The sequence below is a fragment of the Strigops habroptila genome, chromosome 11, assembly GCF_004027225.2.
Source record: "Strigops habroptila isolate Jane chromosome 11, bStrHab1.2.pri, whole genome shotgun sequence".
Taxonomy (NCBI): Eukaryota; Metazoa; Chordata; class Aves; order Psittaciformes; family Psittacidae; genus Strigops; species Strigops habroptila.
The window spans coordinates 30,191,579-30,262,850 of NC_046360.1; the positions used below are offsets into that span (position 1 = coordinate 30,191,579).

The 71,272-nt window shown below is 44.6% G+C and overlaps 1 protein-coding gene across 1 annotated transcript; it reads left to right on the plus strand.

Moving 5' to 3' along the window:
* The first annotated feature begins 8,855 nt into the window (after positions 1–8,855).
* On the plus strand, positions 8,856–54,547 carry RYBP (RING1 and YY1 binding protein). Its single transcript, XM_030501217.1, has 5 exons — positions 8,856–9,091; positions 10,020–10,145; positions 46,001–46,177; positions 46,284–46,382; positions 50,518–54,547. The coding sequence occupies exons 1-5, from the start codon at positions 9,060–9,062 to the stop codon at positions 50,768–50,770; spliced, it is 687 nt and encodes a 228-aa protein (XP_030357077.1). The 5' UTR covers positions 8,856–9,059; the 3' UTR covers positions 50,771–54,547.
* Positions 54,548–71,272: the final 16,725 nt, after the last annotated feature.

A 71,272-nucleotide genomic window follows, 5' to 3' on the forward strand; every position in this document is an offset into this window, starting at 1 on the left:
AAATCGGCGCTGTGTGTCACAGAGTCCATGGGAACCCTGGCTGGAGTCTGGACAAGGTAAAATGGCCAAGTAGGTTCTGCAAGAGCATTTCTGTGGCACACCACTTCTCTCTCCTGGAAATGCTTCCTTCCCATAGCGCTCCCAGGTTAATCTGCTGCAGTAGCATCCTGACCTGCGATCTGGCTCTGGGGAGAGGGTCCTGTTCCTGCTTACACACTCCTGCACAACTGGGAATGATGGGCAACAGATGAATATGTGGCTTTTCATTTTGCTTTCTCTGTTTTGGTTCGGTTTTATATATATATGTATATATAACTGTAGCACCATAAAATGACTCCTTGGGGTAGTTTGATTTTTCTTTATAAAAAAACCCCAAACCAAAATAAGCTGTATATTATATATATATTTTTGAACTGCTTGGAGCAAAGTTGTCTCAGCATTCTCATTTTGAAACCCCCATATTGAGGTGTTTATTACAGCATCATGAAAATTCACATTTAGTTGAAACTTGGCAAATGCTTTTTGGCTTGAAGCAAGTTTTCTTTCGAAGGAGTTTACTATTAAGTGTTTAAGGATTTTTTTTCCTTTCTATTTTTCTTTTCAAAAAGCAACACCTTTCAGAACTGGGTTGAGAAGTAGTAGGCCAGCTCGGCAGCAAGTGTGAAAGCTGCGAGTCAAGCACAGAGCTGCAGCCATTCATGCTTTTTTCTGACATCTGTTAAGGGAATGGGAGGAAGGGAATTCAGCTGTACTCTAGGAGAAAAGAGGCTTTTTTGCTGTTGTTTTGGTGAGTCCTGAATAGCTGCACTCCCACCAGATGCTGGTGATCCTAATGCCAGCTGCACAGAGCACAGCATCTCTGATTGCCTGGAGCTGGTCCCCTCACATGCCCCAGAGCAAGCCAGATTTGCTGTACCTGTAAGCAAATCGAGTCTGTGGCAGGCTTGTTGCTGTTCTATGACATAGATGTGCATTGAACAATGACATTCCTGGCAGGGGCTGGGATCACGTTGTTACAGTTCCACTGGAATAAATGCAGTTACTGCCAATCTGGTTTGTGCTGTGGCCTCTACACTGGTGACACAGTCTATACGTGGCTTTATACTGACATGCTTTTCTTCCTTTTCAGGTGTGCAGACCCATCTTTTTCAATGTGAGGACATGTGGGTAGATAACTAGGTTTATATAACCTGTGTCAGCAAGCTGCACATCCCACAAAGCCAGGAGCAGGAGTCACCTGCGTGGTCCTCCCTTAGGCAGCAAGCCTTGCTTCATCCCTGCCCTGCATGGAGGATTTGCTACAAGGCAGCAGGAGTGTGTGCACAGAGCTCTTGCTGTGATGCTCTTCCACATCCCGTGTTTCTGTGTACCAGGGTGGGTGTGCAAGGAGCAGCCCTGGAACTGGTGCCTGGCACCAGTGGGAAATGGCTGTTGATGACCAGGGGAGCCCAGCAGCACTGCCAACCTCCTCTGCCCCTTTTCAGCCTGTGAGCTGTGAGATGGATGAGGATGGACAGAGCAGACAGCCAGATCTCAGGCAGCACATCATCGGTAGGGGCAGCCTTAATGGCTTCCTGCCACATGAAACTGTTCCTAACCCTGAACTCAAATGAGATGACTTCTGAGATTCTGAAATACTATAGAGAGGATTGTTTGGTACCTTTTTTTTGGTTGGTTGTGGGTTTTTTCTGCCTCCAGTTTCTAGCAGCAGCCAGAAGTGGAAGTACCAAAGTCCCAAGAGTGAGCCTGCTCCCTCTGGCTCTATCTTGCAAACTTGGGAAGTTTGAAGAGGTCTAATAATCATCCTTGCTTATTTATCGGCTTAGGCTCCACCCGAGGGTGTTCACAGTGCCCTACCTGAGACGGCTTTGCTCACTTGACCTGGCTGGCTGCCACAGCAGCGCTCAGTAGAATGGGAAAAAATAGCATTAGTACTTTCGGTCCAGGCCTTCTGGAGCTTTTTCTATTTTTGCTCTCCCATTGAAGTTGCCACAACAGAACCGTGCTCATGCTGTGAAGATACCAACTTATTACCACCATTTTGTATCACAGATATAACAATTTCACTGCAGTGTTTAAGACACCTTGCTGGAATACCTGCAGTTGGACAAGTGTGAATTTGACTTTATCTGTACTGAGGCTTTTCAGCCCCTTCCACAACGCATAATTTACTTAGGTGGTTGAATTGCAGTGTTGACTTCCACTTCTCCCCCCTCATGTTATCCTAATTTTGTTTTATTTTATTAGATGTTATTTTTTAACACTGTGCTCCCATGTATCATTGCTATGCAGATGTTACACAGATCTATTTACCATTTTCCACATGCTGTGTTTCATTACTCTATTCAGCAACTTTGTGTCTTTCCTTGTTGCTCCAATGTTCTACAATCTGCGTGGAGCTGGAAGACCAAGATCATGTTTTTTCTTGGTTGCCAGCATCTAGCACAAAGGGGGAGGCAGATTTGGAGACGTTGCTTGTTTCTATGGATAATAATCAATAAGACCCATTAGGGAGACAACTACATACATCACTAAACTTTGACCTCTGCTCTCCAGAGCAGTCCCAAGATGCCTATTCATACACTGGTGACATCCAGATTGCGCTATTGCAAAAGCCTCTTTACTTGGGAAGGAATTACAGATTTAAATTGCACAGCCTTTGCTATCTGTAGAATACAGTGTGCAGGATGCTTAGCTAGAGCCTCTAGTTTTTGTTGGCTTTCTTTTCTTCTCAGCTGAGTTTTATATTTAAGGCTGTTGCACGCAGAGGTTTTTATGCCTCTCTACCTTTTCAGGCTGTTTTCTATCCCTCTCTGTCTGGTATTTTAAGGGTTTGCAGACCCTGGAGATTCTTGGCACTGGCTGTTGCTTGCATATTGCTCCTCATCTTTCAGATCCTTTTCCTATTACGTTGTTTTTCAGCAGGCTGTTCCTGATAGAAAGTTTTTGGCTTGCTGTTTGAAGTTCCTGATAGTCAGTATTTGATCACTTGTTAATTCGGTTCTAAAACTATTTTCCAAAGAACCCATGAAAGACTATCTATAATAGATTATATAAATAGATTATATTAAAAAAAAATAAAGAAAACTTTAAAAATACCCTTTTTTTTGCTGAACAGAGGAAATTTTAAGTTTTCTGGGAGGAAAAAACCATATACCAAACTTAGAAGCAAATAGGAAATCCCTGGGTGTTTGAGCAGCCCATTTCTAGGCACAAACCCTGGAAACAAGTCAGATGAGATTATTTGGTGTGGGTAAGGAGGGAGAGCCAGGACTCTGGTGACAGCAATGGGGTCTGCTCTCAGCGGGATCACAGGGCTGGGAGGGACCGTGTGAGCTGCTCTGCTGTGCGATTCCCTCTGTAAGCAATCAAGGTCTGTCTTTACATTGAGTGCCTTTGCTCCTCCCATTGCAAAGCTGTTTCTGTTCCTTGCTCCTGTGAAGGTTAGAAACAGATGTCTAGTTTCCAGCCTACATGTCCAGCACAGATCAGTTGCGCTCTTCATTCTTGTCTACTAGCTCTTTTATTGCTGTAGTGTGCTGCCTCTTTCCCCAGTGTATTTTAAAGAGTGGTCACATCTCCTCTCAGCCTTTGTTTCCCTATGCTGAGCAAGTTGAGTTTGTAGAGACTTCTCTCATAAAATAGGCTTTCCATTCCCCTGACCATCCTAGAAACTCTTCTCCATGCTTCTCCCAGCTTGAATGCGTTTTTTTTCTTCAACTGGAGAATGGTAGTTCCAACAAGATCTTGCCTGTGCACTGTTCAGTGCCATTATATGCTTCCCTGTCTCTATTTGTTGATACTTTTTCCAATACCCTCTGCTTAACATTGACCTTTTCAGGAGCAAAGTCACACCAGCGGCACGCAAATACCTGAGACAGGTCTTCTCCCTCCCGTGTGCCATACCAATGAGCTTCTGCTCTGAGCCAGAAAGTTTTATTACAAGCACCCAGCTGCCTAAATTGTATTTCATCCTATTTCCATTTTGCTCTTTTTCAAAGTTATTATCTTCTTCCAATGTGACATTCTGCTTCTCATCTTCAGGTTATGAGAACAATCCCTTCTTTTCCTAATGTGGTCACTAAGGAAAATACCAAGCAATGTTCATCCCAAGGCTATTTTTTGAGAAGCTCTACCAGTGATCTTCCAGCTCCATGGCTCTCCTTGCTTCGCCCCTTGCCAACTTTGCCATGCCTGTGCTCCCAGCACAGCTAAAAATATCACACATCTGAGTCTTTATTGATGTCTGGAAAATGGAACACTGTGTGGTAACTCTTCCTTGTCTTTCTTTCCCATGATTATCAGTAAAGTCTCTCAGTGCCCCTGTATTAATCTGAGACGCTTGTTAATTCAGTACATTCTGCTGAAGCATGCATAAATCTCTGTGGTGCACCAGGGCCATCCATCAGCCAGTTCTGTGTTTACACAATCCCTAGCACAATGCTTTCCCCCAAAAGCTTACGAACAAAGCCAGGGCTGTGTTCTCAAAGATGCTATCAAGTGCTAAGTGAGACTTCCAAGAGTAGTTTCTGCCTGACTTCTCGCTGGCATCAGCACCTGAAGCCGATTGCAGTTAATGCTGTCCTTTGAGAGCAAGAGAGGATGCAGTTGGCCACCAGTGTCTCTGGCCAATGCATGTTTTCTGGTTTGGTGTTTTGTGGCGAAGACTTCCAGGTTTCTGAGCATAGGCTCCTGCTTCCCCTGCCAAGGATGCTCTTATGGTGTGGTAAATGTTACGTGACTTTGTATGAAGTCCGCTGGCTTTCACACAACCTCTTTTTCTTCCCCTCCCTGGTATTTCTTGTCCTCCTGGAAACCTGGTGAGGCCAAACACATTTAATCCCCTTCAGCAGGACATAGTGAAATGAATGCTGGCTCTTAGGTGCTCTAGTGTAGCTGGTTCACCATTTCTACCCTCAATTGCTAATTTCCCTTGCCACCCACTTCTACTAAAAGGTGCTAATTGTGTGGTGATACGCAACTTCCCTGCCCCAGAGAGCAGCAGCATCACTTCTGATCCGTTTAGCTCTGGCTAAACTAATAGAGAGACCTGTGTCCTGAGCCCGATTCCAACTCCTATGTAACAAACTCCTTATTAAATCCACAGAAAAGTCATTTACTGGTGGTTACACTCTGGACTGTTCATGGCAGCAGTCACTTCTGAGAAGTTATGCACATCTGATGCAGAATTACAAAAATGCATATTTACCACAGTGACCAAAGGGGCTGAGGAACTCAAGTTAATATTTATATTTGGCATTGAACCTTAAGCACAAATACTGACTTTGGCTGTGTGTGTGGAGTCCCAGTTTATTTTTCAATTCATTTATGCTGATGATCTGGGCACAGGGAATTATCCCTGTGCTCTTGGCACGCCAGGTTTCAGAGGTCTCACCATGCTGAAAAGGCGACTAACAAGGTGCTTATAGCTTGGAGTGTGCCTTTGAGCACCTCTGGGCAGCAGCTCTGTGGAGGGTATGGACTGTAAGTTTGGACTTTGCCTGTTTTCAGGGATGAAGCAAGGAAGCAGGAGCAGCTATGATGCTGTTGGGGCAAGGGATGGTTTGGGAAAGGGATGGTTTGGGCAAGGGAGATGGGGATGCTGAGATAGCGCAGAGGGGTAATGGTGCTCCATCTGTCTCATCCCAGCTTCTCCATGCTTGACATGAAGGATGTACTCATGCACAGCCAAAGCTTTGCTGAGCAAAGCCGTTTGCGCATGGGCTCCCAGCATAGGCTGTGGCAGCCAGGTTGGCCTGAGAGGTTTCTGCCCTGCTCTCCCAGCCACTGTGAGCATGCCTGCTGCAGTGCCATGCCTCTTGTCACACTCTGGAAGCATCTGCGAACAGTATCTCTTTATAAGGCTTTTGTCATTTAAAATACACATGGTGGGGGGAGAGGTAGAGAGAAGTGTGTTAACTGCAAGAATCCTCTTGCAGTTGAGTGTGCTCTCAAACAAGGAGTTGCACGCAGTTGGCACTGATGAGAAAGCAGCATCTTCTGGAGGCAAGGGTGAGAATTTCTTCAGGGGGATTTGCCACCAGCTGAACAGCATTGTGGAATCCGAAACATTTAGCTGGAATGAGTTTGATTTGAAAACTTGTGCCATAGGTTTAGGTGTGAGCCTAGAAATTTGCTCCTTTCACTTTTCAAATCCAGACGTCTGGAATTAATGAGGCTTGCCCAAGGCTACCTTGTGAGCATGAGAGAGCCCAAACTCCATTAAAAATCCCTAAATCCTCAGTGGAGTACACTTCCCTACGCCACCTTGGTGAATTTTGAGGCCAGCTGAACAGCCCACTGTGCTAACTCCACAGTGTAAAAGAAATACCCCACCAAGACATTTGTCATTCAGTTTGACTGTATTTTCAGCGCTGATTTCTGCCCATGGTTCCTGTCTTGGTGACTCGGTGTCTGGAGGGCTCAGCAGGGAAGTGCTGCATGCAGGACATAGCATCCCAAAAGCTCCAGCTGGATCAATGTGTGAGCCCACCAACAACCCTTGCACTCCTCCAGGAGCCATCCATGAAGGCAGAGACACCCAGCTGCAGTTTGAAGCATGTTTAACAAACTGGGAATGATCACCTTCTGTTGCATGTACATGATTGAATGAAGTCCCACCATACTTGGATTGCCAAGTGACTTTGAAGGTGTTATTTTCTGAGGAAGGAAGGTTTCCAGGGGAATTGATAATAAAGGATGTTGTAAGTTTTGGAAAGAAAACAGATTTTGTTATGAAAAGAAAACAGTAACTCTGCAACTTCTTAAAGGGGAGAAATTGTTTTCTAAAACCAGGTTGTAGCTCCCTAATATTTCCACAATAACTTACTCCGTGCCTGTGGTGGCTGTTGCTTTGCTGAATGCACAATGGGGAGCTGAGAGAAGCAGCTGTCGCAGAAAATGGGAGTCAGACTGTGCCTGGATCTCCCCCCAGGCCAAAATTTCAGCAATTTCTGCCTTTCTGGGCTTCTTCTCAGTTTCTCCACTGACCTTGTTCCCAAAAACAGGGTTCTTGTTGTCCCCATAAGCATCATTACCATGAAGTTCTGGTAGCGATTGCACAACAGGACTCTGTGCTTACCAGACCCCATGAGCACTGCTGAGCTACTGTTCCCACACAGATTCCTGAAGCAAACGTTACTGCTGTAATCTAAAAGAGCAAAAATGTTTGGAAAACAGCAGATGCAATGGGAAAATGACACTTCCTACATGTGATAATTGCGCAACCTTAACTCTGCCCTCAGAGTATGCCTGTTTCTTGCTGTATTGTTCAGGAACTTGCGTGGCGTAGCAAAAAGTCATTGGAAGTCTTCATCTGTGCAAGTCGTGGTTAAAGTTGTTGGCGGAGGTGCTAGCAAGGGTTAAATTACCTGTGTGGGGATGAGGGGGCTGGGTAGGGTGAGTGGATTACATGCAGCTATTAAGTACTGGGAGGTGACCCTGTCAGCATGATTTTACTGTTAAAATGGGCATTGGCAGAGGGGAAAAAACGTCTGTGGCTTGTGAGTGAGTCCAGATCACTAAAGATTTAAAGCGCAGGACGTGGTTATGCTTGCCTCCTGCCATGGTAGGAGTGTATCCTGCCTTAAGCCATTTAGATAGGTTTGCTTTTTAGGTAACAATTTTTGCCTTGTATTCAGCCATTGGTTAACTTTGTGCAGGCTGTCTTCACCCTCTCTCCGCAGCCTGGCTCGCCACACTCTCAGGCACAGCCCCGTGCAGCCCACAGACATCTCTCCTGCCTGTGCTGTTTCTTGCCTGGTGTTGAAGTTTGCTCTTCACTGGTGGGAGCTGTTAGCTTGGCTTAGTTGCCAGTGAGAAATTGGGAAAGCATGGTGCAAAAATGTCTGCCCTGCAAGGCTTGTGCTCGTGCAGCTAGGAGTGGTGGAACCAACTTTTGTCTTTACCCATCACTCACTACCCGTCCTTCCTCAGCTGTTTATTGCTCCCATCTCCTCCTGCAGCTCCTGCTCAGGCACTGGCCCTACATGGAAAGAGGTTCAGCAAAGACATCAAGGGCTTGTCCTTGGCACATTGACATCCAGCCCACCGTGCCAGCGTTTCCACAGGCCTAAAGGGCCAAAGGGGAAACTTGGGGCAGGACTGGCGCTTTGTGGGAAATGCCACTTTATCCCACCTCGGGAGTTTTGCAGAACCACAGCTTGTGCTTTAGGTGGAATTGATAGATCATGGAGGGATTGACCTGGAAGACCTCGGCGGCGCTATCTAAACGCCTTCGGCTCTGCTCGGGTTGGTGACCTGACCCAGAGCGTTAAGGAAATTTACAAAGGTGGCAGCCGAGGTTTCCGCGGCGGCACAGCGGGCCCCTGCCCGCGGAAAGGGCCCGGAGCAGTGGCTCGCTCCCGCCCGCCCAGCCCCGCCGGGTGACTGCGACCGCAGCGGGGGCGAGGCAGGGGTTTGGCCGCCCTGCCCCGCACGGAGCGGCCCCGCGCGTCCCCCGCCGGTACCTGCCGCCCCTCCCGCAGGCAGGACGGGGCCGCGCTCCCCCTGACGGGCTCCCGCCCGCAGCAGGCCCCGGAGGCACCGCCGGCCTCAGCCCCGCTGCCCCGGGGACGGGCAGGCGACGAGCCCTCCGAGGGGGAAGGGACGGGAAAGGAAGGGGCCACCCGCCACCGCCGGCTGAGAGGAGCCAGCCCTCCCGCTGCGGCGGGGTCCCGCTGCAGGGAGCAGCGCCCGCGGCGTGGAGGAGAAGCAGGGCGGGAGGCGGCCCGAAGGGGCTCCCGGCCGGGGGCGGCACGGCGCGGGGGGCGCTCCCCACTCTCCTCCCCGCCGGGGCTGGCGGCGGGGCCGCCCCCATTGGCCGCGGCGCGGCGGTGAGCTCCGCCCGCCGGAGCGGCGCGGGGAGGGAGAGGAGGGAGGAGGAGGAGGGAGGGCGCCGGGCTGCGCTGCGCTGCTAGTCTGGAGCGGAGCCTGGCAGCGGCAGGAGCGGCGGCGCGGGGGTGAGGAGCAGCCGGAGCCCGCTGGACGGAGGCAGCCCCGTCCCCCTCCCCTCCCCCTCGCCTCTTTCTTTGTGCGCAGGGCAGGGGCGGCCCCGATCCATGGTCATGGGCGACAAGAAGAGCCCGACCAGGTGAGCGGGGGCGCAGGGGGCGCGGGGAGAGGCACCTAAGATGGAGGGAGCGCGGCGGGGGCTGCCCCTGCCCGCCTCGCACCCTGCCCCAGCGGCGGCGGCCGCGGGCCCGGCTCGGCGCTGGCGCGGCGGGAGGGGATGGCGGTGGGTAGGCCCCTGGCTGGCAGTTGCGTGCGTGTGCTCCGCCGCGGGAGGGGGGGGGCGGCGGCGAGGGGCTCCTAAGATGGAGGGAGCGCGGGGAGGGGGGCGGCGAGCCCGCGCCAGCCCGGCAGGTACGCGGGGGGCCGGGGGGGGGGGGGGGGGGGCTGCGGGCGGGGAGGGAGCGAGGGAGGCTCCTAAGATGGAGGGAGCGTGGAAGGGCAGCGGGAGGAAGAGTGCCGGTGTCTCCCTGCCTGCCTGCCGCCAGTGCCAGGGCTGGTGTGGTGCGAGAGCAGCCATGGCGGCTCCGCTCGCTCGCACTCCCGCTCCGCGCACTCGCTGCTCCCAGACAAAGGGAGGTTTAACAAGGTGGAGGAGGGAACGCGCCTCCCAGCCTTCAAACTCTCCCACCCTCTTTCTGAGGGAGGGGGGCGGCCCCCGCCGCGGTGCGGGGGGCGCCGGGGGACGCGCCCGGCCCGGCCCGGCTGGGTTCGGCCCGGCCCGGCTGGGCCCTCCCGCGGCGCGGGGCCGGGGGCGGAGCGCGGGGCCGCACCGCACCTCTCCGGGCGCCGGCCCCGGTAGGTGTTTGTCGGCTGTTCCCGGGCGCGGGGCGGGGGGGGGGGCGGCGGTGAGGGCAGGCGCTGGGTTTCGGGGCTCTGTAACATGGTTTCTCATGTGTGTGTTTTCTTTCTCTCCTCCTCCTCCTCTCCCTCCTCCCCTCGCCGCCTCTCTCCTCCTCCCCAAACACACACGTACACACACGCTTCCCCTCTCCCTCCCCCTCCTCAAGGCCGAAAAGGCAAGCCAAACCTGCAGCCGACGAAGGCTTTTGGGATTGTAGCGTGTGCACCTTCAGGAACAGCGCCGAAGCCTTCAAGTGCAGCATCTGCGATGTCAGGAAAGGCACCTCCACAAGGTACGTCCGCACCTTCCGACGCGGCTTTTGCTCCGCGCTGGGCTGCGCCGACTTGTTGATTTTTTTTCTCCCTGTTCCCTGGATATCGGCTGGTTGCATCCCCCCTTCCCCCGGTACGGCTCCTTCTGCCCCCGTTCAAAAGCTTGTGGATTTTAAAAATTCCCTTTCAAGCATTTAATCGGAGCTGGAAGACATGTTCTGTGGATGTGTCGGCGACCTGAATCTTTTTGTTGTTCTGTGCTTTTTTTGTTGCTGATGTACCGAGGACCTTTTGGAGATCCACAGGCAGCCAGAAACATTCTGACTGTGGTTTGGGGTGCATGGTCTTCTGTGGTCTTGCGTGGAGATTTACCTGTGTTTTCTACAGGAGTAGAAATGACTGAGGATTAGGGGCTGAGAAAGAAAACGGCTGATACCATGAGAACAACATCTCCCTTCCCGAGATGTTGATCTCTCAGTGTCTGTTGTCATCTGAAAGGAATCGGCTTTGTGCTCGGTGTGGGAATGGTGCGGATTTCTGAAAGCTTTAGCTGTCAGGTCTCTCTGATTGCCTTGCACTGAGTAACTGTGAAAGTCTTTGTGAGATGGTGAAGCTGATGTACAGTAATTTAATTAATTTAATCTAAATACCCCCCCCAACTTGCACTCTCCCAGTTACTGGGTTCAGAAAGTTTGCCCTGGAAATATCAGTTGGTGCTAAAACAGGCATGTGGTGCTCTGCTCATTCTTTCTTTTTCTGTTTTGTTCTATCATGTTGGCTTCTGATTTTGTTCATGTCGTTCCTACCTTCCAAATTTGAATTCCGTTGCTCTGTTCTGCCAAGGAAGTAGTCCTTTCCACTGTGAAAGGCATAATTTCCCTCCTTTGAGTGCAGTGGTGTATTGAGATGCTCTCATCAGCAGGCTGTTTGCATGACTTAGCTGTCTTGATGTGACTGACAAAGGAGGTGAAAGCGTGTTTGGTTGGTTATTGTTCGCAGTGTGCTTTAGACAATGTGAAGTGCCTACATTGTTAATGGGGAGCATGCTTTTGGGCCACTGAAACGCGGAGTTACAACAACAGAGCACTGCAGTGCTTCCCTCTGTGTTTTAGGATGCGTGTTGGTTACAAGTATCTCTGCTTTTTACAAAATATACATTTTAAATAGCATAGTTGTAGCATGGAATAAGATCGAGCTTTTGGGACAGTAGTGTTCTGTATGCACCTAGGGCTGATTCTTCACTTGTTTTGTTCAGTCTTGTTATGTCATGCAACTAAACCTTCACAGCACGCTTGATTTCTGTGGGTTTCTGTTTCCTTGGCTTCCCTGTGTGCTCAGGTGAAACACATTGATCCTGCAGTTGCCTGGTCTTTAACTGTGTGTGCTACTACAGTGCGTAGCCTTGCAGTCACGGCAAGCTCTCGCAGCGTGGCGTCAAACATGTGCATGGGTGTTTGTAGGAGGAGAGCCTTAATGAGATGTAGGAGCCCATATGGGTTGTATCTTGTAGCAGATTCAATCATTTTCATTTGGCCACCATGCTGATGTTCATTTTGAGAGCATTTTGAGCAGCTTTCTCTTCTGTGCCTTTACTTTTTTTCGATGATAATTTTCAAACTGTTTGTTGAGGTAGTAGGATGTTTTGTCTTTTAAAGGGCCATTAAGAGGGACAGCAGTTGATTTCAGGTTAAGAGCCTTACTTGCAGATGGGATCCTCGGGTCTAGAACATTGTACTTCTGTTTAGCTTTTAAAATGGATCCTTATGAATAGCTTCTAATTTTAATTCGTTTAATTCATCAGCTTTCTATTCATTTTTGCTGCTTTTTAAATTGCCTTTGTTTGTGGAATTTGAGAAAGTATTTAAAATATTCAATGGACCATCATGTTGTCTTGCGTATTTATATAATTTATGAATAAATACAGCTGAAAGCAGGAGTGATTGAGCGTTGTGAGGGAGTGTCGTGTGTTGAGAAGACCTGGGAGGTCAGAGTTCTTTGTGGTATTCGTTGCTCTGAGTGTTACAGTATGTGACGTACGAGTCGGTGCCGGGGAAATTCGTCAGAGTTTTTTAACTAAATGACTGATGTAAAGATACTTAACGAGTTACGATTGATAATTTATTACTTGAAATATAAGGTGTCTGATGAGCTTGACTTTTAAGTTGCAATTTGACAAGTTGGTGACACTTCTCCACATTTAAAAGCCATGCTTCATTAAGGCTTCCTTCAGTAACACTTATCGGAAATCTATCAAACTCCCTCTTTAAAAAACTCAACAAAGTAGTGAAAGACAGACATCATAGACATGGTGAGGCAACTGGTTTTCATCAAATTACTGTGTGCAATTACAGTATGCTCAGTTTTTTATTAAGATCTGGTATGACCTACTCCCCCCCACCCCTCCACTGCGAAGCCATTTATTTGCTGTAGAATTTACTTTGGCTGATAAATATTCTGTGATTTGAGAACTAGTTAGGACACTGGCTAATTCACACTGTGTGTATATTTTTTCAGACTCGATATAATCCGTTGGTGTGTAGGAGGGGTGGCTGGCAGCAGTTAGAAGTTTTACTTTGTCAGATCCAACTGTCCTCTTTCCCTAGGATCTCATAAAAGGAGCTTCAAACACAGTGAGTTTTAGAGTTGACCTGCCAAGTCAAAATCACTATAGATGTTAAACAGTTAAATTGCACCTGAATACTTTTTCAAAGGGCTGTTTATAAATATTTCGGTTGTGCTTTTAAATAAAAATTAGGTCAAATCTATCCCAAGAGAATTGGGAGTTGTCGTGCAGAGATTACGTTAAACCTGTAGTACTTATGGAATACTGGGTTTGTTACAATATGTCACTTAACTCCCTTTCCTCAACTTTATTCTTGCTTTTTATGGTTAAACTTTATTGTGCTCTATTTAGGCAAGTGTGTTGAGCTTTTCTATGGTTTTCCTTTTGTGAGGATGATGGCAAAGATATAAGCTGTACTCAGCACGATGTTCAGTTGGGCGAGACAGTGATGTAACTGGCTAGCTTGGGAGTGAGCAATGGTAATGTGCTTGCTAGGGTGTACCATACTCTTACTCTTTCCCAGAGGTTTTTGTATTGGTGTAACGGTGCAGGGAACTGGTGCTGGCCACCACTTCCACTTGTGTCCTGCAGCTCTTCTAATGGTTTGCTCTGGGTGTAGCCCCACCAGCTCCTGCACACAAGAGGAGGCTTGAATTAAAACTTCTGCCAGGAAGTTTGCTTCACGGACGCGTGTTCCCTTCCAATATCTATTACTTCTTCAAGCGCGGAAGGAAAGTTTACTTTGGATTTCCTAGGAATGTGAGGGCAGAATTTGGCCTTGTATTTCCCGTTACCGGGAGCTGTGTGTTCCTATCTGAGGGCAGGAGATGGCTCCCTGTTTTCATTTGTTGTTTTTTTAAATGATGTTCTTGCTCCTTTTCCCCTTCAGTTCTCCAGTGGTTTACATATGTTGTGTTCCTGTACACCTTGTAGCTTCCTCTCTCCTCCCAGGCATGGCCATACGGAGTGTTTCTGCATGGGATTGCTTTCAGACATCATTGTAAAGGAGGGTATTTCCCCCTCCCTCTTGATTTCACACAGGTGGTTACTATTAATTATGCGAAGCTTTCCTTCTGGATAGATGGGCAAGCAGTGCGATGTGGTGGAGCTTCTGTGATGTTAATTTTTCTTTAACTTTAGGCTAAGTGCTTTGCTTGTCTGAACTTCACATCCTCTATCATGAATGTGCCTTGATTACAGAGAAATGCACTAAAAAAAGTCAGTGGAAGATGTGAGAACAACAACTGGATGTCTGACATGCAAATTAACAAAACAGTGTGACACTTCAGCACAAAATTAACAAGGTGTAGCATGTATGTCCTCTGCAAGGCATACATTTAATAAGCATTTCTGTTGTATTTGTTGCTGATACCTGTATGCCTAAAGTGCGTGGTTTGGAGTTTGGATCAAGTGATTTGAACATATGTTTCTTTGTGGAGTGCTAAGGGAGTGTGTGTCAGTAGTGCTTCATTCTTTTGCTACCCTTATTTTTGAGGATAAACAGAGCTGAAACTATTCATCGTAATTGAAAAATGTATTTTGTCTTGTGTGGAATAGGTGTCTGAGATACTGGCCTTTGTTCTTCTTCAGTTCTCCAGATAATTCCTTTGCATGTTTGCAGGATCTACACTAGCACCTTGAAGGATGTAAACTACTGTTCATGTCATCATTGAAAAGTATCCTGTTGTTCTGCGTCCAGTCTGGGCTGACTAGAATAGACACCAGATAGTACTGCTATTCCTGGAATGGCAAATCAGGCTCCTGATCTCTGTGCAACTAATATATACCCTGCTTATTTGCCATGTATTTGCAGGACTGTTCTTCTAAAAATGTGTAACTGTGGTGTAGGTTGAAAGCAAAGTGGTTTCATTCAGTTCTTTCAAGTTGGATAGCTTTCACCCGCATTAAGCGGAGGGGGATTGTTATTTAGCATCATAGCTGGCCTTTAAGTGGGTTATTTCTATAAAAACGGAGTATGTGACTCATCTGGAGAAAGCTGTTGTGGAAGGGACATTGGTGCCTTTACTCTGGGATATTTGTTTTACTAATTGGCTATTCAGATCTGTGGTTGAATCATCCGTATTTTTCCTGTTGATCGCTGAAGTTAAATGGCTATTGGATCAGGGGGAGCAAAACGTGGTCTGTCCCAGCCTGGAGCTGTGCCAGTGCTCCACGGAGCCATCCACATCCTGAGGAGGTGTTCCCTTGGGTAATGGATGGGAACAGCGTATTTCTGCCTAGATAGTTCTGAGTGCTGGAATACGTGATACCTATATGCAAAATGTTTGCCTACATACAAGGAGTTCTTGAGATCTCTGTTGTCTCATACCAGCACTCCCTAAAAGTAAATTACCTGTTACAGTCTGAATCTGTAGATGAGGAGTACTTTTGCTAGGCAAACCTGCCAGGGCAAGAGGAGCCTTTTGCAAACCTAACATTTTACAAGCAGACAAGGCTGATGGTTCACAGCAAGCCCTGAATTCTGGGACTGTGGTTTGACAATATACTAAGCTTGACTTTTAATGACTTGTGTTGTTGGACCCCGGGTGTCTTGGCCATGTGGCTTAGGGTATTGATCCATTGACTGGATCAATATAAACTGACTACTGGTACTTGCTTTTTAACTGGCATAGTCTATGAGACTCCATCTGAGGAGATGAAGCTCTTCAGCTACAGATCAGCTATTATCTGTCATCCTGATGCAAGCATTAGCCTGGCATAGGATCTGTGTCCTGTACTTTGTTTGAAAGAGTTGTGTCCTGATTTGCTCTTTGCTGGTGTTTGGCTCTGGTATTAATGATCTCATTACCATCACCCCAGGATTTCTCTTGAGTCTCAGCACCTCTGGGAAACCATTCTCAGCAGCGAGGATCCTCAGCATTAACATGCAGCACCAAGGCAATACTGCTTTGCTATGGTTGTGAAATTTGGGTACTTGAAATGCTGTAGGTAACAAACACAGTAGGTAGTGTGGTGGGTGCTGTCACTCACTTTGCTTCTATCATGTTGTGTTCCTGGAGGTCCTATTAAGGAATAATACCCCTACCTGTTACGGTGCTTTTTTGTTAGGTAAAAAAGATCCTGGCGTAATGGTTTGACTTGATGATCTTAAAGGTCTTCTTCAACCTAGTTGATTCAATGCTTCTATGATTTTTTTGTTAAAATAAATAGTAAAATCTTTAGCGTGGGTAAGGTGTGTTGTTATTTTTATGTAGATTACCCATTTGGGTTAAGTAATTGTGGGTGGTAGGGTTTAATATTAATCTTTGCTTTCTCTTGGAGGCTGTATAAAAATCTAACAGATAAGCTGCGACACTGAGCATGTTTATCACTGGTAATATGCAGCGTGGATATTATTCATATTTCTCTTCCTCCGTAGACTGCTTTTTTGGGAGATGGGAATCTAAACCAAAGTATGTATGTGCATGTAGGAGGAGAGGGCATGCAGCTTTCTATTATTGCTGCGAACAGACATGGTGTCCACTGGGATACTGACCCCTTGCTCTCGGCAGGTCCTTGTGGGGAACTGGTAGGCAGAGGAATGTGGAGTGACTTTTCTCTGCGTGCCTTTCTTAATTGCCCCGATTGTTTCATGTTCCCATCAGCTGGCTGCAGAGGGGCTGCTGCATTTGCACCCTGATGTGGCTTTGCCTAGTAAGCGGAACCTTGCATGAAATGGAAATAAGAAAGTGTGTGGTGTTGGCTGGAGTAGTAGTTGAGAGGAGGGAAGTGGTGAGTGCAAAGCCTAGTTCTCTGCGGCCACCCTTGGCTCCTGCCAAAATGCATGGGACCAAAGACCCATGAGGGGTGAGGAGTCAAGAAATGTGCTGTGGGCTAGATGGATTGTTTTTGCCTGGCTACATCCAGCTCTTGTGCTGCAACCTGGCCACCCCTGCCATAACTCCAGGCTGGTTCACTGCTGATCATGAATCAGGTGTCACTTGTACTCTGCCTGCTGTGAGACCTGTTTTGTGTTGGCAATGTGAACGAAATGGCTTTGTTGTTGGTAGGCTCACTGTTCCTTGCTGTGGTGCTGCTCCTTTTCTTCCTGCTTCATCGTGCTTGAACACATCCTTTTGTGAGCAGACATGTTCTTCCAGGGTCCCTCGGTGAGAAACACAGGAGTTCATGCCACTTCTGGGGAGTCCTGAGTGCAGGAATATGGCAGCAGGGCGAGAGATACAGCTTGCAGAGTGCTTGCTCCTATGTTAGGTGAAGGATGCGCTCTGCTTGCCCTTTGTTGTGCGCATCTCTTCTTGTCTGTGTCATTCTTAAAAGGAAACCCACTGACCTATTTTGTGGGATTTTGGGTGGTTCTGTAGGTTAGTGGGTTCCAGTCCCGCAATGTAGGTCACTCGCGAGGTATGCTGGAGTTTCGTAATGCACAGTTCTGACCTGAAATATGATTCACACAAACTCTCTGTGGCTGTGTCTGGCAGCTGTACTTGGTATCTCCCTTTGCACTGGCCTCCTTCACAAGGTAAAAGGAGAAGTCTGGGCATTTACAGAGGGAAGGAGTCTTACAGGAGGGTTTGTATTTATTTAAAGTGCACGTGTTTCGGACAGGTAAGGGCAAATTATCATTATTGCCACTTCTGCTTATTAAGGACATGGCAAAAAAAAGCAGACCACAAATACTGAGTAACCTGTACATGTTACCCTAAGCAGATGTCCAGCGTTACACAATACTGTAGAAATAGTGTGGAAATACCTCCATTACATTTATGAAGTTCCTTTTACAGCTGACACGTGCTAAATACGTAGCTCTTTGTGCAGACAGATTTTCTTTCCATCAGCCAGCACTCCTTTCACTTTTTTGGTACATCTGGAGGTCCAGCCGAATCTTTAACACTGCTCTTCCTGTAAACCAGCTATTAATTAGGAGTATGTTCTTTGTAGCAGATGCTAATTGGTACATCAACAAATTCACTGCCTGTTAAACATAGGAAAGATTGTAATACTGACTGGCTCAAATATAAGTGAGAAGGAAAAGCATCACTTGTTTTTGCTGGCCTGGTGGGGCTTTGTTTGAATGTTCAGGAACTGCATCTTCAGTCAGATGAATCTCTACTCATTTCTAAAATGAAAAACGCTGACAAAATAATAACAAACCTAAACCAAACTGGCTAAAACTGGGCGTTGTTTTGATAGTATTTTATTATTGAAATGCTGCCTCTGTTTCTGACAGTTGAAAGTACACCCACAGCCAATATTCTGTTAAATAGCACTGGAAATAAATGAGAAGAGGGGGTTGCAGGGATCTAAAGTATGGATTGTGAAACCAGGATAAAGTATGGATTCTGAAACCAGGAGACTTGATTTTGAACCATATGTGGTCTTGTTTGAGATGCTAGTCTCCTGTAGTAACCCCCTATGCTACAAGGATCAAAGTACTAAAAATTTGTAATTATATTCTTTACTGCAGAAGCAACAGTCAAATTGATTTTTAACTTTCTGACTGATAAACATTTTGAAACATACATTTTAGGGCAATTTGCTGAAAGCTGAAATGTTCCATAGTTGAGTAAGCATAGTATGTGCTTTACATCAGTTACTATATGGAGGTGCAAGCTTCCAGAAACTATATTTACAGTTTAGATAGGAATATGGACGTGGCAACATGGATAGCGGTTTTGAGTGTACCCTCAGCAAGTTCGTTGAGGCACCAAGCTGTGTGGTGTCATTGACATGCTGGAGGGAAGGGATGGGATCCAGAGAGACCTTGACAGGCTGGAGAGGTGGGCCAGTGCAAACCTTGGTCAGCAAGGCCAAGTGCAAGGTGTCCTGCATATGGGTCAGGGCAATCTGAAGCACAAATACAGGCTGGGCAGAGAATGGATTGAGAGCAGCCCTGAAGAAGGCGGCCTTGGTTGATGAGAAGCTCAACATGATGCAGCAGTGTGTGTTTCCAGCCCAGAAACCACCTGTGTCCTGGGCTGCATCAAAAGGAGTGTGATCAGCAGATCAAGGGAGGGGATTCTCCCCCTCTGCTCCACTCTCGTGAGACCCCACCTGCAGTCCTGCATCCAGCTCTGGGGCCCCCAACATAAGAACAATATGGAGCTGTTAGAATGAGTCCAGAGAAGGCCACGAAAGTGATCAGAGGAGCACCTCTCTTTTGGAGATAGACTGAGAGTGCTGGGGTTGTTCAGCCTGGAGAAGAGGAGGCTTCAGGGAGACCTTGGAGCAGCCATAAGGTACCTAAAGGGGCCTTCAGGAAATCTGGAGAGGGACTTTTTGCAAAGGTCTGTAGTGACAGGACAAGAGGGAATGGCTTTAAACTGGAAGAGGATTGATTTAGATCAGGTACTGGGAAGAAATTCCTTACTGTTTGGGTGGTGAGTCACTGGCACAGGGTGCCCAGAGAAGCTGTGGCTGCCCCATCCCTGGCAGTGTTCAAGGCCAGGTTGGACACAGGGGCTTGGAGCAACCTCCTCTAGTGGAAGGTGCCCCTGTCCGTGGCAGGGGGTTGGAACTGGATGAGCTTTAAGGTCCCTTCCAACCCAAACCAGTCTGGGATTCTATATTCAGGAGTTCTAGAAACTTTAGTATGAGGATCTTACCAGATTGGTTGTCTCTAAGTAAAATGGAACCAAGACATATCAGTTTTCGATTCTGTTTAGGGCTAAACAAGGAATAAATGTTTAGACGTGTTTTCTGAACCAGATTGTTCTTCAGGATTTCAAAGTTATGATAGATTTCTTGCAACATGCAGAGGTGCTAAGTGAGACAAAATATCTTGCCAGAGATAAAGCTGCCTTCTTCAGATTTATATTGTTGAGTAGACGTGAGGCTGATCATAATCTGAAGTATTTTTCCTGAACTAAATGATTTTTATGCACATGGAACTATGTCCAGCTAATTCATGTGCAACTTAACATGGTCGAATTGGGGAGGTGGTCAGAGGATTTAGAAGTACAAGGATTTGGTAGCTTCAGTGATGGTGTAAAGTTGATCAGAACCTGATGAGCATTGAGTGTGAGTTACCCCCTGCACCCTGGTCCCAAATGTGCAGCATTTTTTAAGTTATAAGGGGTACTTCTTTATTGAATAGGATTACTCCCTTTTTAATCTATGTACTAAGTAAACACATGTAGGATTTATATTTTCTTCTATTTGCGGGTGTTAGTGGGGATAGTGTGATGTTAGTGTGATTTGAGCCTGTGTAAAAGAGGCTGGAACTCATCCTTTAGTAAATCAGCTACTAAATATCCTCGAGTTTACTTTTTTTTTTTTTTAATCTCTATGATTGTATTCACTGTCTATGTTTTAATTTGATAAAGAAACCTATGTGTATGGTAGGTGTTTAATTCCCTTGTTCAATTAAAAAAAAAAAAAATAATCATCTAGATTAGCAGAAGGACATAGGTCTTACTTGTCCTCGTTGCACAAGGCATGTGTGTATGTTCAGGTTGTTGGAAATGTGTGCTTCTGCTGAAACATTTGGCTCCAATTATGTATGTTGGAGCTCTTATTCTGAAAGTGCTTTCACTGTTTTTTCGGAAGTGGTGCTGAGCAGCTTTCTCTTCCCGAGATGAGATTTCAATAAGAGAGGCAATACATTGATGGATGATGGCCCTGTGATGGAGTCAATCAGCCAGTGCAGTCATTTGTCTCCTGGGGATACAGGGTAGAGCACATCATTAGCAGCAGAAGGGGAGGCTTTGCTCTGTAACGCTAATAGGGCGAGGGAGCTCTGGTTGGTGCCTGTTTGCTGCTCTTGCTCAGTTATTACAGGTGCCTTATGGAGAAACAGACCCATTTTCATTTGTTGTCTGTAACAGTTGTGGGTGTGGATCAATGTAACAAAAATAGTTAATGAGCTCTAGGAAATGCTTCCGATGCAGCACAGTACACCAGTTTGTAAACCTGTATCACATAGAACTGCTCATAAAAATGGTGAATTATTTTGGGGGAATTGTGTATGTTATTGTTTTTACACACAAGTAGCTTGCCTTGTGTCGGAAAGACTGGCAGCTGCCCATTGCCAGTGTGGGATTCGAAGGATGGTGTATCTTAATCAGAGGAGAAGTATGGAAAGTGAAGCCAGTGGGTTGCAGAAGTTACTCTTAATAGCATCTGACGGCACTGGGTTTCTGTCAAAGCAAAAGGGAAGGCACGCAGTAGTGACAGTGGGTGGCTTGTCTGAGGGATGGCTGGGTGATGTGCTGTTACGTGGCAGCAGTTGAAGGTAGCTTGCTGTGATCATCCAAGGTGGTGGTGGGCAACATCCAGCTTTGCTCAGGGAGAACGAGTTAACCTGCAAGTGGCTGTTCCTTGATGGCTGTTTTGCTCCTTTCTGGGCTCTTGCCTCTCTGCAGAGGTGGTGTTGCAGTGGTCCCATTGGGAATGAGCATGGGCTTTCCCCAGGGTGGGCAGGAGCACTCCTGTTACAGGATACAGGGCTGCAAACCTTGTATAAGCAGTCTCTCAGTGTCCAGAGATGGTGAATTCCCATGTGACATACAATGGAACTATAAATATTGGCGGAAAAGTGTTACTCCTCATGGCTGGTGGGTGTTTCTGTGTATTCACCAGTGCTGTGAGCTGGGGCACTGGTTGTTGTGGGGACTTTCCTCCCCTCTACCCTTTTAACTTGCTATAACTCACTGACTCTGTACAGTTAGGTTACTCATGTGCATAGATTTACCTGTGCGTAAAGCAAATGTAGTAACAAGTCTCTATCTCATATGACTTACAGGAGCCAGGCTTTGGAAAGCGCTTTGAAGTTCTGAAATGTCTTCTCAAAACCCGCACATGAAGTCAGACTTAAAAAACAGTGTTTATCTTCCTTTCTCTGAACTGTATAGATAATCGTTGAAAAATAAGAGCAAGGGCAGCAAGAAAACAAATGATGATAACTGCTGGAAAAGTGTGGTGGGTAGACTTTGTACACTTCATTTCACTGTCATGTACAGCGATGTGTTCGCACCTAAAGCACCGGAAGAATGGCAGAGCTGTGTGCTGTATGGGTATTAAAGGCATAGGATTGTTAGGAGTTGCACAATTTTACGTGGGCTAGCAGAGTAGGGAACATGTTTAACCATGGGTGTGGGAATACAGTACTCTGGCAGCAATTAAAAGTCATTAATTAGAAGTACTTATAACCGGAAGTGACTCAAGTTAGTTGTAAGTTGCTTAACTTCTGAGGTCAAGAAGATGTAATGCATCTGAGACAAGCATTATTAGTGTCCATGGGGCTGTGGGGCTGTCCACAGGGATGGTCCATAATACCAGAGCTCTAACTGTGAAATTCTGAGGTTCATTAAATGACTTATTGACAGTGGCAGTTTTGCAGCACTTCTGCATGCTGGGACCACACATTTGCATTCAGAAATTTAGACCCAGGAAGGGTTTGTTAAGGCTCCTTGGTTGCATTGGCTGGGAACGTACAGTTGTGTGCTGGGAATTTACACTGCTATGTCGACAGTCAGTATTATTCAACCAGCAAAGAAGTGATAGTGAAAGACTTATCACAAACAAAAGCTTTCCTATTGATGAAGATGATGACATATTTTTTCCAATAACAAGTTAACCATTTGATAGAAAAATTAGCAATGGACAGGGCAGTTGGAACATCATGCCTTTACGGTGCATACCTGCTCTGTGAGTGCTTGGGAGATGACACCTTCATGTTTAGTCCATGCATTTATAAAGATGTGAGGACAGCCTCACCACTCGTGCCTGGAGAGGCATTACTTCTTCCAACAACCAGACACATTGAGCAAGTAATGGAAAAAGATCTGTAATAAGGTACCTGTTACAGTTCTGTGCCAGTTCTCAGGGTTTTTCCAAATGTGCAGGGAGAATGAGGGATAACACCTGGCAGTAGTTTGGTTTTATTTACAGCTCTTTAGTTTTTCCCCCTCTTGCCATTTTGTTTTTGCGTTGTAAGCCAGCCTGGCTTTCACACTGGAACTCTGAATTCAAAGCTATGAAATTGTACAGTTACGTGCTACACTTACTTGTTTTTAAAAGCCTGTCACAATCATGAATGGTATTATTTTTTTTTCCATGAAGGCATATAATGTAAGGAACAGGTTTACTTAGTCATGGGTGTGGGAATATGTACGCCGTGCTGAGAAACTAGTTTAATAACAATTGGTTGCTTTATTTCTGAGTGTGCTCGCATTTGCAAATCTGTCGTCTTGGTTCGACACATAGTTGATGCTTGTGGAGAGTGGGACCTTTTTGTTACTTGCATTGATTTTTCTGAATCGTGTCCAGAGTTCTCAGAAGTCCGTACAGTACTTTGTTGTCAGGTGAAAGGGCTGGATCAGGCTGCCAAGACTGATGCGTTGAGAAGAAAGGGAATAAGCTGACTTATGAAACTTAACACAGTTATCTTCTGTGGTCTTGCTTTGTTCCAAGACTATTTTTTTCCTAGTGAGATGTTTTTAGTAGATAAGAAAGAATTGAGAAACGAGTCGTATTGTATAAAGGCCTAAATGAGACTCAGGGGAAGAACTTGGTGTGTGTCTGTGTAAGCAGAGGACTCCTTAGACAGCTTGTTGCTCTTGGTTGTCCTGGAGCCTCTGAGGATTGAACAGGGACTGAGGCTGATAAAACTTTGGATCCAAGGTTGGGTCACTGATGGTGACCTAAACATTTAAGCAGAAACAAAACACCCAGAAAGCCCAGCATATTTGCCAAATGTTTTAGGGCTATAGTTCTCAATGAGTCTCATCTGTCCTAAAGTTTAGCCTTTGTACTGCCAACTGTATAAAATTCTTGGGTTTGGTGTTAGTGTACAGATATGCTAGTCCTCATATACTGATGTGCTCAAAAAGATTATGTTCCTTCTCTGTGAAGTTCTATCCATGCCTTTGTTTATATATCCAGCAGATTACTAGTAGGTAACACGGGTGGATTAGCAGGGTCTTGCTACCTTTCCTCCCTGCTCTAGTTCAGAGTATTATCATTAGCAGCCTTTCAAGTAAGGTTCCTCCTGGAAGAATTTCTGGCTCCAGGCAGAAAAAGTTTTCTTACCAGTTTTGAACCACTGGGTCTGTTGTGTTTTCTGAAATCCTATTCATCGCTTCACAAAACTGTGATAAGTACATCTTGCTTCATGCATAGCCTGCAGAATATCCTGGGGGTAGGGAGACATAAATAATTGTTTAATTGGGCTGCTCTGCGTGTAGCTTATATCATGTCGAGCATACGGAAAGAACTGATTTTATTTAGTGTCTTACTGTAACAATTCTATGAGTCCTAAGCTGTGCATTTATCTTAGTAAAATTTAATGTGGTGGTAAGCAAGACATGCAAATGTGTTTTGACTTAAGCTTTTAGTTTGTAAGCAAAAATGTTGCAGATCTCTCACCTTTGAAATGTTTGGTAATTATGCTAACTGAAGTCTTACAAGGAAAGCAACACGCACTTGGAAAGAAACAACTTTGTGATTAACACTTACAAATAGTTAATAACTATTTTTATATTTCATTAGATTTGTGAAAAAACATGTCTTCAGTGGTTGTTAGCAGAAATGGCAAATATCTGAGTAATATATCAACATTGTTTTAATTAAGAATACATTGATATTCTCATAAAAATTCACTTTTGACATCCATCTCTTAAGCTTAAAATGAATGTCAAACTTAGCTTTCATACTCCAGGAAAACATGCTCTTCTGCTTAAAAGATGCAGCAAAAGCAATCCCATGAAAATCAATTAGAATAATAGAGTACAGCCATTGCAGAATATTACAATAGTTAAGTAATTATCCCACTGCATGACTTAGCAAGAGGGATAAATAATGCATGTAGAATTGTGTTGGAGCTTGCAAGGAAGATTCATGCTAGCAGAGTTGGATAGGGAGGGCAAAGGCAGAACCCCGTCTGAGGAAGGGGGCTGCTGGGTCTGGTAGATGATGACTGAAACCTTTCGGTGTCTGTGATAACGAAGATGCAAAAGAGACACAATTTTCTGGTTTTCTTACAATTTCAAGATGGCTTTTGGGAAGAAATCTTCCTTGCTGTGTTAGCACAGCTTGACTCCAGCGGCTTCTCAGAGCTGGTCCTGGATGGGTGGATGTTGGTCTTTGGGGTGCAAGCACAGCCAGCCTTTGGGGGAGGTTACCTTTTGGAGTAGTGGAGCAAGCACCCAGCCAGGGTCCAGCTGTGCTGGTGGAAGGGTGGAAAATCCCCAAGATGGCACCTCATGAGAGTGCTGATCCCAGCAGCTTGCTGCCTTGCTGGCACACCACTCTTAACTTCACTGTATTTCACCCACTCTTTCACCACTCTGTATGTCTGGGCTGCTCCTTATCTGCTGTTCGTGGGTCTGAGTGAGCTGCTTAGTGCGTTAACACGAGGCTTGGAATCCCATTGGCAGTGTGTCCCAGCCCCTGGCTGAGCTGCGGGTCTGGTCAGCAGGAATATTGGCTGTTTTTAAGGTGGACAGATGAGGGGTTTGATTTTTCTTCCTTTTGGCTAGACCTGGATACTCCAAATCTGTCAGTTGCTGTCAAGAGGATTGTACTTTGGATTAGTGAGCTATTGGAAGCAGTTAGAATCGTTGCAGTTAAAAGCATGCTGAACGGCAGTGTAATTAATATTTACATAATGTCACCAATGAGCTTAGGAAACTAGAACATAACTTGGAAAGAAATGCAGCCCCATGCCATCCTGTGTCACCTAAGGACCACCATGCATTTAAAGGATGATGCTTTTCTTCCTGGGACCATTATGGTCAGAGCAGGTTTGTGGCTGTTGTGTTGGTTCCATCACGAGATGCGGAAGCACCTTTCTACCCCTTTCTCCCTTCCCCCTTTTCTTTTCCTCTGATGTCTTTCTCATCAGGACCCAGTCAAACCAAGAACCTTCTCTCCTCAGGCTTGTTGGAGCTATTCTTTATTTATGCGATTGCAGAAGTCTTCAATTGCTGTGTAATTATTGATGCTACATGAAATAACTCTTCAGCTCATGAGAATAATCCACATTTGTTGTTGCATTTTTTGAACAGAAATTTTGGGGAAATTAAACAAGACCTTTCTGTCGTACAGTACTAGTAAAACTCTGTCAGCCCCTTTACCACTTATGTTTTTAGGGAAGCTGAAATGCTCATTGAGATTTCCAAAGTAGTTTCTGTTTTGTGACAAGCTCAAACCTGTCTAGGAAAGCTGTTTCTTCCAGCAAGGCAGCAGATGAGGCTGTGCACCTGAGACCCTCTGTCTTGTAGGTATTGAACTGGAGGCTTTCAAGTTGTTTATATTAACTTCTGTGAATATCTTCAGCACACAGAGACGGTGATCAAAATTCTGGGTGAGTTTGATAAAAAATTAGTGTAACTATTATTCCCTTGGCTGACTGGGTGCCTCAGTTGTCTTAAACTCTTACACTCCCAACATTTAAAACCACTTCTAGGTGATGCGTTGATGTGGTGCTTAGGGACATGGGTTAGTGGCGACTTGGCAGTGTTAGGTTTGTGATTGGACCTGATAATCTTAAAGGTCTTTTTGAACCTAAACAATTCTATGAAAAAGGGACAGTTATGCTGGTACAGAACTTGGTATTTGTGTTTCTAAAAAGGTACCTTATCAAATGTATTGATTGGTGATTAATTAGAAAGTAATTGTCATGTCTAAAAAGAGAAACTTTATATTAAAATGTGATCCTACTGCTAAGCAAATGTAAGGCTGCCTCCCCTTCAGTTTTGTATCTACATTGCTTCCTGAAGTGTCAGTTTGCTCAATATTCACTGTCATTGACCTTGGATAATTAAGAAAAAAGTCTGCTGCTCTGAGGAGATAAATGCAGCTTATGTTTGGAATGTGGCTGATTAGCTCAGTTGTGAAAGTAATTTTATGTCTGTAGTTTCTGGCAGGGTGGATGCTGCCTTTCCAAGTCTTGATGTCCCTCTGTCCTGCTCCCTGATACCCAGTTGAAGCTGTTGGTGAAAGTACCCCAGGACTCCTGAGAACTGAAACTTGCAGTGGACCAGTTCAGTTTCCAGTGAAAAATAATCTAAGTTCATATAGTTGTCTTTTACTTACTGAATCACTTTTTCACTTTCCGCCTGTTTCCAGTGCAAATACAAGGCTGCAGTTGTGCACTGGGTGGGGGTTTGAGATTCCTGGCTGGTGCAGTGGCTGGAGCAGGGGTTGATGCACGTGGACTTCCCTCTTTCAGAACAGAGTTGGTGTCAGTGTTGGCTAATGGGAGCTGGAACTTGCTGGGGCCACCAGCCCTTTGTGCTGGGGTCAGAGAGGAGAGAAGCACCAGTGGAGAGCAAAGGCCAAATCATAGAAGCAACAAAAAATTTAGGAGAAGCAAACTTTTTACAGGCCTGGGAAAGTCATTTGTCAAAATTTGAAGGTAGGGGCTGGTGGGCACTAGGGTCTGTTGCCAAATCCCCTTTTGTTTTCCTCAGTGCTGCCAGCTGGGCTTCATTTCTTCTGTGTTTGCTCTCCATGAGTTACTTGGACCATTTGTAACTGTCATGCTTGTTTATGGTGTGGAGGCTGTTTGGTTTTTAAACATCTCCATGATGATCACTCAGTTGCATGGTATTTTGGTGGGCTTTTTTCTTAGGTTTTCCACATGAGATGTTCCACTACCGTATTTGTGCTGGCAAAGTACCTCGGGCTGAAGATAGTAATAAAGGTGCATTTGGGATTTTGGGGGGATTTTGGGGTTTATTTACTGATCTAATAAAACCATTTTAGGACTAGATGCTACCCAAACGAAAGCACAGCTTTGTAAGTGTAACTGCAGCCATGCTGCTTTGTGTTGGTGGTGTATTTGGTTTTTCTAGCTGCTTTCAACCTCTTTACCTTCTTTAGAGACAGTACTGTGGGGGTATTTTGCATATTTGCCACGTTGTCTTTTGTTAATACACATTAGGGCGCTGTTCCTCATGGGATGTTCAGGTGCTGGTGCGATGTCAGTAGCTATCAGGAGGATTTGGGATGGCATGCGGTTTTTACAGACTTTGCTTTTGAAACCAAATCTGCAGCCTTGAAAATCTTTGGGACTTTGTAATCTTCCCCCCTACAAGGGTATTATTATTTGGGAAATTGCATAATACTTGTTATGCAAGCAGTCTCCGCTCAGCCTCTGTGTAAGTGTATTATAGAAGAAGGTGTAATTCATTTTCTTTTTAAATTCAGGCAGCAAGTGGCACAAAATAAATCCCACAACTGAGATGTTTTAATGAAGAGAGGTTTTAATGAAGGTTGTATTCTGTTTATAACAGAGGTAAGGCAGAACTGAGCACAGCTCCAAGAAATGTTCACACCTGTTTCCACATAAAAATTCAATTCCCACCATGCGTCTGATTGTGAGAAGTGGTGATTGAGTGGACAGATTGTGTTGTGGATAAAATCAACACAGGTCTATTAAATTGAAATACATTTTTTCCTGGAATATTTCTAGTAAAGAACATCTTATGTGAAATGTATCCATACCTTGCGTTACAACATCTCATTTAATGATTTATTGCTTACACTAGGTTCTAGGTCCTTTTGCACATGTCTGTGCATGTCCTGAAATAACTCATTTTGTAGACAGCTCTCCTTTTCCTCTGCAGGCCAGTGCATAGTCTTGTTTTTGACTTTCCCTGAGAATCTGATTTTTAAAAAAGCAGGAATTGGTTCAGGGGGGTATTGCTGGGGTTGGAGGACACTGGAGCTCTCATCCCCTTTGCACTTTTGCAGGCAGGATAGGTGATGCTCAGACTCCACCGCCTTAAAATACACTGTGGCTGCTTCCCAGCATCAGGTACCTTACAAGGTTTTGCATTCAGGTTTTAGCTGTGTGCTTTGAGTATATGTGTTCAGTTCAGATAGGGTTGTTTCATGTAGTGTGTCTGAGTGGAAGAGTTACTCACTTGAACAAAAGAGAGTTAAAATGAAGCTGTTAATTGTCACAGCTGGTGACTTTTTTCTGTGTGTTGCTGCCAACTGCGAGCGCTTTAAACTCACATCCGAGGCATGAGAAGACCCATACCTCTTATCTCCACCTCCCTGAGTAAGGAAAGGAGTCATTCAATTATTCTCTGTAATTAGTGTACTTCAGTGGGTAGGCAGGTGTTAGTTATTCTCAGTCTCTTTCACTGTCTCTTACTTTACCAGGGGTGTTTGCCTACCAGTCTTCTGCTATCGCTTCTGTCCCCAGGCATCAGGGATGGTCCTTACCTGCTGAGACCTGTGTAATGGGTGGGCTGCTCCTAACAGTTGTGAAAAGGGGGGAGTTTCAGATAAGTCTAAAAACAGTCCAGCTGATGTAAAGATGTCTTGTCCAGATTGAAAGAATTTGAGAGATGCTGTGATTGCAATAACATGTGAAGTGTTTAGAGTAACTTGGTCCAATTTTGCGTGGCTGCCCTGAAAGCAGGCTTGCAGGTCTGAGAGTCTGTTTGTTTTAACTACATGGGATTGGTTTAGACTAAGCTTATATCTTCCTGCAGAAACTGTTGAACTTAAAACTGCAGACCTTCATGACCCTAGTATTGTTGTTGCTGCTGCTTTCTGTGAAATGCAGTCATAGGTATTGCAGCATCAAAAGGTTTACTCATCACTGAGTACTTGTAACCCAGGCAATTTGTTTGTGCACCTGTGTATGGTGTGGAGGGTGTGTGCGTATAGGATTAAAATAGTTTAACTGCACAGAGAACTTGGCTGGTCTGTAAAATTCTGACAAAAACTGTGTTGTGAGAATGATTTTCTCCTGTGAATGGACCAGAGGGGAGTGACCTGAAGTTCTTGCTGATACAAAAAAAATCCCCAAAACTATGAAAGAGGTTTTTGTTGTTGGAACGTGTCTTACTAAAGTGGCTGATGAGTGTGCCTGTGAAGCTGCCGTGGTGGTTGTATTTGTTTTGAACCAGTGAAGAAATACTTTGTGAAAGGCCTGGGTCCTGGTTTTGCAGTGGGCACTGTGCATGGGCATGCTTTGGCTGCTGCTCGCTAATGGGCCAGCTTCATTAGACTTGATGATTCAAGGTTCTTTTTATAAGCTTATCAGGTATTTCATGTCACTACACGTCAGTCACTGAAATGGCAGTCTTCAAGAGAACATCTGTTTGAATTAAAAATCTGCTTTCCTGAGAAGCACCTTCTCTTAGTGACTGCTTTTATCAAATACTTTGATGGGGTCTATTTTGGTGAAACTCTTGTTTTAGCTGCCACTGGAAAAACCTTTACTCAAGAGGAGCAGAGGGACTGTTGGTGAAGTGTGGTGATGGAAAAGTGCTGTTCAGGCTGAAGGTGTATATCCATACAGTGAATGCATGTGTGGCTGTAGAACAATTCCTGGTGATGCAGAAGGCAGAGCAGCACAGGATCCATATGCCCTCCTGCCAGTGCGATTCCCATTTCAGTCAACGATGCATCCCTGACCGTCAGGTCCTTGCAGCTGGTTTTGCCCCACGTGACAATTACTGCTTTATTTTGCTGCATAAAACACAACCAGGAGTGTGAACTACAGCCTGCTGAGTGTTGGATGTGCTCAGGCAGACTGAGTGACTGCTCACCTGTACTCTGGCTACAGCCACCACCACTAGCATCACTGGGAACACACGCTTGCACGGGCTCTGCTGTGGTCAGTGTGGGGCTTTGAAGGCCTGTCCTGATGTCAGATGTGTTAGATCCCAGCATTCATCTGTTAGCCACATTACAGTATTGCAAGTTCTGCGCTGCTTTATATACATTGCAGTCACATTCCTTTTTTTGGTGGTAAGGTGTAGCTGAGGTTAGGAGAACAATAGACCTGATTTTATGCCTTAATGCAAGCACACCGTTCCCAAAGGAAGTAGAGCATGACTTGTGCTCTGTCGAAATGCCATCTTTCCCTGGAAATCCCTGTAGAAGAGCTCTACTGTTGATGTCAAAATGACAAAATGACATCCTTTGCATACTTGAGTATGAGGATGTTCGGTATCCAAATTTCCTGCTATAAATGTGTGTTTAAAAGGTTTGTGTTACTCTTCCTTCAGCCCTCAGTAAGTCCTTCGCCTACCTCAGGCAAAATTAGTCCACTTGAAGTTGGTAGAACTGGTATCACGGAGGTTAAACTTCAGTGTAGGGTGGCTTGTCTGAAACAGCATTGAAGTGCACTGGTCTGTAACCAGAGATGTCTGACGTTTCCCAAGCATTTGGTCACCATACGAGCATCTACGAGGAACGTCTGCAGCCTTCACAGAAAGAGCGAAGACTTCCTTTCCAACCCATGCTGGTTAACAGTTGTGTAAGTAGCATTTAAGCTACATAGAGCTTAGACCGTGTAACTCTTTGGCTTTTCCCTCTTCACCTTTGTTACCTTCTTTCACCTTAATGTGACACTTGAGGAAATAAAATAGAAATTTTTTTCAGGCAAGCTCTGAGGTGAGGTACTGCTTTTTCCTGTAGAAGAGACTTGAAGTTTCTTCCAAGTTCAGAAGGACATGGGTACCTGAGTTTTGAATAGCAGCATGGAGTGGCTGTCGGGGTCCAGGACTGCTTGTTGGTTTTGGATGAAGCCACTTGCCCTGCACTGCCCTGGCTGCCACGGGGAGAGGAAAGAAGCTGAATAAACAGGGAAATGGTGAAATAAACAGAAACAAAACCTAACCTAGCCCCTGCCTTGGGGCGTGGGCTCGTGTCAGTGAAGCAGCTGTTTCAAGGTTAGACTTTGTTTTGTTAAAAGGGGGCACACAAAAGCTTTTCTGCTTTTGTTTTTATGCCATGATAATGATTTCTGTGTGTTTCTCTATTATTTGGCTGCTTTCAGTTTCTTCTGAGGAAGTTTATTTGAAAAGTGAGCAGTTATTGCATCATTAAGGTGGTTGCTTCAATCTTTCCTGCGTACCTCCAAGTTTTCTAGGCAGTGACCATTTTCAGGTAGTGAACTTAAGCCTATGTGTTTTTCTAAGTTGCCATTCAGTCTTTAAAGATGTTAAATAGATTTTCTGGGTTCCAGGTCAGGCTGCAAATAGTCGTGCTGGGGCATCAGTGCTCATGACCTTCCTTGTTGCTGTTCTCCATGAGCACTGGAGCTGCCGCTGCGCTGGTGTCAAGCCGTCTGGTTTTGTGGCTGCATTCGGAACTGGTGAGAGGAATAAGTGGGTTTAAAAAGCCAGTGGCAGGAGCAGGCAGGGCTGTCTCATGTGGAAAGCTTTTGCTGTTTGTACTCACCAGTTTTGATGCAGAGCAAGGGTACGAACTCCTTAGAAAGTGGTTGCTCAGCTCAGTCCACACTGTTTTCTGCAATGGATTTGAGTTCTGTTCTTTTTTTGTCTAAAAACAAGGTTGTCTTTTTAGCTTGCTGTAACTTGGAAATTTTGTTGATAAGCAATTAGCTGTGTAAATCCAGGAGGAAATTAGAGGAAGCAACATAACATAGTAGAATCTCACAAAGTCATTTTTGTAAATCTCCAGAAGCAAGTAATTTAGTCTGGTAAATGTGTATTGCCAGTGTGGTGTAGTCCTGGGGCTCAGAAGAACTTTGTGTATTTTCTTATGCTGTAATCATCCTCAAGCGAGCAACTCAGTTTGTCAGAGTTTCCCTATAGCTAAATGGAAATAAACTGAACCAAGGTGTCTTGATAAATACACCTGGGACTGAGATGTCTGGATAGTGTGATGCTGAGAGCTGGGGGATACGCTTAAACCAGAACCAAACCCAGCACAGCTGGACTGCTTAGTAGTGGTTTTCAAGACTTTGCTTTAGTTGTTCTGTTAACTGTGTTTGCTGTTATAAAATAATTGGTATATGTTTGTTAGCAGAAAAATAGGTCTATAATATGTTGTCTAAAAATCCCTGTGTTCAGTTATATAATCGGTAATCTTTATCTTCTCGGATAATTCACAAAAAATCTGTAATCTGGCATCAGATATAAAATAGAAGATCTTTGCTGTGTTGTCTGAAGAGGTTGTAGAGGATGTGCCTTGTGCTGTGCTTGAGCTTGCTGTTGTATTTTGTTGTATAGAGGAAGTGAAACTTTAGCTGTATTTTGCATATTTTTTTTCTTCCATTTCCAAGTAACATCTCTGCTGGCTTCTGTATTTCATTCATCTACAAAGAAGTTTCATTTTCATTACACTTTATAGTTAGGCATGCTGTGAAATTTGCATTTATTTGCTATTTGCACATTTTGTGGTATTTCCTTTTGTGTATTCATCCTGTAAGAATTTACAGCGGGATTTACAGAGCTGGTGTATTGCCTCACACCTGAAAATATCTCAGTGTATCTTTTACATAGAAAAATGCCCAAGCCTCAATTCTTTCTGCCCTGCCTAAATGCCAGGCATAGGTACAATGTAATGGCAACCTCTTAAACTGAAGAGTGACAATTGGCTTGGTGATAACTCATTTTTGAGTTATCTCTAAATCTTCACTGACATTATTTAGTTAACAGGAGGTGGGTTAAAAAAACCCCAAACTACTCAAATACAGAATCTTGATGTGCAGATTTAGAGTCACTGCAAGACAACAAGCAAGTGAGGATGGATGTTTTGTACAGGAAAGCCCTATGTTGGCTCTCCAGCCTTTGGTTAGAGGACCTTGCTGAATGCTTTTGCTCTTACCTTGTATATTTGTGTCTTGGAAAGCAAGCAGTGGCAAACACCCAGGCTCGCTTCTGTAATTTTTCCACCAGTAAAGTGTAGTAGCTGGAAGTTTTGGGAGCCGTCGGCCGTTGCTATGTGGACGCTGTTGGGTCCCGCTTCGTCCTGAGACTCTCCAGATGACACAGTGCATTAGGCTGACAAACCCACACGTGTTGCAGGTCAGGCAGGCTGCCAAGCGCTCAGCGCTTAGCCAGCGGGGAGAAAAGGCATTAGGAATCCCAATAATCCGCACATCAGTCTCCATGTGCTGCTTGGTCAGTGGAGACCGAGCGAGTGAACTGTGGAGAGATTGTGGGTATTAAGTGGGATGGGTAATGAAAGGCTGTGCTGGCGCTGATGTGGGGTTCTTTAAATGGAAAATGACTTTAAATGATGGTGCCAGGGCAGTTGGGGTGATTTGCAGCTGGCAGAGGTTCACAGTGTAACTGGTAGTTTTCAGTGAGACTAACCACTCCTTTAGGATGGAGCATCAGAACTGTTTTGAGGAATTAAGAAAAAAATAATTACCTTTTAACTGAATTTTTTTGCTTTCCCTCCTTGGGGCTTGTAGCGGAATGATGGCAATTCAGGGTTTTGGTTGTATAAGTTCGTGTGTGTGTGCATGTGTACAAATAAATGCAAGCCATGTGAGCATATGCAAAGCCGCAGACTAGTAGTCATCTGGATGATAACAGTGGTAGGACACTAAGAAGACAATAAAAGGAACTTTCTTGAAAAGTGATAGTTTTGTCTGGGCAAATAATCATCATTGTTATCTGCAGGTCAGGACTTGGCTTGCAGAGGACTCAGAAATGTTTCTGTTGTTTTAATCAAGTATTCCTGGCTTTTTGTTGTGCAGGATAATGCTTTCTGCTAGTTTTGTTTATAAAGGTAGCTGAGCTTCCCTGTCCTACAGTGTGCTAGGCACACACAGGTAACTCACACTGGTACTCCAAGTAGGGAACTAACAGTTTACTAAATAGGTTTCTTCTAAGGCTTTCTAGTTAGGGGGAGGAAGAGCTTCCGAATTGAGTATTGTAATATTGTTTCCTGGCAAATTTTGAAACCATCTGGGTCAGTTCCTCACGCCCAGGAGTAATAATGCTGAAAGCAGAAGTTTCTGTGCTGTTGGGCTCTCTTGTTCCCACAGTGCTTGAACAGCAGCTATTGATAACAGCCCAATGCTTGACTCCGGCGTTCCAGATTGTCCTGTGTTGTGCCGGATGGAGCCAGACACCCCGAGTTGTGCATCTGTGTTCAGTTACCAGATTGTGTTCAGAGGACACAATGGGAAAAAGAGCTCCTCTGAACACACGGTGGCCTCTTGAAAAGGCATGTCTGCCTTGCTTCATCATCCTTCAGAGCGCCTTTTATTTCTTGCTGTGTTTAGAAAAGCAAACTGATTTATTGAGCACTTAGGTTTCCTCCTAAAGCATTAACAGTGAGTATTTCACACCAAATTGTGCTGGAAACAGGGTATGAAGGAGTAGGTGGGGTACTTCTTCCCAGTACCAATGGGTAGCAGTTCCTTATGCTGCTGCTTGGTGCTATGCGAGCTTCCCAGGCAGCACTGGGAGCAGTGGAGCAGTGTCCCCTCCACGTTGCAGCAGTCCTGATGTCTCTCTTAAATTGCATAGCTGCTGCAGGCTGTGTAGCTTTGTTGGCAAAGCTATACTCCTGGTTGTTCAAGGACTCTTGAAATGTCATTTCATATGAAAGGAAATCCTATCATTGATGTCTCTTTAATAAAAAGGAGGTTTTGCTGGCTGAGAAAACTGTGTCTCTCATTTAGGTAAAGCCTGCAGTGTGTGATGTAGCTGAATTAAAATTGCTGCCTTGCTCAATTTGCTGCCTTCTTATTATTTTTTTAATTATTTTTATTATTAATGGCATCCCTAGGGATTTAGAGCCTATTGAGTCTATTCAGCATCTGTTGTAGAATTGGTAGTTTCTCATTTTGTTTCTATGTGAACTTAGCCTGGTTGTTACATCATAGAGAAGTATACAGTGTTCCAGTGCAATGCAAGCTCAGTGAGACTTCACTGTGATAAACCAGCCCACCCTTGCATTGTCAAGGGACTCTGCAAAAGAGTTCATCGGTAGAAGTTTTAGGGTTTTTTTAAGCAAAGCTGTTATGCCTCTCTATGCATAGGTCAGGTAGCCAGGTTATCTGCACTTCTCGAAGAGTAAATTGTATGTAAATTTAAGCATTATGCTATAGTGACTGGAAACCCTGTGATGTAGTTCTTGCTAGTGACCATCGCTCACAGGTTTGTAGGCTGTTTTAGTCCTGTCAGTTCTGAGTTTAGGACAGTATTTGACAGGGTGACAGCGATGGCAGAACAATGACTCTTGATCTGTCTGCATCAGAGCTGACTTTAAAACTTGGAGCCTAAGTATGCAAGTTTATAGAAATTCATCTTGTTTCAAAGTTCAAATTTACCTTCCATTTGCTAGCAAGTTAATGGATGTTGGAAATGTGTTGTCAAAACACAAATTCTGGACCGATGATATTGGTGTGCAACTTCAAAACCTTAAAATCCCATTCAGCTGTAGCTATACAACAGGTGGTGTTTTAGACTTCATTAAATTTTGATTTTTTTGCAGACATAGATTAGACCATATGAAATTCTCTCTTAAAAACAATAATTAACAGGCTCCTTTGGGAATGGTACTATATATGCCATGCCACATTATTAGGCATTGTACTCAAATTTGGAGATGCTTGAGCTTGTTAACAAATGCTTTTATAACTCATCTTCCTTAGAAGAGTACAGGGTTTCTTTGTGCGCTTTTAAGAAGGATGCTTTTGGAAATGTATTTTGTTTTAGTATGAGCTTTTGGGGAGGTGATCAACTTCAGCGTTTAACTGACTTTTGGTAGGGAGCTCCTTTTCTCAGTATCTCTTCTTTTTATTGCTCGTTTTCCAAATTTGGTGTCTCTCCTGTGATTTCCAAGTATGAAACTTACGTATCCTAAAACCTGGAGACAGATGCTCCCAAATGGGACATGTCAAGCTGGATTAAAGGGTGATGTGTACATGACAATTTCTGTTGCTACTCAAAATTTCAGTGTCTGAAGTGGAAAGATGTATATTAGCAGCAGCGATAAAGCACTTCTGTAACACCAAGTCTGGTATTCCTAGTTTTTAGCTTTAGTTACAGCTGCTAAAACTATTCTTCAGATGGTCATTATTTTAGTTTATAAGACAACCATGAGCAGTTGCTTTGGGGAATCTACGTGTTAAATTTCCATCAGACTCATTTATACCCTCATGCTGTCAACTACACCTTCTTACTCAACAGGAAGTTTTGAACCCATCCGCTTTCATCAGGATTATACATAGCTTAATAAACAGTCAAATAGGAAGAAGTAAAGTAATTGATTTTGTTTTAGATCTGAGTGTTTTATTATGCACATCTTGGTTGCTGCCAGCTTTATGAACTGTTTTCAAATTTTTGCTAGTGAGAGCAGCTTATTTTTGACAAGCAAGTGAAATGGCCTTAGTTTTGTCATCATTCTGTTGGTGATAGGCAAGTAAATTTTGTGCTGGGATCAGTGAATTTTCCATAATGATTTTGTAAGTCCTTGTAAATCACGGAACATTTGGTATTTCACAGTAAGGTGTGTCCGTAGATGAAAACACCAGAAGCAGCTGCACAGCACATTTACAACCTGCTGAAGCACTGGTTTGAATTTTCAGTGATGGATTAAACCGAAGCTCCGAGTGGATCAGTGAATGGGTCAACAGCATGATGAGGGCGGTTGCAATAAGTTTCTAGAAGTGAAGCTTGTGCAGCACTTGCAACATGTGACTAAAATTACTGGGACCAAAAAAAATTGCACACCTGAGAAGAATGACTTGGTAATCTCAAGGCCATCTTTTTCTTTACATTTACGGTCGCAGCTCATTTCATAAACTCTTGGTTGTGGATATTGTATAGATTAGCACAATTTTTCTTCTGCTGTAGAACTTCTTCCCAACAAATGCAATAAATCAGTAGGAAGCAGTGCTTTTTGCTGAACGCTTTGCTGTGGGCCTAACTACTACTGGTGGTAAGCAAATGCTTAGGCAAAGAGCAAGAAGAGGAGTTGTAAAGTTCTTCTTGTTCAGCTGAAATTTAGGGTGATGTTGCAATTGGGAATTGATGCCACTGTAATCTGTTACATATTACAAATTTTATTTTAAGCAGGGGAGATGTATTGCACTCTTTTCTTCTTAATTTTTGTTTGTTTTTTTAAATGGCCATTTAAAAAAATCTTAATAAAAAATAATTTTTCCTGTAAAATAGTGGAACAAGAAAGAATCAAAAACTAATTCTGGCTATGTACTTTTGTCTTAGATTTCGTATATACTCATGAATCAGAAGTAGTTTTACAATGTTTGTAAACTTAATGAAATTGTGATTATTTGGGCAGTTCTGCGTCCTCATCAAACAAGGCAAAACATGCTTAAAATGTGGTGTTTTGCCACATCTTCACTTATTTTGCCTTTATTTAGATATATATACACACAGCCAAATATATATACACACCCACAAGCTCTTGCAGTGCCCGCTGATGGGGAGCTGTGCAGGTCAGCATCACACAGCCAGCACAGGCAGGCATGGGGGCTGCAATCTCCTGTAGCTCCAGGGATGGAGCCGAGACTGTCTGGGAGCAGTTGCCATCATTGGAGCAGGCATTTTTCAAGGATTCAGACTAGGCAGAGAAGGCAGCTGCAGGGTGAGCATCTGCTGGACACCCTTGGGGCATTCGTTGGCACTTGTTAGCTGCTGCAGATGAGAGATGAAATTATCTCCTGTTGCAGCTTAGGTAGGTGCTACAGATGAGAAGAGGAGCAAGACTGCCAGTGCTGTGCGAGCTTCCAGGCAGGCTCTTACTCTAAAAGGAGCAGCAGAGCAGTATTTCTTCCAAAACTTCAGCATTGCTTTTGTTTTGCTTCCTGCAAACATAGTAAGTTAAGTTTTATGGTATTAGCAGTTAAGTAAACGTCAAGCTCTCTTCCAATAACTGATACTCATCATTGTTATTTACCATCACTGCTATTTTCCATCCACAGTCCCATGTCAAAGAAGCCTTGTACTTAACTCTTCTTTTTCCTATTTTGTGATTTCAAATTAAATAGTTGAAAAAGGGGAGAGTTGTTGCTCTTGAGAAGTGCTGTTGCGCATGAGTCTTTGTAGGGATGGCTCTTCGTCCTCCAGAGTGTGCAGGAGTTTGTTTGCTGCAAAGTCTTACTTTACAGCAAACTTGGTATCATGAGTCCACCACAGAGGTTTATCAGAATAAACCTGTGGTCCAAAATGTGCACCATATAATGTTAGACATCTCTTTTTTTAATTATTTTTATAGGGTTGTGTGGTAGAGAAGGACAAATAGGGCAGTATGGTAAGCACAGCCCATAAGACTAGATGCAAAATACCCAGGCTTACGATCAATCTCAGGCTCGGAACTTCATAACCAGAAAGCCCAGTCTGTGATTTATCAATTTCCCTTAAAAAAACAAACCAAACCAACCCCCAACCCCATAAAACAAAACAAAACAAAGTTTTGTGCAAGCTCTGTACAGTTGCAGAACTGCAATCAGTGGTGCTTCTCCACTGAAAATTTTCCAACAAATTCCCTACTAGCCCTGTTCCCTGGAAGATGTTTCGTACTTAATTTGATAGGAGGTGAATGGTCCTGATTTGCTTTGACGTTTGGATTTGTGGTAGTGTCTGCAGATGGTGTTTGTAGTTTCCAGTTCTGTACTATATTCGAATGGGTGTTTTGAGAAATTATGTGACGACTCAGCTTCAGGATGGCAAAATTGTGGTTAAAATGCTTCCAAAAACATCTTATGGCCCTGACTTTAAACTGTTTGTAATGGAATTATGTGAAACAATGTATGTTAAAAAAGAACTGTGGCAATATTAGAAAAATCTATTACACTGAGCTATTCAGCAGTTGGACTGAAATAGTTTCGTAGATCATTTCTGGGACTCTTTTAGAACTGACTTTGTGATTTTTAGCATATTTTCACTAAGGAAAAAAACCCCAAACAAAAAAACCCCCAGAAACGTGAGCTGCAAAATCTGTGCAGTGGCAACTCTGAGAATAAACCTCTGATTTATAGGCTTTGATTTGTAAGTATGCCCAAATAATTAAAAATAAGCAATGCTAAGGCTCACGTCACAAGTGAGAATTGAGTATTCCTTCTACAGGCACCATTCAAAGAGCTTCAGCTACCCTGTAGTGACACAGAGGCAGTGACTAGCTGCCTTCCAGCAAAATGTGTGGTGTAAGTGGAGGTGACAGCCTGCATTTCACTTAATCAAATTGAAATGGTAAAGTTACTCACCCTAAAAGGCAGGGAGCTAGCAGCTTTGTGAGATCACTAAATATTAGGTACTGTGGATAATTCTGAACTTTTTAAAGTTTAATACCTAAGTACTGTGGAGGGTGTTCAAATTGAGAAATGACCTGAAGTCTAAGAACTTCTGGTGGACAAACATAACGTTGAAAATAACTCTTCTTCTGAAATCTGAACAGCTCAAGGTTTGTTGTTGTGGCCAGCAATAGTTATCACAAAGCTGAGGCTTCTTTATCTCTGCTTTTCTTATTCTTGGCTCTTTCGATAAGAGGCAGTGGCTGGATGGTCAAGGAGGATATTGAATAGTTTGTTGGAGGCTTTCTAGAGGTGGCCATACACTCTTAAATGTACTTAGTTTATTTTGTGGTGGGTGATTGTTTTGTTTGTGCGAAGCTGTTACTTTCACCTTTCTTTCCCAAATGTTCAGACTTAACACTCAAGAGTCTTTAAAACACATTGCTGTGCCAGCCCAGAAGTAGATGTTCCTTAGATTAACTTCTGTATTTTTAAACATCTCTATTTCAAATAAAAACACAGCATTAGCACATTCAAGGAAAATTCTTTCAACAAGATATTGCTCAGTCACATATTTCTTGTTGTTTGTATCCTTCTAGTCGTCTTCTACTGTTTTATCATTGCCTTGTGATGTTGTATTACATGGAGAACTTCTTGGATAAATGTATACAGTTTCCATATTGCTCCTGCAGTTGTACACCAAGGACAGCTTGTTCATTCATCCTTGTTGCTGAAAAGGACTGTATGGTCATCACAGATGATCAGGAAAATATGCATGCAAGAGTGAGTGCTCACCTGGTCATGGTTGGGGTTTAATATCTCTAAAGCTTTGGTTCTTCTGAATGTAAAATTCTTTTAAGGGGATGTTAATGTTCATGGGTTAGTATCTAACCTTGCTTTACAGTATCACTCAGAAGTATGCTGATTGTATTATTGATCTGGCAGTGTTTTATAAACACGCATGGAAATGCCTTTAGTCTTGTTTTCTTGTTTTTCTTTGAGCAAAGATATACTCGTGTGACTGGGATTATTAAAATAATCATGTACTTCACACTGCACAGCGAATGAAACACTTCTCAAAGAAACGGCGAGCTGTGCAGAGGTCTGCTGGTATCGCCGCTTGCATCAAAGCCAGAACAGCATGAAATTATCCAAATCCTCAGTACTTCATGTTACATGAGGCTTTTGGCTCTGAAATCCCACTCGATGCCACTTTCATTCTTCTGATAACATAGTTGTAAGAATGCAAGAGCATTTGTAATTAGATCCACATTTCTGGGGATTGCTGGAGTTCCTCAAGATCTCTGTGTTGCTGCGGGTATCAAGCCAGTTGCTGTCTCTGCTCCGCTGTGTCCGCAGGAGGTGGGTGGTTTGCCTTTTCTCAAGGCAGCAGGACCAAGGAAATCCCAAACATATACAGAAATTAGGGTCACATAAAAATATGGTGAAACTTAATCCTCCTATATCCCTGTCAAAATCCAGGTCTGAGTAACTACCATGTGTTGAATGTGCAGTGATTTGTGCTGCTCTAGTCCTAAGCCCAGTTGCAGGGGCTATGAGTGGAGCAGTAGATTTCCTGGGCAGCAGCGCTCTGGCTTTGGTCCCAAAAGGGGTTTTAAAGGAAAGCTTTGAGATAGAGAAGAAAATGCAAGTAGTAAAACACTGTGAGATGCTTGCCAGAACCTTAAAAATACGGTTGTTGTTTTTGTTGTTGTTGTTGTGGCTTTTTTGGGGGGGGGGGGGGTTGGGGTTGGTTTAAAATTATTTATTATTTTTTCTTCAGGAGCACAGTAACATGGGCAGTGAGCCCTTCAGGAAAAGTCTTGCATTTATTACACTTCCTATGAGCCAAACGTCCCAGTGTTGCTTCATATGACAATCTGAGGGTATAGTATTTGCAGGCATTATATTTCTCTGCAGGTTTGTTACTAAAAGGTAGTAAAGAATATTTGTGTGCATCATTTACGGTAGTTGATGGTAAATACCAAGGTGCCAAAGCTATGCTCAGAATAGACAAATGTATTTCAGCTCTTTGTGCCTTAGTATGTCTTTGCTGCAAAGATTGTGAATGATTGTGCAAATATCTGCTTCTGTGATGTAAACTATGTTTAACTAGTGTGAAACAATTTATTTGGCTGAAGGTAACTTTGAAAGCACAGTTTAAACCAGTTTAATTGCTCTTAGTTTTAAAGGGGTTGAAAAAAAGAAAGAAGATAACGTTGATGTATTTGTCAAGTCAGTGTTGGATCATAATGGTTGAGTCTTTACCCAGAATGTTGCTTAAGTTAGGGGAGAATTGTCCAAGCAAAACACAAGTCCATCATAATGTTCCTTCAGGTAGAAGGAAACGTACCTATTTCAGATAATTGATCAAGCATTTGGGGTCTGCTTAGGAATTCAAGAACCAAGTGTAATACTAAGTATTGCAACTCTTCAAATTTCTTTTTTTTTTTTTTGGATGTTGAGACTTGTTAGCTGTGGTCTGTGTGTAATGTTGATACTTTAAACCTTCTAGTAAATGACAATATACATGTTTCTTAAGTGCAAGTGCTGGTTAGAAAGCTTGGAAGAGACTGAGTTAGGGTTTTATTTTTTTTCTCATTTATATGTATTCTTTGTTTATATGAACCATTTAATGTTACAGAAAGCAAGGTGATTAAAAATGCTTAATACTTATTTCTGCAGCTGTTTATTCTTACAATAAAAATATAAAAATGTTTTTGACTTTCTGTTCAGGTTTTGACTCCAAATTCTGCAGTAGAAGCCAGGGCATGTTAAATCGTTGTAGCCCAAGTGGGAATGAGGCTTGTTTATCTCCACTGATATTTCTTTCTTCTTCCGTGTTCAGATTCGGCAAGGGAAAACAACTAGTATCCACTGCAAAGTATTAGTGACTTTAGTTTTTTCTTTTTTTTTAAAAGGCAGTACAAGCTACCTGCTGCCACAGCTGGAGCAGAGTTCACAACACTCATGAGGGTGGCTGCTGTGACAAACAGCATGACTAGAGTACAGATCGCTGTAGAGGTAGGAATGGTGTCTGCAGGAATGATCTGCAAGGGCACATAGTGATAGGACAAAGGGGAATGGCTTTAAACTGAAAGAGGGGAGATTTAGATTAGATATTAAGAAGTTCTTCCCTGTGAGGGTGCTGAGGCGCTGGCACAGGGTGCCCGGAGAAGCTGTGGCTGCCCCATCCCTGGCCATGTTCAAGGCCAGGTTGGACACAGGGGCTTGGAGCAACCTGCTCTAGTGGATGGTGTCTCTGCCCCTGGCAGGGATGTTAAAGGTAGATGATCTGCAAGGCCCCTTCCAACCCAAACCATACTGTGATTCTGTGGTCTTTGCTAGGGGTGTTGGGTTAGATCAGTGTTTGCCCTTGAAGTGTTTTTTTGGTAGGCAGGGAAACTTGGATCAAGTTTTGGATGTTGCAGCTACTTTACTCGATTATGGTTACTATGGTTATAGTTTGCTGTGGTTAGAAATGTGCTGCTCTGCTTGCTTTGCTTGGCTTTTTTGTAGGGTTTGTAACCAGTGTATTCTGGCTGTAGTGGCAGCGTGTGTCTTGAAAGATTTTATTGCTATTATTATTACTATTAGTGTGCCAGTTGCTTAACTTACCTGTTTTTTAACCTTCCTAAGCTTGCTGCTAGCATGTGAAATGGCCAAATTAGGAATTGGAAAGTGAATGGGTTATTTGCATTATTTAAAGTAAATAAATAAATCTGTTCTAGTAGATGTTGAAACATGCTCGGTGTTGACAGGACTCTCAGCAGCTTTCTGCTTCCTTCCCTGGTGTGGCAGGAGAAACTCCACCAGCAGGGCTGGTGCCCCTTCCTGCAGGTCCCTTGTCTGCACACGCGGCTGCCTGCTCTCTTCCCTTTCGGTTTGGGGTTTGCCCTTACCAGAGAGCCATCCTGGCATGTAAGCAGGAGTATGCAAATAATGGGGTTTGGAGACGTTGTGCTAGTTATGCCAGTGGCTGGCCAGAAAGTGATAAAACTTAATAAATGTACTGTGCTGTCACAGATAAGGACTGGAAGAGCACGGGGCAGAGTGTCTCTGCAGGGGCAATTCATGTCTGGTCTTTTTTGGATTCCAGCCTTCTGTAGGGAAATGCAGTGTGCTTTATTTATGTATTTTATTATTACTTTAGTTTAGTTGAAGTTTCCATTTTAAAATTTGTATCTTCACTCAAGCAGTGCCGCACCCCTGCAACAGGAACGGCAGCTCAGTCACTGCGGAGATTGGATGTTAGCCTTAGGAATAACATCACAAGCAGGCACGTCGGAGTTGTGCAAAGTAGAACTTTGAAGGTGCTCTCAGATTCTTGAAGTGGGATTTCCCATGAATGGCTCGGGTTTCTGGCCTAGCTGGCTGTGTAAACGGCAAATAACTGTAAGTCTGAGCAGAAGTGGCAGCTTCAAGCAGTGAGGTTAATCAAGTATAATCATGTAGGGAGATGGTATCTGCCCTCTCTTTGAAGATTTCTTGATACTTTATCTCTTCTTTTTCCTTTTTTGAGTAGGTGGTTAGCAAGTTGCTTGACACAAGCTACTGTTGTCAGCTTTTAGTGTGGTTGCATCAATCTGAAAGTCTTTCCCGTGTAACCAAAACACTTCTTCTGACGTGTTTATTCTCAGTCATGCAGACAGAAATTGCTATATATGGGACTTTAAATGCAAGGATGCTAAATATCTTCTCTGTTCTGTGGAACAGGTAACTGCTTGATCTGATCTGCAAAATGTTTCAGCATCATAATTGTTCAAGGCTGAAGACCAGATGATCTTTGCTCAGAAGTGTATGCAGATTGTAGCATAAAATGAGTTAAGAGTTTCTATCTTGGGTGAAAAATCCATATGCCACTGGTGTTGAGACAGGTCAGGGGCCTGATTACAACCTATTGCATGGTTTATAATAACCTGTGGTAGTGAAATGAAATCAAATATTTGAGTGTATCTGGTTTCAGTAAGAACATCTTGGTACCATTATACAGAAAACAAGTGTCGAGAGGTTTATTAGATACCTGGATTTTCCTGTGACAGGGAGTAGAACTTCTCTGGGTGTTCTGTTGACTGTGTCATCTCTAAATGCAGATATGAGCAATTACTGGTTTGTACTTTTTTTTTTTTTTTTGCTTTATCACACGAAGTCACTAAGTAGCTTATTAAAGTCTCTCAGATGTTTGTAGGAAAAACTGGATGCAAGTACAGAGCTCTGCAGCAGAAACCCTTGGGTTTCTGTGTGCCAGTTGTGACTTAATGATACTTGTGTAGTGTTTTCCTTGGCAATCTGTTGTAGTCTGATGTAAAATATTTGAATCGTATTTATGACCAAGATAACAGCTATGGACGTGCTCGAGCAACTGTTGCAATTAGTAGTCATCTCATAATGGATGACTAATGGAGTCAATAACTTGATTTTCTCCTTCCCCTCTCTTCCCCCGCCCCACCTCCCCCAGCTGTGTGGACACAGGGAGCATAGATCTTTCTGGCATGTTGAAGGGGTTGAATTGATCATAAGTAGTCTTGAGTGTTCGAAGTATAAGCAGCTTTGTGATGTGCCAGGCCAGGAGGGAGAGGTTTTAAGCTGTTATGCTGAGAGGATGTTAGTTTGGATGAGGAATGCAGGAGAGATGAAGGTACAAATTTCTACAAGATATGTGAGGACCAATAACCAAGCTATTGGTTAATTGCAGGGCTACTTTTCTGTGGAAATCATAATTTGAAATGGAAATAGTCTTTGAAAGACAGTTTGCTTGTGTATTTTGTCCCAACACCATTGGGGATTGCAGACAATAGTGGAAGGATGGTGTGTCGGAGGCTGGCACTGCTGTTCCCACGTGGAACCATGAATGCCCTCTTGTCTTCTGTCCTCCTGCCAGTGAGCTTCGGTCCCAACCCTTGGGACAACGTCATCTCAGTTACCTTCTCTTGTTCTTTGTTATTTGTGCAAGGTTTGCTGCTTTGGGGAACCAGAAGCTCATTTGAAAAATTAAATTGAAAGATACGAAGGAGACTGATGTTTATTGGGAAACTTCCTTTTATCACTCTCTATTCTTCTCTTGAAGTGTACCCACAGCATGTGGCTGGCAAATTTCTTGAAAGCTGCTTTTTTGCAATTGTCCTCTCCAAACTGGCTGTGATTTCATGACATGGATGGAAGAAAGGGGGCATTACACTTGAAAAAAATAAGACTAAAAACTGATGAAACAGCAGTTTAGATTATTTCTCAATTTTAAAAATTTCATCTTGTTTGGTAGCAGCAGTAGTATTTCACATTAAATAAGGACATCCATTTGCTTCTTTAAGTCAAGTGTTCTTCCCTGGTTGCCAAAATAAGTCTTCATACTGCTCTTGGTGAAGTCATTTTCATTGTGTAAAATTAACTGTAGATCTCTCTTCTTATTGTCATTATAGAAAACCTAGAATAAACTCTCAGTTGGTGGCACAACAAGTTGCCCAACAATATGCAACCCCACCACCGCCTAAGAAGGAGAAGAAGGAGAAAGTGGAAAAACAAGACAAAGAAAAACCTGACAAAGAGAAGGAAATTAGTCCAAGTGTTACAAAGAAGAATGCTAACAAGAAGACTAAGTAAGTTTGAAGGATGCACTATTAGACGTGGTGTGGTTTCAATAGCACTGTGTCCTGCAGTACAACTAACATCATCCTCTCTCCCTCTTCCTTCCAATTCTTACAGACCAAAGTCAGACATTGTGAAAGATCCTCCTAGCGAAGCGAACAGCATACAGTCTGGGAATACTACAACAAAGACCAGCGACTCAAATCACACTTCAAGGTAACTTTATACTATAGTTAAGCTTTTGGTATCTGAGAACTGAGTTAAATAGTGGACACTGTGGTTTTGTTTGGTTTTTTGAATGGACAGAGAGTACTGTCTAACCCACAGAGCCTGCTGGTGTTAGTATGGCAAGACCATCTATCAGTGGCTATGAGCCTTCTCAGTGTACAAGCACTCAGACACTTTGCTGGTTAGGACAGATTCAGGCATTGGAAATATTTGCTCTGTTGTCCACTCAGTTTTCATTTCTCTGCTAAAATAATCATATTGTCAATTGGGCAGTAATGCTTTTGGCATAAAACACAGTGGGGGAAAAGTATTAACCAGCATTTGTAGTGGTCTGTAACAAATTCTTATCACCAGTCGATAGCAGTAACAAAGGTCACTTTTTTACTTCTTTATGTGTAATTTAGTCACTTTAATTGTAAATTTTCCAAGTATCTTGGATTAAAAACCTGCATGAACAGCTTTGTTAGAATCTTGCTATCAACAAAAAGCATGAATGGGTGGTTTTGTATTTGTCTTATGATTCAGATGAGTAGCTGTCTGTGGAGAAAGGTTTCTTCGTAGTCTTGCCTCTACCAATACTCTATGCTTGTTTTCTTTAAGTGGCGCCTTGTGCTTTATTTCTTAAATCAAAAATTGAGCATCAAAGAGCAGTTTTTATATTATTGAACTTGGAGAGCTATAAGACGCAGAATTCAACAGGGCACTTTGCCTATGTGGGCTATAGAAGAATTGCATCTCTTTTTAAAACATGCTGTAATAAGTATTTTACAGTGAAGCCACATGAACTGAAGCAGTATTAGTTAGCTGCAAACAGTTGTAAAGCACATGGGAAATATGGTTTGCACTGCTGTTAGCATTAAGGCTTGCAAGACATGACTGCAGAAAACTTGTCTTAGAAGTTTTTAAGTAATAGCGTGAATATCCTTTACATGATAACTCACTTGAATGTAGTGAGGGCAGTGTGATATTTGCTCTGCTAGAAGACCCAGCTGTTCGCAGGGACTGCTGTTAAGTCTTCCTCAGCCCCTGAAGATCAAAGTGTCCATTCCTCATTTGATTAGAGAAATATAGCTTTATTGCAGTGATTTATTTTTCCCTGTTCTTTTTTGAATGGTACTTATTTTCAGACTTAAGATGCAGGAGACTTGATGCACTTGACTGGCATAATATTAAATTGATAGATTACGTGAAATAATTGTTTTTACTCCTTGAAGGAGTCACTCTGTCTACTGCATAGTCTTCTAGTCTTTTTGTGGCAAGCTTCTGTCATTCCTAATTAATCCTTAATAATATCAGGTCTAGCTGGATGTTTTTAAGGGATACATCATCTGCTTCCGTTCTTAAACAGTCTTTTTAAGTGTTCAGTTTAGTGGAACCTTTCTTGCAGTTCACTGCTCTCAGGAGTGCTGTCTTTTTAAAGGATCTGTTTTTTACACAACTTACCTGTTCAGATTTTTTTATGCCCAGATTTCTTAACTGCCATTGTAAATTGGCTTTTAAGATCCCTGGATATTTAAGAAATCCTTTTTGAACTTTTTGGATCGTTTCTGACAAAATCTCTTGGTCTGTTCCATGCCTTCCTGTGCACTTTCACATTTAGTATTTCGAAACACCTTTCTTATTTGGCCATAAACCCTTTTAGCTATAAACATGAAACATCAGGGTGTTTAATATTGCAGAATAACACGAATGGGCCCATCCCTTTGCCTTCTATAGGAAACAAAAATTGCATGCATGCGCTGAAAAGATTGTAGGTTTCCATCTGTGCTTCATCAGCTCTTTGCACAGGGGAGACCCCTAAAATTGCCTGCAGCAGTGGTTGGAGAACTCAGTTCTAAAACTGACATTGAGAGTATGTTCGTGAGCAGGGCTGTGGAGATATCCTGCGCCTCAGCCCTGCTTCCGACCAGTCCTTCCGTGTTACTTTGTCTTGGCATTTAAAAGTGCAGGGGCAGTTTCATTCAGGTGCTTGGTGCACGGCTTATCTCAAAGGCTGCTGCTAGCAGGAGCTTTTCTGGGCAGAATGCAGCTTAGGCCATATGAACTCTTTTCTTTCTTCCTTTTTTTGTCCCCTAAATGCCACTATCAGCGCTGGCTTTTGACAAGCAACAGCAGGAGTGCATGTTCAACCTTGTAGAAAGGTGGAGGCAGAAAGATCTGTTTCAGTATCTGGGCCAGCATTTTTTGGACTCTTTCTGAGTACAAGAGAAAACAAATGACCCAGGCAAATTACAGGAAGAACTGGGTTTCCTAGAGGAACTTGGGGCTTAGGGAGGAAAATACGTATGTGTACTACGCTTCCGGGAACGCTTGCTGCTGTGTTTGCTACTGATGCTTTGAGGGCAGCCTGCGTCTGCTGAGACGTTATCTGAAAGCTGATGGAAAGCCCAAAACATGCTGATCTAGTTGGTCGGTCTTGTTAGCCACAAACAAGGTGACATCATTTCATCTAGCCTGTGGTTACGTGTTGAATTTGCCAGCGCCTGCAAGTGCGTATGTACAGCGCATACATGTGGGTGTGTGTGTCTCACTGCTGCGGGAATTCACTCAGCTCAGCTGTGGGTTTGAAAAGGCTGGTCACTGAACCAAGGGGCTGTTGCAAGTAGGAGGTTTTACTGACAGTTACCCCAGTGCAGCAGTATTTGAATTGTATTTTCTATCTATTAGAAAGGCTTTTCCTGTAGTACTTGGTAAAAATTGAACCAGCCTCCTAGGTTAGGTATGCAAATACTGTTTGTGGTGCAGTAACGTCATTTTTGGTAAGGAAGTTTGCAGAAATGCGGTTGTTCTGTTTTTGAAGCTGTGCATCCATTCTTAATACTTTAATCTGTCTAGTTCTAGAATACCACTTGGCTAATGACTACCTAAGGACTTTCCCCTTTCCCCACTGCAGACCATTGAGTGTGCATGGCAAATACCAAGTTTGCCTAATTTCCTCTTTTTTTGCTTTGACCACGCTAGCCTAATGTGCTGCAGACAAGGGGGAGGAAAAGCAGATTGGTTTAAAAGCTGGAGCTTGATCCCAAAGTAAACTAACCTTCTCTCCATCCCTTGGAATAAGGCAGTTCACAGCAAGCTACTTTTCAGTGATGTATAAAGACTCTCCGTTTTAATTTCCCTATTGGGAATATTCCACTGCTTCAGTCTGACCTTTAATTAGGAGCAAAAGCTGTAAATTGCAGCAGTTGCTGCAGCTGACTTGGATTTCTCTGGTAGCTGGAGGAGTGTCCAAGGTTTGTTGTATTAGAGCTTTGGACCAGCCTCTGAAATGTGCATGAGTGTCGGCTTCCTAGAGTCTAGACCCTTATTAGCTACATTACTAATTGAATGATAGCACAGCATGCAAATTACTGAGATAATCCTGAGTAATAAATACCAGCGTGCTGTGTTCTGGTGGCTTTGATCCCCTCATCCTTTCCCCTTACCAAAAACGCTAGCTGCAAGAAACACTGTTGTACATTCTGGATTTTATTTACAATAGCCTCAGTTCCAGAGGGAACATTTAGAGTGATTTTATACATAGGCTGATTGGGCATCTGATTTGTATAAGCTCAAAGCAGTTGAAAGAGAAGCCAAGTTGTCCCAGTGCCTGTGTTGTTTGCAGCTGCAGAGTTCCAATATGGGAATGAAAGAACTGTGGTCAAATGCTTTCATGTGGTTTTGTATTGCAGAGTCACAGCCTTGTCTCATAACATCAGGGCACATGATGAGATGGTGAATTTAGATAAGAGAACTCTTTCATCTGCCCCTTGGGGAGAAGATCCTTCGGTCTGTCTGGCTTCTGTCCGCTTGGCTCTGCTGTAGTGTCCTCCTTTCTGGCAGAGTTGGGTTAGGAAAAAGTCCACAGCAGACACCCTTTGCACGACCCTTTGCAGGTCTCTCCTCTGGGGCTGAACATGCTGCTGCAGCCCTCGCAGCCCAGGCTGTCGCAGGGAGGCAGGTCAAACCTTCATCTTCTGCTGTGCAGCACTTACTGCTGCCTGGGCTCTCCCAGTTACTGCCATCTGTGCAGGCGAGCGTAGGACAAGTCACATGGAGTTTGTTGTCAAATCCTTTTCCTAATAAACTTTTCCCTTCTCATTTATTTTTATCCGTTTTATAAATGTTTTCTCATTTCTTTCAGACCCAGACTGAAAAATGTGGACAGAAGTACCGCACAGCAGCTGGCAGTCACAGTGGGAAATGTCACAGTAATTATCACAGACTTTAAAGAAAAGACTCGCTCTTCTTCCACATCATCTTCTACAGTGACCTCCAGTGCAGGATCAGAACAACAGAATCAGAGCAGCTCGGGCTCTGAGAGCACAGACAAGGGCTCGTCCCGTTCCTCCACACCAAAGGGGGACATGTCGGCAGTCAACGACGAATCTTTCTGAAAATTGCACATGCAGTTGTGGAAACTATGAATCAGGGTATGAAATTCAAACACTCCACCTGCCCATGCTGTTCAAATCCTGGAGAGCCTCTTCTGTGCTTGAACACACACACACTTTCTCGGACATCGACCTCTTACTGATGCAACCAGGATAACTTCTGCTTGCCGTGGGCATCTGGCCACCAAGGAATTTCTCACCCTGACGATTACTCTTGACACTTTTATGTATTCCATTGTTTTATATGATTTTCCTAACAATCATTTATAATTGGATGTGCTCCTGAATCTACTTTTTTATAATATCTGCTGTGCACAATTTTCCATGAACATTACAACCTTTTGTTTTGGGGTAGGGAGCGGGTGGGGAGGGAAGGGGGCTTTATTTATTGCATTCACAAACTCCATCCTCTTTCAACATATCCTTTTTAAGTTCAGTTCTTCTTCCAGTTATACTGTGTACTATCAGTTTTGATATAAATTATATATAAATATATATATAAATAAATATATATAAAGGGTTATTTGAAACCAATACATGGAAACGCTGGTGCTTGAAACACTGTGAAGTGAAAAAAAAATCATTTTTGAACAGTTCAAGATCTGGGACAGTCCCCTTCTGTGAAAGTACTGAAACTGAAATGGAACTGGTCTTAGGTGAAAAGCGTTCCTGAAGGCTTGAACCTGGATGGAACCCGGTCTCTCTATTGTTCCTTCCCCGTTTCTTCCCTAAGCAATGGCTAAAACGTACTGGACACACGGTTTTGATTTTTATAGCTTGGGATCTGAAATGAGAAACGATTGCTCCAGGTAGCTTGTATTTCCCTGAGGGTAACTCAGATTGGTGATGTGCAAGTTCATGTCCGTCTGGAGCGTAAGTGTTCACAACCAGACTGGTGTTGGCATGGCACGGATTCATTGTTTTGGTAACATGAGCGTCGCTGTGTTGTGCATAGCCAATCCCACAGATGTTTGGTGTTCTTAGATTTAATGAATTTCGTCCACCTGCATCAGTGACCAAGGTAACTTTAGAACTGGAGCAGTTTGCTTTGGGTTGGAAGGCAACAGGGAGCCATAGGGCTGGTAATGATCACAGGTTGAGGGAGCAAGCTGGTGCTCATTCCAGCCTGTGGCATGTGGGTCAGTCATCATCTGTCCCATCTGTGCTGTTGGGGTGGCTCTTCTCCTTGAAGTCCATCTGTATTCCAAGCGTGGTTTCTGAACAGAATCTCCTCCAGTGATGATGTTGGGCTTGTCAGCATTTGGATGCTTCTGGGTCTCCTGTGATGGGAGCAAAAGTAGGGAAAAACTTTCATGCTGGCAAGTGAGTGACACATGCGGCTTGTGTTCATGACCAGCATCTCCTTCATTCTTGCTCTAAAGCTATCCAGACTGTAATTTCTTTTCCTGGCCTGTTAGTGTTGCTTTACAGTTTACCTTCCATGCATTATCCTGCTAAAACACTAGGCTGAAGAGGTGAAACAAAACAACAAACCCCAAACTTCTTTGGCTTTTCGTCTTTATTTAGTGGCCCCAGGGTGCTTTGCAGTAATTTCAGGTGCAGAGGCTGTGGCTTCATTTGACATCAAATGCATAACTTTTGGGCATGATGAAAGAGGGCCACATTTTGACAACTTTGTGCCAGCTTGTTATATTGTGAATTATTTGCTTAGCAAGAGTAATTTCTCTTTGTGGAGGCAACTGATTTAAGATTTCTTTTAAAATCTGTGTGGTTTTGAGTAGCAGACATAGGTTCCTTTCACACCGGCAACAGAAATGTGTGAGTAGGGATCTGTTACAGCTCCTGCTCCAAGGTATGTGCAGTGGCAGTGCCTTTGCAGCAGTGGTTTTACTCTGAACACGGTAGCATGGGCGCCCCGACTTAATTCTGCTTATATTCACAGTATAGGCTGTCTTTACCTTTTTAAGCATTTTTAAAGTATTTATTAAAAGAACCAAAGGAAACCAGATGCTTCCTATGAGCATCAAGACAATTTATTATACATAGTTTTAAATACTATGACTTTCTCAATCCACATTTTAACATTAGTGGGATATTGCAAAGACATTCCTTTTCCAGTTTTTACTATTCCTTTAAGGGTCTCAGGGAGGGTAAACTGGTCAGCCATATTTATTTATTTTACTGAAATGTATTGGAATAATTTTTTAAGAGAGATTTTTTGAAGATGCCCCTGAACTTGTATATTTTGCACTGCTTTATAAATGATCCATTATCAATTAGGCTTGCGTGCATCTCGGCCGTGATCCAGCGAAGAGAGTGAGCCAGTGGCCAGTCCCTCTGCCTTCAGGCGGGGCTAATTCTGGTGCTTCAAGTCAAACCATGCACTCGCCTTCTTCACTGAATCTGGGATTTTGTGCAAAACAAAATAAAGCATTGTGTGTACCAGGAAATGGCTTCTTTTTCAAGTGAAAACGGACCTGTAGATCAGTTGAAAAGCTTTAATGCCGTAACCAGCTACTCATGGCTATTGGTAAAGTCGGTAACATCTGTCTCTTTGGGTGTGCCTCCTTGATAAAGTAGCTTGCTATAAATAAGTGGGAAAATTTCTTTGGAACAAGTGACCTGTAATTCTGCATTCAGTAGAAATTGCTAGCTAAGCATTGAACCTCCCCAGCCTCATCCGTAGCTGTTGTGTTGTGGATTTGAAGGATAGTGTTTGCTTTTACACTTAATTTCTGAAGTTAGAATCCCGACAGCACGCGTCCATTGGTGGGAATTCCCTCTGGGTTATCCCACTGTTGGTGGGGAACATGTTTAAGAACCAAACCAACCAGAACACTAGTCTAGGGGAAGGACCAGATTCGTGGTGTTCAGTGGCACAGAAAGCAGGTAAGTAAAGCACAGTGTTACGTTTGCGAAGTTTCAACTCTTACACAGACACACACACACAGACACCAACACAGCTTGCCTGACTTGCTCAGTTTGAAGTAGTTCTGCAAAGGGAAAATGACAGCGTTTTACACCACCAGGCTATTTATTTTAATTGGAACACTTTGCTTGTTTCAAATTGGACAGATCAAAAAAATTGGCAGCAGCTTCCGTGAGTTTCTTTCCACTGAGATGTTTTCACCTGCCTTACCAAGATCATTCTCAGTCTACTTTTTTAAGCTCTACCATAAACTTAAATTATTGAAAATTTATTAATTGCTGACTATATAATAACCTTTGCTTGTATGTAACCGAATGGTTTTAAGAGCCAACATTTAGAGTATGACAATGGAGCTGAACAGTTTTTAATGCGCAAGCAGTTCTGTTCTTGTGTATGACTTGTAACCTTAATTTACTGTGTAAAGATGGTTACATTATTTCCTTAGCTTTGTTTGTTGGAGACAAATATAGAATGCTTGTTTAAGTATGTCAAAACATAATCTTATCTTGTGGATTTTTATGTTAATGTATTATACGAGCTATATTTTTCATTTGCCCAGAAAGACAGCTTGTATAACGCTTTTGAAAGTTTTTCCGCTCTGTAAAGTCTTTAGAGCTGACAGTCCTGTTAGGTTTGTTTTAATCTTCATGCTAAAGTGTCAATGGTGGTTTTGTGAACTGGTCAGAAATTCACAGGTCTTAAATGTTTTTGGGAAATTTATATTGGACACTGCTCTTTGTCTAGCAAATAAAAGATGTTAATATATTCCTGTTACTGGCATGTGCACGACTGTTATTAGAAGCCACTTTATCATTTTCCTGCTTTAAATAGAAATGTCTATTTATGAATTCTGCTTGTAGTTTTTTCACAAATAAAATAGTAAAATTTAATTAAATCTGAAAGCGCTCTTTTTTGGGAGATGCCAGGATCCAGAAAAAGCAGAGAGTCCCATTGTTGGAGCAGTTTGTCAGTCTGTATGTCTTGTCCGTGAGCCACCGCTTGAGCACCCCACTTCTGCAAACACAGGGTTGTGCTCATAGAAAACTTCAGTCGAGTGAGTAAATCCACTTTGTTCCTTGGGACTAACGATGAATGGAAAGTTTGTGGTGGATGTGTCTGCAGAATTTGGGTTCTGGTGCTTTGAAATAAGCATTTTCCCCTTTCTGTAACTGCAGAAACAGCAAGGCTTAGTGCAGAGGATTTTAGTGAGAGCCCTCGGGAGTTCCTTTAGCTGCCTTGTGCTAACAAACTCCCATGGGTAAAATTAACAAAGTTTAATTGAGAGCCTAATTTTTGTAGCATAAAAATACTGATACTTTGCAAGCAGCATTTTGATCCTCTGCCTTGGAAACAAGGTGATGTGAATTACTGTGCTCTTTCTAGTTCTAAGTTTCTCCCCCACCCGAGACAGGACATGTGTGGCATAACTGTTCAAATATGAAGTTGAAATTCGAAAAGAAAGCAATAGGTAAAATGCAAAGGCAAGAAAAGTATTTAGAGCTTTTTCTTCGGAATCTGAGGACACTTCTAAGCTACGAGCCGTCTGGGTATTTGTTGTATGCTGGGGGAAGTGTGTGTTACAACTAGAGGTCACTTCAAAAAAAAGCACTGTGCAAACAGACTCTTAAATGCTTTTAACCTCAGTTGGAAGCGATTCAAAATCCTTTGTGCCAAGAATAAGAAGAAACAGGAAAGGTAGTGGTTGTTCTACAGGACTGAAAAGCACTTGCTTGGCACGCTGGATGAGTGAGTAGAGAAACAGCCCTTGCCTTGGAGAGTGTACGGTCCCCGTCCTCAACCTGCAACCAGCCAAAGGTGGGCAAAGCAGTGAGAGCTGTGGGAAGCGGAGGAGATGGCTTCATCTTCATCAGCATCCACCTTCTTCATTGCAAGGTGGAGGCTTGAATGGAGCCAGCAAATTGTTTCCATGGCAGTGCTGGTACCTGCCAAACCTGCCCAATCACCACTCTGCTGAGACTTTGGTTGACTGGTCTCCTGGAATTCCTTTGCCTTGGAGCCACGTGAGCTGAGAGCTTCATTTGATGCTGGAACCGCAGAATTGACCCTGCTGTGGGGTAAGGAGGTTGGAGGCTGCAAGAATAAGGGCACCCAAAGCTGCTTCAAGGTATGTACTGGACTTGGGTGTTGTGTTAAAAGGTTTGTGTTTACTTACAGTTAGCACAGAAGGAGCTGGGGGTAGGGAAATCAAGTTTATGGCTCCTTAGGTCTTTGTAAACTTCTGGCCCAAACAGTTACATGTTTTAAGAGTGGAGATGTTATAAAAATCAGCACCCACTTGCCTGAGAGAGAAGAAAAACCCCCTCCTCCATAAGGCTCATGTCAGCTCATTTTTTAAACTACATTTGTTTAAATCTGAACATACCTCCTTCACACAGCAATTTGGGGGCAATTAAAACGAGGAGACGCTCCTACCCTGCAGTCTGGCAAGAGCTGTAGGAACCCACAGCAGTGCTGTGCCTGTTCCTTACCCACCAGCCACACAGCCCTCTCGTGATTAGCTGTGTATGCCCAGCAGCGTTTTATTGCATCTAATGGGCGTTCGCAGGGGCCAGAGCAAAAAGTTGTCTGCAAAAAGATATGTCAGGTGTTCCCACGGGAACGTGACTGCTGAGTGCTGTGATGAGTCAGCAAAGTGCCCTGAGACAGGGCTTGTGTTTGACTCCCAACTATGGGCAAACTCCTTCCCATCTCATAGAGGCAGCTACATCAGGAAGAAACCGCATTTGTGGTTGCAGAACTATTGCCTGTCTTTCCGTGTTTACATGAACAAAAAACTCCAAAGAACCCCCCAAAACCTGGCTGGGAAAGTGGGTGCCACTTACTGCAGGAGGGGTGTGAAGATGAAGCGCTGCTGTGCAGGTGGGTTTGAGTGTGGGTTTCTCCAGGGTGTTAATGTTTGGCTTCAGGCAAGTGCCTTGCCTTGCTGAATGTTGGATGGACTGCTGCAGCCCCATCCATTTGATGTTTAAATGTAAGCCTGAGGAGAGCGTGTTTTAAAGAGAGCAGAGCTGTGAAACTTCACTCGTGATTCACAAACTGAAAACCTAAAGAAATAAACCCAAGCAAAACCCCACTAAAATCCTTAAAACCCCCTGGTATATAGGTCTCCCCACATGAATCCTTTTTTTGCTGACCTTTTTAGTTCTTTTTTCCCTGTGCTTCTTTTCCTTTGCGCCACCAAAAAATGAAGTTAAATACACAAGCATGGTAGAGATTGCATTTAATGTATTTGCTGTATTCTTGAATCCCTTCCCAGTGCTCCCTGGTCATCTGGGTTTCATGGGGTGGATGCTGTGGCTGTGCAGACTTGAGCATGGAGCCTGAGTGTGGCTTGAAGCCTTTTATAGGGAGTACTGGGAGCCATAGCAGAGCCAATGTGTCCTGATCATGGAAAACCAGCAGGACCTGGAAGGAGGAGGGTGAATGGCTGCAATTTGCATACCTGGATTCCTTCATGGCTTTTGTAGTTGTAACAACGACAGGGAAATGTCAAGTCTTTCTGCCTTTCTCTTTCTTGGCTGTTTCTTTCTAGAGTATTTACATGTGTAAGGCTAGCTTGTCATTTGCTGGTTTCCACCTTATGATGGCTGATTGCTTGGTATTTGTACAGAGCCCTTTTCCAGGGTTGAGGCTGATGCTGATCCTGGATGAACCTGTCTAATGGGAAGGACGTCAGCAGCTTTGGCAGTATTTTCTCATTGCTTATTTAGGTGTCTCAGCAGAGACAGAGCTGCATGCAGAAATCACCAACAACATCAGAAGGCTGCTTCAGAAATTCCTAATCAAACCATTTCAAGCCACGCCAGTGCAACTATCCCACTTGCAAAACTTTCACAGCATGGAAGCCTGTGACAGTGAAGAGCACTCTATACATAACTCTGGTCTTCACCTCATATTAATATTGAAGCTGGAAAATAGTGTCTTCCTGCAGCCACGTCTTGTTATACTGCAAATCTCACAGTGCTTGCCTCAAGTCCCCCGTTGCTCCTCAAACAGGGATTGTTCCTCACAGAGCAGTAAATGATCTGGCAGCCTTGGCTGCACAGGAAACACAGAAGGCACGAGCCAGTTATGCTTCCTAGATGAGGAATCATGAAACAAATACTTCTTTGTTCTCCTCTATGTCTCCATAGGAAAGGAAAAAAAGAGAGAGAAATTGCTCTCCACCATGGTTATTTATTATTTCCAGGATCCTGAAGATTTCCTGACTTTCTAATGGTTCTAATTTTTTCTAACTTCTTTTTTTTTCAGCATTAGGAGCTGTCAAAACTCTTCTAACATACTTGAGGGGCTGATCCAGCACCCACATTGCCTCTTCTCCAAAACCATTCTGACAACCACTTAAAACTGCACGGTGACTACTCGGAAGTTGCGGTGTGAGAAACCCTGTTGCTTTGCCTCCCCTGCTTTGGCAATCCTCCCTTTCTCCTGCCAGCAGGTGAGGCAGAGGTGTTCAAAGCCTGTAACGCTGATAGCATTCACTCAAATACCATGAAATTCCCAGTGTAATACACAGTTGATAACAGCACATCAAAAGCTTTTAGGAAGTATTAATTGGCCACAGCTACTGGGGCTGGCTGGAGTTGGAGTTTGGAGGTCTGAAGTGTTGAAGCTGCTCTAAGTTGCTCTCAAGTGTTGGGAAAAAACAAGTTTGGGAGCTGACTTTGGGTACGAAATATCCCTGAGAGCAGGAGGAAGCTGGCATGCTGCAGAAACACACGGCTGCCCAGGTAAGAAGAATGGGAATGAATAAAGCTGATTTTTGCTCCATCTCAAGCTGTGCTGTTGGGGCTGTATGATTCATGTTGCCTGGGAAGTTTGGTGTGGTGTTGGCAGGAGTTTTCCATGTTTGTATGTGTATTTTAGGGGGGATTAAAGCTCAGAGTAGTGTAGCGAAGCAGGAGAGCCACTGAGATTTTAATTCTACCTTCATCCAGAAATTAATACCTATCTAATATATATAATCTATAACATATAATCTGAAATACATGTATGTTAGATTTTACATAGGTTGTAGAGATATACTATGTGACAGACTGAAGACATGGTGAAGGTTAAGCACATGACTTGTCAAAAGCTCTCTAATAGGAGTTTAGTCTCTTGTTGACTTTTGAGGAATCACCAGCATAAGCCAAATATAAATAGGGCCAACAATCCCTCCCACCCCTTTTAGGTGGTTTATTGCTGTCTTACTCTGCGCATTGGCTTCAGCAGCAAGGAGGCTGTCTCTCTCTGTTCATATGCTTTATTTACCAATGGGGTTTATAAAAATAATAATAAGAGGGCAAGAAAAAGGCATCTTTCCATTAAACTCATTTCTTTCTGATCCAAGAGAGACAAAACTCAAGGCTGATGCTACTCTCTGGGAGGGTCATTTTACACATCCAGATTTTTCCCAAAATTTAGAGAGATGTCCGTCAGCCTGGAGCCTCCCAATGGCTGTTGGAAGAGACTCATGGAACCTGAATGAGGAAGACCAGTGGGTGCCTCTGCCCAGGAGCAAATGACTTGCATCTTTCAGCATTTCCCACATGCTCATGTGTCTGTCACTCCTAGCAGGGAGAAACCTCTGCAATCTCCAAATCTCTTTGAGCAGCCTTTGTAAGAGCTTGAGCCTTTGGCTGAGGGCTAGGGCCTCATCCAGACATTAACAAACCCTATAGCAGAGAGCCAGCGAAACTCCTGGCAGCATCCCTGCAAGCCCAGGGTTTGTGCTTGCTACTAGGAGACAGAGAGGATGGAAATGTATTTAGCTGCGTCTATTGTTCTCCTTATTCAACCGAAGTTTTGTTAGTGTGAAGTTAAGGAAGGAAAATGTGGCCTGGAGTTGCGGAAACGCTCCCTGGAAAAGGAATATGGTGATTCCTGGGGGGTTGAATTGTTGCTGCAGTGCAGGGCGTGATGGGTGTGTGACAGCCTCTGACAGTGATCTAACTGGGAGTCACCGTGGTACAATGGCACAGGGAAAAATGAGTGATGGGAAACTCCCCTGACTGCAAACGCTCCTGAATTGTGATGACACTGAGAGGGGGAGAAAGCCAGCAGGGAGGCAGGAGAGGCGGGTGTATGGCGGGGCTGGGAGGTGCCAGGTTTTGGGAATTGTGTGCAGGCGTGTGGTTCTGACTCAGCCCCTGCTGCTGTCTGTATTAGCTGCCTCCAGCTTCCCACCGCTCCCAGGAGGGTCTGACACCCACCCTGGCCTTTGCAGCATGAGCAAGATGCCTTCTGAAGCAGTGGGAGAGGAGCCTGAGCTCAGCGGCTCCGCACTGCTGTGTTGCTTCAGCAATCATGGAGCAGACTTGAGTGGATGTCCCCGCCAGCCAGCCCTCATCAACAGCCTTGTCAACCCTTACGCTTGTTTCCTGCATCAGTTTATCTTACCGAGCAGGACCAGCTATGCTTTTGGGCCCTTATGGGCCAATCTGTCCTCTTGCAAGTCCTATTAGAGATGCCAGTCATCATTTTCTTTCTGTATAAATTTATAGATCCTGCAGATTTATATATCCAAAATCTTCATCAATCAAAAGGTTGAGTTAAAAGTGATGAGTTAGATCTACTTGGAGGTGACTCTGCTATTTCTTTACCCATGGAGCAGACGGGGGATGAGCAGGCTGTTGTATCTGTTAGGCCACATGCAAGGCAGGGGTTCAGGACTGGCTGGGCAGTGTGCACAGATGGAGAGAAGGCAGCGATGAGCCCATATGCACTCTTATAGAGATGGTGATTCTCCTGAGCTGGGTGCAGTGGGCTCATTGTGCTCTGTCTGCCACCCAAACAGCTGTAACCAGTGGAGAAAAGGTTCTTATCTGAAGAACTGCAGGTGAGTGGCCCCTTTCCTCCCCAGATCCATACACCAGCTGAGGAGCAGGAGCTGGAAGGAGCAGGACATGCAGCCCTTAGAGCCCTGGTCTCGTGGCTGAAACCAGGAGAGGCAAAACCACCACCACCACTCCTAGTCTTGGGGAGAGCCATAATGAGCCACTGGAGTTACTCTTGCTCATGTGTTGACTGTTGTATTTTACACAGGGTTAGGAGTTACATCTCTGTGCAAGAAGGGGATCTGCACCTTGCCCTGCTGGACAACAGGAGATGTTTTCCCAACAGCACATGAACTGCTTATTTGTAGTGAATTAATGACTTTTCTGGTGCCTAACAGGTTCTCCTAAAAGCTGGGTTAGTTAAAAGGGTGTTGGCTTTCCTGAAAGCTGGGATGATGAAGCAGATCCCAGATACCTCTGTGTTTAAATGAGGTGGTGTTTTGTTTGCTGGGGTTTTTTTTAGGAGGAGGTTAGGTTTTGTTTTGTTTTTTCTCCTCCCCTCCCCTTTATCTGGTACTAACAGTACTCTTAACACCTGGACTAAGATTAATGGTCGGGACTTTTTAACTTAACCTTTGCATTTGGATGATTTCCAAGTCACTGGCAAAGACAGAGCTCATCTATTCCTGCAGGGATGGAGACTCCTGGAGTGGAAACACCACTCTGAATGCCCCCCAGAAGCAGAAGGTGAGCAGGGGAGGCTGCCTGTCCACTCCAGCCATTCCTGAGTTGTCGTGAGTGTTTGGACTTTGAGATGCTCCCGCTGAGGCTTTCACAAGCTGTGTCTTGTGATTTTGACCACTGCAAGTAATGCCACTTAGGAGTCTTAAAACTGTGCGGGGAGGAGGGGGAGGCAGAGCTCAGGCTGCCAGCTCTGTGTGCATGTAACCATGCCATTCAATGGACTTAAGAAAAATAATAAACAGCGGTGCTCTTACCTCAGGCTATCCATTAGGAGTGTGATTTAGTGCAGGGAGGGCTATAAAGGCAGTTGATAAATCTTTCGTGCAGTACAAATAAAATCTCTTATGGGAGGAGAAAGGGCCCTGGGTAATGGGGGAAAGGAGGGAACAGCCCTTGCCCCCTGGTCTAATTAGGCTGTCCAGGAGAAGTTAATATAAAATAATAGATCTGGGAAGCCCAAATCTTCACAACCTTAGGAAGGACTTCATCCCCTTAAATTATAAGGCTAAGACCTCATTCAACAATACTTTGAAGGAGATCAACTGCACTGTTCACAGCAGCTGAGGGCTTGGGCTCCGGCTCTGTGTGATTATGGTACTTTCTGAAGAGCTCATTTCTATTCCCATTGAATGCTACTATTTTTATCCCCCTTAAATTCTAGAAGGTATTTCCAAGTGGGAAGCAGAGCAGAGAATAGCAGATCTTAACTCTGCTCTGTGCAACGATTTCTGTAAAAAGGAGAAAGAAATGTTTGAATTAGCTTATAACTATTTTTGATGCTGCAGGTGGTAGCGAAGCACCTGGAGGTCTCTACAGCCCCTCGCACCCGGTGGGTGATGTGACATTGTGGGGGGTCATTGCTCTTGCTCCTATGGGATTCGTGGACTTCTGCATCTCTGCTTGGAGGCACAAGTACCCAGAGAGGGGCCACAGGGGAAGGGCGGTGTTGGCAGGGGGAAGTGAGGGATCTCTGGTTGACACCCCCCCCCAGCCCGGAAGACCTCCTCTTGTCTCACCCTTCCCAGGGCCCCGCTCGCCTGTGCAGTGTGGTGGGGAGTGCTTTGATCCTTTTCCATGTGAGAGACAGAGGTGCAGAGGGACTTGGTTAGGTGCAGTTATCTCACCGGCTGCAGCCAGCTGCTGGGGTAGTTGGCATAGGTCAAATAGGAAACCTATGGCCCACCAGGGCCAAAAATGTAGGTGTTGTAGGGATGTCTTAGCCCTTGTGCTCTCTCCTGCTCGAAGCCTTACAGCATAACACCCCAGAAAAGCTGGAGAGCTCAGGGCTGGACATGGTCGACCCCTGCACCACTGCTGAAGCCATGGGATGAGGGTAGAGAATGAGATGAGATGGACCCTGGCTGGAAAACACAACCTGGGACTGAGCATCATGTGAGGGTGCAAATAGGGACCAGGATCGAGAAGTCTCTATTTCAGTTTGTGAACCTGACCATGCAGGTTTGGATGCTTAACAGGGCTTTTATCTTGTGCTTACTCCCTTCCGCATCCTTGCTTTTTACTTCTGTACATGCCCAGGTTCTCTGAAGCTGCCGAGCATGGTATTGCCATACAGCTTAGTCTTGTGATGGGTAGAAGCATCCTGGTTGAACATGAAATATAAATCAGAGATCAAGTGAATTATTGTGTCATGCTGCTGCTGGGGCAATAGGGAGTCTTTAAATCAATCAGCCCCCAAATAAATAAATAAACATGCAGCAGACATGCTGGAGTGCATGTCTGATTCCTATCAGAGGCAGTAATTCAGGTCAGATGCTTGCAGTTTCTCTGCTCCCTGGTCTGTGTTACCTGGGCTGCTGAAGTCGCATGAGACAGAAAGCAGATTTTTTTCTGAGCTTTCATTATTGTTGCCAAAGAAACCATTTCATTTGGTTGCCACGTGTGCAGTGCATCTGGTTTGATCCATCTGGATGTTGAGGGCTGAAGGAAAAGGGCTCTGGGGAGAAGGAAGTCTGCAGAGTGCAGCCACCTCAGTGACAGTGATGCTGACCATGCAGATGGGAATGGGTGCTGGAGGGAGAGAAGTGGGTGCTGCTCCCTGGGGAGACTTGAGGGGCCCTAGTCAGCTTTACATGTTTGACCTGCCTGAGCATCCCCATCGCAGCATGCACCTGGGTGAGCTGAGGCTGAATTTGCTCCTTATCCTTTGGAGACCCTCCAGACATCGCCCCAGGGAGGGCTGTGAGAGCCTGGCGGGAAGAGCTCTCCAGCCTCCGGCACTTGCACACTTCACCAGTTTTCCTTTCAGCCCACACTGCCGCTCCGGAGAGCAACGTTTGAAGCGTTTGATCTTCCCAGGTTGCTGTGTCCCTCCTGCAGGCACCAGGCTCTGGAGCGCAGCTCCCCAAGGGTCTGCATCTATGGGGCATCATCCTGCTCCCTCCTTGGCTGGGCTGCAGGATTGCTGGCATTGGCTGAGTGCACCCTCTGTGCAGGGCAGCCCAGGGCATGGACGCGGTCAGTTGCTCTGGGTCTCAGTTCCAGTTGCTGCCCAGCCTTGGGGGTGGCTCCGACACCAGTGATGAATGTGGGACACTGAGCCTGGGCTGAGGGGGTCACAGAGGGGACCAAGGTGACGTGACCTGTGCTAGCTAGGGAGAGCAGTGGCTGTGTAGCTGGCTGTGTTGCCCCAAGAGGGTGGCACTGGGGGTTTAGTCCCTTTTCCAGGGCAGATTTGGTCACTTTGGCGGGCCCCTCACCAGTCCCTAAGGCTAGAAGCGCACCATGTATTTGGATTTCAGTATCACTTTGCTTGCAGCTGCAGTGCGCTGCCCTTGTGAGCATCCATGGATGCTGGTGCTCTATAAAGGTAAATGAGCCCTGACGTTGATATGAGGCTGCTGGCATGGCAGGGTTTCCCCTTGCACCGTTTCATCTGTCCTGAACAGACCTGGTGGCATCATTCCAAGATGATATTATTTCACTGCGTCGGGTCCTCCTCTTCTTTGAATTGCTCCAGGAGTGTGTTGAGACTGAACCTTGGACCGGTGAAGCTGATGTTTTCCTGACATCTTGCAATAGAAGATAAAGCAATTGCAACACCAGGAATTCAGCCTGGGTTTCCAAAGCTATAGCCCTAGGGGAGAACCGAGCTGACGCATGGGTAAGTTGTTTTTTTATCTTCTAAAGCTTTACTTGTGACCCTAAAATAATAAAGGTCAATCAGGTAAGTCACCTCATCACATAATCCCATGCCCTTCTGAGTTAGCACGGTCTGTATAACAAGCTGGTATGCTAATACACGTAGTCATGCTGGATATACACGTTGTTTACCCATCCGGACCATAGAGGGTCCACCTCTCAGGCCTGCACCCTATTTTGGTGTGTTCCTTCTCCAGCAGTGCATCCCAACCTGGATGGTGGCATAAATCCTTCTTTGCAAATCATTGACCCAATAGGTCATAAAAGTTCCTTAATGGTCTGTCAAGACAAGCTAGGTTCTTTACATGCACCCTAAGTCAGCACAGTAAAACTTTTATGGTGTTTTCAATAACAAGAGCTACTGCACAAGAACAGCACCTAATTTTTAAAGCCTTGGTGTTTCAGCTGAGGTGGGTTATTATTCCCCCCACTATGTTGGAAAAACACTTAGGTCAGTGCTTTCCGAAGTCAATGCCTGCAGTTAACCTCTTTGCCCTGATGTGATAGTCTAACTTTTGCAAACACTGAGCACCCCCTGACAGGCACTTCTGAAAAGCAGGCTGCTTTTCTAGTGGCATCTGTACCAGCAGAGAAGTTGAACTTCAGGATCACAGCTGTGCTGTGACATTATGGCTTTAAGAAAATGAAATTCTTGTTCAGCTGCAAAATTGTCATAAGGGTTAATGCGTGTTTATTTAGTATAACAATGGGTGTAAGTGAACTACAAAGGCTTCCTTGTTCAAGGACTTGGGTGCAGAAGGCAGGCTCCGCTGTGCTCCCAGCCTGCTGCCGGGATGCAGGAGCACACTGTTGCCCGTCACCACCAGTTTGCACTGGGCAGAGGGGGCTCTGCACCTCTGCTTGTCTGTGCCAGCTCGTTTCAATGCTGTAACTTAATCTTGGGTCTAAGTCTACAATTCAGCACTCCTGGTTCATCCTCTCCTAATCCACAGGGAGTCTGTTGCAAGTCTGGAGTCTCTGTCCCCATGTTGTACCTTCTGTCTGTGTTCTGAGTGTTGAGCCAAAGCAATGTGCCATAAAGTGTGCTTCTGGCTCTGGTTTCTCAGCCCTGCCTTGGGCTGCCAAGAGGAAAAGGGGAATAATGAGGAGTTGAAAGCAATATGGCAAGGTCTCAGTTACCCTCCAATGAAACTGCCTCCTCTATCTGTCTCCATAGCCTTGCCTATCTCCTGGTGTTGTGAGCAACCCTGGCTGGTTACACGGGACATCCTCCTGACACTCCAGGCTTGGCACCAGCCCCATGCCAAGAAGCAAAGAGGCGAAATGGACTCCCTGGGTGCCCTCAGTAAGCAATGCATCCCTAATCCTGGCCACTGCTGCAAACAAGGGTTTAATGAAGTGAAATCCGAAGGGAGGATGGTGAGGGGCGTGGAGAGGCCACACACCATCCAGGGACGCCTTCGTTAGTGAATTAACAGTGTTTATTGAGGAGGCTGAGTCTGCTGATTGCTACAGTCATGATTTTGGTCCTCCAAGGTCACTGCTGTGGCTGTGTGTGCCAGCATCTGACCCCACGCAGCTGGGGCCCAGCCTTTGCAAAATGGGGGTAACTCTTCCTGCGAAATGTGCTGCTTTACCACTTCCTTCAGCTACGGTGCCTGTGGGTCCAGTCTCGGCAGAGCCGATAGGATTTGCTGACCTGGACAAGGGAATTGGGTTTTTTACTTGCTCTTTTCTGTGTTTTTTTTCCTCCCACTGAAAATAACATTCTTTGAGCACTGCCAGGTCTGAACTGTCCTGGCTTTGCATCTGACCTCACACTCCTCAGACAAGGTGCAATAGATGCAGTCCTCGTTCCCTTCAATCACCTGGCAAGAATGACTGTGCCCTAAACTCACACTGCAGCAGCCAAGGGTTGTTACTTTTCTCACCTGCAATAAAGCCTCAGCCATTTCACTGCTGCTTTTCACTTGTATGCATCCAGTTAAAGCCTTTGCCCATTTGGACTTAGGCTTGCTTGGAGCTGTGCTGCCCTGTGGCCCCAGCCCAGGGGTCCACACATGCTCCCTGACTCCAGCTGCTGGCAGGGATGTGGGGTCCATGGTCCCATGCAAGCCTGGGTCCCCCCTCGCTGGAGCTCTCAGCCATTAGTGCTATTCATGTGTGATGAGTTGATCAGCTCTAGGCACAAGTATGAGTCGATCCTGGGACAGTCAGTGCTGATTTTCCAGCCCTGAAAGCAGCAAAGAGCAGAAGGCACGAGAAGCCATGCTGTTTGGGTTTGATTTAGGGTACTCTTACTACATTTTCATAGATCATCTAGTTTGGTTTTGCTCTTTTGAAAAGAATAAAAAAATCCTCCTTTCAAGAAACATGCAAACATGGGTAAACCCTTCCTCTCTGGGGTCTGTCCCTGGCACAGGAGGTGGGGCACTTTGGGGACAGTGGGCCCCCTATATCACAGCCAAAACCCCAGGACCTGGGGCACTGGGATGGAGGGAATGTCCTGGTCCTGGTCCCAGCTACAATATGACATGCTTCTGGGCTCTCATCTGGGTACAGCAAGACCTCTTGGGAGGGTGGTTGGAGGGCTGGAGCCAGTGCAGCCGCCCCAGTTCTGTGCAGGATTTGGCTTTCTTTCCCCACGGCAGGAACAGCGCTGGTGCTGGAGCAGCAGCACAGCAAAGGCTGCGAATGCTCAGGGGAGCTTTAGGGAGGAACTGTTGCTGTCGATCTGTTAATTAAGATTAATGTGCTAGCTGATAAGGATGACTCCGCGCCAATTGCTATTATAAGCCAAGATCCTGCAAGGCAGCGAGCAGCACATTCCTGCTTCCTCAGCAGTTGGAGGCCTCTGTCGTTCAGCCTGAGGTTTGGAGCAGAAAGCTCCCCCAAACACTTGAGTGCTGCATGGACATGTTTGCTCTGCTGGTGGGGTGCTGGAGAGCTCGGTCTTAGGCTGTCTTGGCAAAGGAACACATTTTATCCTTTCAGATGGTGTAAAGGCAGTGTTTTGCATCTCTTCCTCCTAGGTATTGGTGTCCAAATTTCTCTACCCAAAAAGTGCATGAAATGAGGTATGTTTTTTGAAAATACATGTATACCTGCATATTTTCCTGCCCTTTCAGCTGGGGTCTCTGCGGATGCTGCATGCACTCTGTACAGTGAGACACGATGAGTTAGGACTTGATTTGCCTTTGCCACAACTATTGGTGTGTGATTTCACAGCTGAGGCTGCTTGTCTGCCCCAGCCCAGCCCAGAAGGAACCTGTGGAATCAATGTCTCCAGAGTCCCTGGTGGGATTGAAAATGCCAGCCCTGCCACTGAAACCAGGACAGCTTGCATGCTTGCAGGTAAGCTTGTGCTCAAGGCTTCGGTGCATCACAGCTTGACAAGGAGTTCATTTTAATGCTCTTTACCCACTTCTCTGCCTTAACAGCCTTCTTGCTTCTGCTTGGCTTCTGTGTCTGGTACCAGCTGGATTCAAGGGTGAAATTTTGTGTAACTTCACTGTGTGAAGTTTTGTGTAACTTCACCCTTCAGCCTGATCTAAAGCAAGTGTGTTTGTCAAAGCCTCAAAGTTCAATTTTTTGGATAGTATCATTTTGTTAGCAGAAGGTAGAATTCAAAGGGGTGCTCTCTGAATCCCAGCTCAAATCCCCCAGCTCGGTCCTCTCCTGCCTTCTCCCTTTCCAGCCCTGTCCACTCCTGCAGTTGCATTCATTTCCTTGCTATTCCCCGCAAATGCCTCTGGCACTAGCCCTACCTAATGAGTAAGTGCTAAATAACCTGTAGCATCTCCCAGTGCCTGTCCACAGTGCAGGGGATGGGGATGTGGCTGTCCTGCCACCATGAGCTGCAGCATTAGTGCAGCCAGGTAAGGATGACCAGCTATTAGGAGCATCACAGCAGCCTATCTTGGGTCATGGGTGGTATATGCTGTTAGGCAGAACAAAGGTTTTGTTCAAATAACACTGCCCGGGGAGAGAAGAAAAGCCATTTTCCTTGCCAGAAAAGCAATTCACCTTACATCAAAGGTGGAGGTCCTTTTTTTCCATCTTTTTTTTTTTTTTTTAAACCCAGGAGTGATATCTGGTTTTGGAGCCTTTGTTGTTCTACAATTGGTTTCTCCTTATGGGTGCTGCTCAGTGGCCTTGCCAGCATCCCCATCTCATCCCCAAGCTCCATCAGTTTTAAAGTTGAGCCAAAGTCTTTTTGACCTGAGAGGCTGGAGTAGTAATTAGCACAAACATGCACGAGCCACATATGCAGAATTAGATAACCTTATCACCACATCCTGCACAGATCAGTAACTCACTGTGACTGTCAGCTTCTTTCAGCCAGACGTAATCGCCTAGCAACGTTGCACTGTCTCTTTGGATGCAGCCTAATTCGGTTTCTGGTCATCCAGAACAAAACCTCATGCAGGCATCTGGCAAACAGAGCGACAGACAGGCTGGGGTGGGCTGCTGCAGCATCAGGCGTGATGATTATTTCAGCACTCATAGCTGATTTTGAGGTCTTTGTGAGAAGCTATAGAATTGAGGTGAGAGCACTCTGTAGCATCTGGTCTGCCAGCCCTGCTCAGTGCTGGGTGCTGCCTGCATGGGCATTCCAAGGAATAACCTCAGGTGTTGGTGAGGGTGGGTGTCTGGCCAGATGATACTCAGGAATGATGGATCCACAGTCCTGCAGGTATGGGACCTCATGTGCAACCCATAGTGGGTGCATGGCCAGTCCCTTTTCTCCTCGTCTTTCTTTTGTCCTTGTTTTCTGGTAAAAGAATGGGAGAATGTGATGATGGCTGTGATGGCAGCAATAGGAAAAGAGAGGAGGAGTGAGGAAAAGAGTGACATTTCTCTGGCCCAGGGGAACAAAATTTCCAGCTGAAAAATTTGGCAGTTGTCTACTGACTCTTTTTCAATTGCACCAGCGAAAGGATTTTAGCCATATATGCTCTTATATCTATAGGTGACTAACAGCAATGCCCAATAATATGTGTTGCATTGGGAACTGATTAGGTGGAAAGTTTCAGTACCTCTGTCTTGTAGCACAAAGTTTTGGCTCAGCAGGATAGGTTATGAAACCTCAATTCTGGCATTTACTGACTGGTGAGCATTTGGCTTCTGGATCTGAATAATGGTCTCGACCCATGCTTCCCATGCAGAATCTCTATAGACAAAGCAGTAAGTCTTTTTGAAATCAATTAAATGCCGGTGCTCATTTAGAGAGTATTTATAGGAGGTAGTGTATGGCTCAAGCTGGCAATGCAGGAAAGGAAAATGGAGCGTGAGGCACCATGAGTTCAGGATCTGGAGCTGTAGTTTGCTGTGATGCCACTGCTGTACCCTGTGTGGCAGCTCCTTGTGGCTGGAGGTGGCTGCAGGGAACTGGCTGTCTCATCCTGCAGGTCTCTGTGTTCCTCTTAATGATGCTCAGCATGGCCCCGGCCCCTGGGGATCAGCTGGAGTTATGTGTATTCAGTGACTTCAAGTGCTCAGCATGCGGATGTTAAAATTTAACTATAAGCACTTTCTGTGTGGATGGGTGAGTGCCCTTTACCGCCGTCAGCGAGCTCACTGACTCCCACCAGGGATGGCTCGTGCCACAGACTTTGCTCTGAATCTGAAACCTTCCCAGGGGTGTCCAAGCCCCAGGCTTGGATCCAGCCCTTTCATCCAGCACCAGCTGAAGATCTGAGTTTAAATCCAGACCTGAAGTTACAGAGTGCAGTGATTGAGGGATTTCCTTTGGGTTCATCCCAAAGTCAAACCTTCCACCAAAATTTCACCTTTCTCCGGAGCTCTGGAGAGCTTTGTGCTGTCCTTTCTGCCCAAGCATCCCATCTCCTCTGTGCAGTGGCTCCAGGTCTGATCCTGCATGTGTGGAAACCTTTGGCATCATCTGAATCTCCAGATCTCTACAAGGAAGGGTTTTTCTCACACAATGCTGTGCACCAGGGCAGTTTATTCTCTTGGCACCTGGGTTTTACCCTGCCCTGGCTGCTCACAGACGGTTCCAGAGAACGAGCCCGTTTCAGATCTCACCAGTACAACCTCACGTTCAAGAACTACTACTACTATTATTTCCAAGGAAACAGGGACTCACGCTCGTATCTTTTATGTGATTTCTCACATCCGGAGGTTTGCACGTGACTTTGCTGCCTATTTTTAGCTCCTTAAACATCTCTGCCAGGATGAAAGCTTTAAAGAAAACCCACCCTCAAAACAGATGAAAGGGGCATTTGCTTTAATGGTAAATTTGTGACTGTGGGCCCCGAATCTCTACATTTCACCAGCTTGTGGAAAGCAAGCACAAACCCAAGGCTGCAGTTAACCATTTCCTTGTTTGCTGTTACACCCGCCTCCTTCAAACAGCAAAGACTTGTTGTAAAACAGAACTGTTTCTAGAACCAGATCCACCTACAAGTCATTTAAAAGCCTCCTACCTCAATTTTGCAGGTAAAATGTTCGTCTAGCAGGAATTGAGAGGAGGGATTTTCCCCTCCATCTGCTCCTTGGCTGGTTTGTGGGAGGAAAAAAGCTGCCCTGGCTATTCTCCCTTGTACCATGCACCTCGGGTTTAGGTGGGTAGGGAATGGGACTTGTCCTGTTCTTGCAGGCTTGGGTTGGATTTGGGCACTGGCTTGGTCCTCTCCTGCCTGGTCTGTGCCAGCACATGGGATGCAAAATGTGGCACCTCTGATAGATGCCTTACTGAAAGTGGGCTCAGTCTCGTGCTTCGCACCCCCTGCAACACACCTAGTCTTGGGCTCCTGCCAAAACGGTGATAGTTCCTTCCCAGTGCAGCCAAGCCAAGCCTGTGGCCACCGGTGGGCCTGCTTGGCATGTTGAGCCTCTCAACTTCCACCTTTCCAAACCACTTGCACCAAACACTGTGCATCAAAAGCCAAACTGTTAAACAGTTTCCCAGAACACTACGAACAATGCCTATGCCACAAGAACACTTCC

Bases quoted from the DNA above. Each gene is read 5' to 3' on its own strand.
- RYBP (XM_030501217.1), top strand. From the start codon at position 9,060: ATGGTCATGGGCGACAAGAAGAGCCCGACCAG. The intron at 10,146-46,000 runs GTACGTCCGCAC...TTGTCATTATAG, and splicing joins AGGAAAGGCACCTCCACAAG to AAAACCTAGAATAAACTCTC. The intron at 46,178-46,283 runs GTAAGTTTGAAG...CAATTCTTACAG, and splicing joins AATGCTAACAAGAAGACTAA to ACCAAAGTCAGACATTGTGA.